Source organism: Panthera leo, chromosome D1, assembly GCF_018350215.1.
Source record: "Panthera leo isolate Ple1 chromosome D1, P.leo_Ple1_pat1.1, whole genome shotgun sequence".
In the NCBI taxonomy this organism is placed as follows: Eukaryota; Metazoa; Chordata; class Mammalia; order Carnivora; family Felidae; genus Panthera; species Panthera leo.
This window is the reverse complement of record NC_056688.1, coordinates 88,305,727-88,377,425: the sequence shown is the minus strand read 5'-3', so window position 1 is coordinate 88,377,425 and position 71,699 is coordinate 88,305,727. Positions and strand designations below refer to the sequence as shown.

Sequence of the window (71,699 nt, the reverse complement as noted above, 5' to 3'; positions counted from 1 at the left end):
AGTGAAGAATCTAGACTCCTCCCTTGTGGAATGTCATGAGGCTCCCCAACCATCTTGCCAGTGTGGTGTCAGAGAAAGCCAAGTACGGAGCTGGAACTAACCCCCCCCCCCCCCCACTAAATGGGAACAACACCTATGCCCCCATGATGTCAGTGGAGCCCTCATGGGGAGTCTGGACTTCCACCCCTACCTAGAACTATGGAGGTGCTCTGTTCCCTCCCCTCTGGTGTTAGAGAAGGCTTAGGGAAGAGTCAGGACTTTCATCACCACCCAGAGGCAATGAGGCCACCTCTCTTTACTGTAGTGTCCAGTGGAAGACACGTGTGAGCGGTAACAAGGCACTCCTACCCCTCCCAGTCAGAGTGATGTCAGTGAAGGCCTTAACAGAGAACCAGAACTCCCACCTCTGGCCTAGAATGAGGAATCCCTCCCCAAGTCAGGTAACAACAGAGGCCAAGTGAGGAGTATGCATTTCTTTTTTCTTTTTTTAATTAAAAAAATTTTCTTTTTTTTTTGGTGGGCATCTGGGTGGCTCAGTCGGTAAGCGTCCGACTTCAGCTCAGGTCATGATGTTGCTGTTCCTGAGTTCGAGCCCCGCATAGGGCTCTGCGCTGACAGCTCAGAGCCTGGAGCCAGCTTCGGATCCTGTGTCTCCCTCTCTCTCTCTGCTTCTCCCCCGCTCATACTCTGTCTCTCTCTCAAAAATAAATAAACATAATTTTTTTAAAATTTTTTAAATGTTTTTATTGATTTTTGAGACAGAGAGAGACAGAGCATGAGCAGGGGAGGGTCAGAGAGAGAGGGAGACAGAGAATCCAAAGCAGGCTCCAGGCTCTGAGCTGTCAGTATAGAGCCCGACGTAGGGCTTGAACCTACAAACCATGAGATCATGACCTGAAGTGAAGTCGGACGCTTAACCAACTGAGCCACCCAGGCACCCCCTTCTTTTTAAATTTTTTTAACGTTTATTTATTTTTGAGAGAGAAAAAGACAGAGCACAAGCAGGGGAGGGCAGAGAGAGAGGGAGGCACAGAATCCGAAGCAGGATCCAGATTCTGAGCTGTCAGCATGGAGCCCAACACAGGGCTCAAACTCACTAACCGCAAGATCATGACCTGAGCCTAAGTCGTATGCTTAACTGACTAAGCCACCCAGGTGTCCCTGAGGAGTCTGTATTTCTAACCTCACCTGGCAGTCACAGGGCAGCACCGACTCCTTCCCCTGCCAGAGCAATGTCAAAAAAAGTCATCTGAAGCAGAAAATGTAAACAAGATTCAGAGTATCAGACATAATAACAAAAATGTCCAGTTTCAATAGAAAATAACTGTTCACACCAAGAACCAAGAAAATTTCAACTTGAATATAAAAGAGACAATCTATAGAGACCAATCTCAAAATGACAGAAACGTTATCATCATCCAATAAGGATTTTCAAGCAGGTATCATACGAATGCTTCAACGTGCAATTATGGACATGCTTGAAACAATTGAAAAAAAATAGAAAGCTTCATCAAAGAAATAGAACATTTGGTGAATAGAAGATATAAAAGACAACCAAATGGAATTTTAGAACTGAAAAATACAATAACTGAAATAAAAAACTCACTGGGTGGGCTCAACAGTAGAATGGAGGGAGGAAAGAAAAAAATCAATGAACTTGAAAGTAGATTGATAGAAATAACCCAGGGTGAACAATGGAGAGAAAATAGGCTGGAATGAAAAACTCAACAGAGCCTCGGGGGCCTGTGGAACAACATCTAACATTCACATCATCAGAGTTCCAGAAGGAGAGGTGAAAGAGGGCAGGGCTGGAAAAGCACTCAAAGAAACTAAAGGCTGAAACTTCCCAAATTTGGCAAAAGACATAAGCCTTAGTTTCAAGGAGCTGAGCGGCAAGCCCCAAACAGGATAAGTGAAAAAAAAAATCCATTCCAGGACACATCATGGTCAAACTTCTGAAAACGAAAGGCAAATAAAAATATCTTTAAAGCAGCTGGAGAGAAACAACACTTTATCTATAAAGGAAGAACAATTAAATCATTGTGTATTCCTCATTAGAAACTGTGGAAGAGGGAAGGGAGTAGTACAACATTATTCAAATGCTGAGGAAAACAAAACAAAACAAAACAGCACAACACACACACACACACACACACACACAAAACAAGCAAATAAATAAAGGAAACCCTGTCAGCTCAGAATCCGGCAGAAATATCCTTCAGAACAACAAATAAGAAATCAAGACATTCTCAGACAAGATTAAATGAGACAGATCGTCAGAGTGGATTTAAAAACACGGTCTCTCGCTTTCAACATAATGATACAGGCAGGTTGAAAGTTAAAAGGATGGGAGAAGATACGTCATGCCAACTTTAATCGAGAGGAAGCAGTTGGCTATATTAATATTTGACAAAGTAAATTTCAGAGCAAAGAAAATGATCAGAGACAGAGAAGGACATTACATAATGATTTTAAACCTTCAGTCCACAAGAATCCTGACCAAACAGTGGAGCTGCAAAATATGGAAAGCAATGTTATCACTAGACCTTGAAAGGGAAACTAGACAAATCCACAATTATAGGTAGAGGCTTCAACATCCCCTCTCAATAACTGATAGAACAACTAGACAGCACTCAACAAGAGCACAGAACTCAACACCACCATCAACCAACAGAATCCAATCGACATTTAGAGAACACTTCACCCAGCAACAGCAGAATAAATACTCAAGCATCCACGGACCATGTATGAAGATAGACTATATCCTGGGCCATTCAGCAAACCTCCACAAATTTACAGGACTTGGGGGTAGCTCACAAATCTCCTGGGGGGTCAGAGAGTCAGACATGGAAGCTCTGCCACCAAGAACAATTAAGAATCAAGCATTACCACAGGCCTGCTTCCTGCAAAGATGTCCCCGCCACCACCACCTGCCTGGACCACATGCTGCCTCCGCCAGGACCCCAACCATTGCTGGCCCTGTAAAAGGATCCTTTGCAATGCCACCTTCCTGAAGATCAAAGTCCGTTTCGGGGGAGTGGGGGAAGGGAAGCGGTGTCTCATCGAAGGAGCCTAAGTCACGACTCTCTACTCCATGCACAGGGGTGCTGAGAAGGCAGACGCCTAGCTCCTCCATTGGGGAATAAAGAGTCAGAATGCAGAGACAAACTTAAGAAAATATCCCAGAAAGTCAGGTGCCACCCACATGGGAAATGCCCACTCACTAGCGAATGAAAGCCCCTGCCCCCCTCCCCAGGCCTGCATCAGTCACTGCACTCCACCCTCCACTCCTGGCCCAGGGTCCAGGCTCCTAAGCATTTGCAGTAGGAAGGTCCAGCTCCCCTGCAGAACTCAGGGGCTTTTCCAGCTTCCTCTGCATACCTTTCCCAGACCCGGACTCCCTTCTGACACATGAGAACTCTTAGGTGGAATAAGTCACCAGTTAAAACGAACTCATTGCATACTCCACATTATCTCTCCTTCCAATCTTGCTTGAGTGAATTCTTATCTTCAGGTCGGGTTGTTTTTCATTAGAAATGAATCAATTTCAGGCACAGGACCAGCTATCTGTCAGGAGGAGCAAGTAAGGGCGAAACACGTGCATGCACACGCATACTGGCACATGAGAGAGCAGTTGCTGTCGAGCCGAGAAAGACAAGTGACACATTTACATTCTGCCCCAGACAAACGCTACAAGGTCTCCTTGGTCCCAGATTGAAGAAACCACAGGCACACCGTGTGGGCAGGGAGAAAAGAGCCACTGGAACAGCTCCTCTAGTCACTCAAATCGTCCAAGTTCTCACCCATCCGTGCAACGTTTTGGACTTCCGGACGAAGGGAGGATGGGTAAGGAGAGAAATGGAAAGTAGTACCGATAGTGGTTAAGAGCTTTGGTGTCAGACTGACCTGGGCTCAAATCCCAGCTTGGCCACTGCTTACCGTGTGGCCTTGAGCAAATTAATCCCTCTGCACTCAGGTTGTTCAACCATAAAAACAAGATAACCAAGGCCTTCCCCTCAAAAATGTGAAGAGAATTAAGTGAGATGCTGTTTGTGGAATGTTTGGCACATAGTATGTGCTCAATAAATCACTGCTGCTCATTTCATTATTAAGGCAAAGTTTAGGGTTTTTTTATCTTTTGTTTTTTTAACTACAGAATACAAAGGACAGAATGCAAGGACAGAATGCTACGGTATTCACACCCTCTTGAAAGCCAGGGGATTGAATTAAAACTTGCTGGGGAAAACCAGAATCTCCCTTCCTTGAAATATAAGCCCCAGGTGCATGGGTGTAGATACGACACGCTGGGATGCTGTGCCCACTGTGGCCAGGTTCCACAGGACCAGAGCTGGGCTGGTGGCCCCAGGTGGTCAGAGACTCACGAGGGTTCTCCAGCCATCTGCGACAGGGTTTGGGTCTAGCTCCTGGATCTGAGATCTGGGGACACAGAGGCAGCCTGCAGAGGAGAGTGTGGCCAGAGGACAAGGCAAGAAGGCACAGGAGCCTGACCTCCTGCAAAGGGAGCCTCCGCCTCATTAAAGGAGGGCCTGAGAGCCCAGCTGAGTGAGTATGTAGGGCCAAGTTAAACAAAGACCAATCCGAGGAAACCTACAGGCGGAAAGAGTAAGCACCCTCTCAACATCAGTGAAACTCCACATACCAGGAATAACCCCTTCCTCAAGACGAAGTGACAGGAGAGTCATTCCCCAGGGAACGTTCCCCCATGGAACACCTCTTGTGTCAGCTGCCAACCGGAAGCCAGGTCAGGAGGCACAAAGACCACATCTGCTTCCAGCAAGTTCTGCCAAGTAGCTTCTGGGTCCGACCGCATGGTTCAAATCCCAGGTCCACGGTGACTAGCTGTGTGACCTTAGGCAAGTTGCTGGACTGATCTGTGCCAGTTTCCCATCTGCAGAAACAGGAAGAGTGATAATCCCAACTGTACAGGAGTGTTGTGCGGATTACACTGAGGTAAGGTCTGTTGAGTTCTTGCAACTGTGTCTGGAACACATGGAGTGCTTGGGACACAGTGCTCAATGTGATAATTATTGTTGTTGTTATTATTATTATTATTATTATTATTATTAATTTTAGTATCACTGCCACTCTCCTCCCGACGTGGCTTGCCAAGCAAACAGCCTAGGAAACCACCCTCTCTAATTGTTCAGGACCTAGGAAATGGAGATGAGATCCCTACAAAGTGAGAGAGTAAACTGAAGACACGGAGAAGACCTCATTTCTCAAGGTCAACAGGATACACTCAGCAAAAGCAAAGCAGCAGGTGCATCTCAGGCCAGACAGACTCTGGTTCAAAGTCAGGCTTCAACACTGACTCTGTGACATTGGGCGTGTTGCTTAACTTACTTCTCTGAGCTTCTGAACCCTCCCCCCCCAACCCCAAATTAGGGATAAAAATCCCTACCACCTCCCTTGCAGATTTATTCCTGCGCGTTAAATAATGTACAAGTGTCCCCAAAAAGGGTTCGTGTGCTGCCTAGCACCTAGTTGGTCCCAGCAGAAACTGGCTCCCTTTCCTCTGTTCCCAGGATGAAACTCTGCAGCGTCTGGCTTAAGTGTCATGGCTCTGAATACATCCTCCAAAGTAATAAGAAAATTCTTCCCCACTCCCCACACCTTCTCTCCTCCTGTCTGAATCCAAAGCAACATCCAGAAAATAGTAATAGCTAATCCACTCTTGCCCTCTTACTGTGGGAGGCCCGAGTTCAAAGTCCATCTCCTTTGATGACTGTGCAACATTGGACACGTTTCTTCCATTCCCTGGGCTTCAGTATCCTCATTTATAATTGAGGGATGACAAGCCACAACAGCTCATTTGCTGCTTTAGTTCTTTGGGTTCAATTTTGCATTATATATCAAAGGGCCTTAATTTAGGACATGACAGATAACCGTAGGTGCCCCACATTTTGCACATATTATGTCATTTAATCCTCACGATAATCCTATTCCCCCATGTTTCGGCCTGAAACTCAGGCTCAGAGAGGTCACGCCAGTAACCCAAAGTCACACAGCTGCCCTTCCAGGCTTAAACAGTGATTGCCAGACTGATGCTTTTGGGGGTCCCACCGAGAAAAGGGCTTGGTTGCCCTTGTGGGGAGCAACTCCAGGGCTCCCCAGTGCGAGCTCGGAGACCTGCCCGCAGCGTCAGAGCAGTCTGTGGCTCTCAGCCCCACCCCCTACACAATGTGGGGCCCCTGTTTCTCCAAACGGCAGTGCTCACGGTTCATTTCCAGAAGCCGGGCGCACGGGGACGGGTTTCACAAGGATGTTGCTGGCAGGCCCTTGGTCTCTGTTACTAGAGATTTAGTTGCGAGTGAAAGAGGTCCATTGTGTGTCCTCTGAATGAATACCCCATTTAGACAAAGAATTCAACTGGTTTTTCACAGAGAAAGAAGACAGCCCTGGTGAAAAGAGAGAACAATGCAAATCATTCACCAGAGTTCTACTTAAACATCAAAGCTGGGTGGCCAGCCAGGTTAAGGGCCACAGCACAGATCAGGCCGAGGCCATACCGGTGTGCAAGACTCTTCCTTGGCTGAGGAGTGGGGTACAGGAGCTCTCAGCCCAGGCCCTTCATGGGCCACCTTGGCCAACTCAACTCCTGGCCCCTCAGGGATAAATTAAGGCAACTGGACTGAGTCAAGAGTCTGCCATTGGGGTTCCGTGGAAATACTTGGGTGCACTAGATTATCTACACTCAGCTGGTTCTCAGCTGTAGCTACACATTGAAATCATCTGCAGAGGTTTTTTCATTTTATTTATTTTTTAATCTTTATTTATTTTTGAGAGAGAGAGAGAGAGAGAGACAGTGAGAGCAGGGGAGGAACAGAAAGAGAGGGAGACACAGAATCCAAAGCAGGCTCCAGGCTCTGAGCTGTCAGCATCGAGCCCGACGCAGGACTCGAACTCATGAACCGTGAGATCGGAGTCGAAGTCAGACGCTTAACCGACTGAGCCACCCAGGGACCCCCAAGTCTGCAGAGTTTTTAAAGCTACTTCCACTTGGCTGCATTGCCAAGGATTTTTGAGTTCTCTGGTATGAGGCACGACCTAGGCATGGGGGAATTTTTCAATACTCCCCATATGATGTTAAGGTCCAGCCAAGATTGAGAACCAGTTAGCCCCAGGGGCAGAAACTGTTTTGGCCACAGCTCTATCCAGAGCTGAGCACAGGGACTGCCATATACTTGGTACCTAAGTAATATATGTGGGATGAATGTGCGTATGCTGCCCTAAGACATTAGAGAGAAGCCACCCAGCCCCAGCCTCAATGACAAGACCTCTGTTGATCACTCTATCATCTCTTGGGATTTGGAACAGGTTTCATTTTGTTCTAAAGGTTGTCATCTTGAAAACTTAACAAAATACACACACAGACACACACACACACACACACACACACACACACACACACCACTGGATCATCAAATCTCTGAGATTCAGCTCCAAAGCACACTGATTTCAAGATCACAAATCCCTTCTTGCCCTTTGAGAGCAATAATGCTTTTTGTTTAAGTTATCAGGGCAGCCAAGGCCTGGGAAGGGCCCCACTGAAGGCTGCTGTGCATCCTACCTGCTCAAGCCAAGGACTTGGCTCACATGGGCAGCCCCTCCTGGTCTCTCGTGCCGACCCCTTCCTCAGCCCCACCCCCAGCCATTGATGACCTTGCCATTCCATTCTTGTTCTTCTAACACTTCACGCTTCTTCCCTGAGTGAACTCAACCGCTCCCAAAGTTCTAACTCTCATTTATAAGTTCACAACTTGGGATCCGTATCTCTGGCCCTGCCCTTCCTAGCTGAGCTCCAGACCCGACTGCCTACTGGGTATCTCCGCCTCAACTTCCCTTAGGCACCTCAAATTCAGCCTGTCCCAGAAATGAACTCATTACCTCCCCCACCCAAACCTGCTCTTCCTCCTGCCTTCTCTATCTTGATGAACAGCATCATATCCACCCAGTTGCCCAAACCAGGAAACTCTGGAATCATCTTTGTCCTCTCTCGTGCCTCCCACCCCACCCTGGGTGTTTTTTCTCTGAAACAGCCACTGACTCTGTCCTTCTCCTCTCCTTCCAACTCTCTAACCTCCACAGCACTTCCCAGAGTAGCTTTCTAAAACCCAGATCCAAAGACGCCAGTTGAAATTAGTTCCAGTTCGTGAGCGAGGCAGACGGATTGGGAGCCCACACATGGCTCAAGCTACTTCCCCTTCTCCCCGAAGCTGTGCTCTGTCCCCTCCCTCTCACCTTGCACGCTGCCTGACCTGAGCCACTGCTTAGTAATAACACATTTGCCACGTAGTGTTCCTCTCGTGTATGCGAGGTCCCGACCCAGGGCCCGAACGTGTGATCTTTCCCCCTCCTTCCCTTGCTCTTAGACTCAAATGCCCTGCCCCTCCCTACATTCTTCAAGGCTCAGAGAGCACTGGCTTTCAAAGCTTTGCCTCACCCCTTACGAGGCAGGCTTGATGAAGGGGCTACCTGAATAGCAAATAGCAAAATAGATTTCTTATATGCCAAGCATTTTTCTAAGCGCCTTACCTATTTTAACAAGTTTAATTCTCACAACAGCTCAGTGACACGGGGGCTATAATTATCCACATTTTACAAAGGAGTAAACCGAGGTATGGAGAGGTGAAGCCCAGACACCCAGACCTGAACTCATTCAGACGATGCTCATAATCACTGCCTCCTAAGAACTTATATCTGGATGCATGCTCCTGTAAGAACATGCTTACTGCATGTTTTAGCTGAGGATGCTTTCCTTCAAACAAAATCCTACACCCAGCCTGTTGCATAGAAAATAGGAGGCTGATGATGACAAGAGAGGGAGGGAAGCTCCTGTACTCCCCCATCTCAGCATCAATATTCAAAAGAATGCCAACAACCTCCCAGGGCTCCATATGAGTTCAAGAAGCCAGGTCCTAAAGACATCTTTTACTTACCATTCTGTTGTGTATTGGCGAAAGTCGTTACGAGATTGCAGAACCGTCTCCAGACCCACAACATAGTTTCCGTCTTAAAATGTCCAAGTAGCATCCTAATGACTGAACAGTCCCATGCTGTTTCCCGGTGACTGAAACTTATTCCACGAAAAATTCAATCGGTTTTAGAGCTTTGTTTTCTTAAGCAGACTCTTCAAAGTATAATTTAAACCTTCAGTAACTCAGGCCATCCCTTTTGAATGTCAGTTGTTGGGCTGTGTAGGAATATTCTGTGCGGCTTAAAGCTGTTTCCCTGTGCTCAGGTGCCCAGTTGTGTGTTTTGTACTTTTTCTGTGCCTGTCACTATCAGAGGATCAGGTGTTTCAGGATCCTTGTCTCTAACACCTTACCTCCATTCCTTCTAGTCTGTTCTTTCTACCAGCTATGGACTTTCTAAAAATCAAAATTATTATAATTGTGCCCAAAGTAGGCACATATATCTGAAAAGAAACAGGAACAGAGAAGTGTTCCTCTTAGTAAAATGAATCTCCTTTAGTACAATGACTTTGCGACTTTTCTAGTGAGTTCTTAGGACGTCTTTTCCCATCCTCTTCATTCATTCATATAACATTTACTAAGCACATATTAGATTCCAAAAAAAGAAAAAAAGAAAGAAAGAAAGAAAGAAAATAAAAAGGCTGGGTGCTGAGGATAAAAAGATAGATACAGCCAAGTTCCTGCCTTCAAGGACTTGCCAGTTTAAAAAGAGAGACAAGTAAACAGAAATAATGGTACTGCCATGGTGTAAGCCCTGTGACAACAGTCTCTAAAAACCACAACCGAAAAACCACTTAACTCTACCTTGGGGAGTGGCAGCAACCAGGGAAGTCTTCCTGGAGGAGGTGGCGTGTGAGCCAATTCCTGAAGCATCTACTCATAAGAGGTCAATCTGTCCCACCACTACCAAAGACAAAAAAAGATAGATTGGGGAAAGAGCATGCTGGCCAGATACAGAGACAAGGAAAAATGAGAAAGTCTAGTGAGCCTTGGAACTCCAAATAGTTTAATCAAGCTGAAGAATGTGTGTGTTTACAGGAAGGAATGGGAACGGCAAGAGGCTGCATGAAAAAAGAAAGCTCAGCAAGTAGGTTACTCACACACTTTAATGCTCGAAGGAAAGAGAATGCAAACTTTCCAGGGCAGATTAATCATAGCACACCCATATGTATGCCATGAGCCAAGTCAACTTGCTGCAGGGAAAAGGGAAATACTAACGAAGGAGGCTCAAGTCTCATTGACCAGACACTGCTGTAGTATTTCACACGTACAGTCTCACTGAACGGTCCCAACGACCCTTTGAGGTGGGAAGGACTATCACATTTTTAAATGAGGAAATTGAGTCAAGCAGAGGTTAAGGAACTTCCCAAGGACCCAGTTTGACGACAGGGCAGGGGGCCTTAGCGTTTTGGTTTCCTTGAAGTTGAAGCAGGTGAGGGGATGAGGTCCCCCAAGGATGGAGAAGAAGAGAGAGAACAGAGAAAGAGCAACAGCTTAGGAAAGTGAGGGAGGAGGAGAGAGGGGTGCAAGGGAGGACACGGAGGAGGAAGCGGTCGTGGCCGTCGTTTCCAGTGGGAGAACCTCAGAGCTAAGCTCTAGGGCTGGAGGCCCTCTGGCCCAAGCCAAGAGAGGGCAGACAGAGCCTGGATCCCATGCACGGGCCCCCAGGTCCCTGCCACACAAGTGAGGCCAGAGCAGTGGGCCTGGGATCCACACAAGGACATGCCTTCCACCTCCACAACCCAGGGGATCTAACGACTCAGCAGGGAGAGTTCTAGAGAGCAGCCAGTGTGGATCCTTCATTTTACAGTAAATGAAACAGAGGGGATACGTGATTTGTCCACAGGCACCCAACGCAGAGTGTGGATTTTTTTTTTTTTTTTGTCTTTGCCTACAATCACCCACCCGGTAAGGGAAGAGGCGGGACTAAAACCCAGGTGTCCCAGAATCCAAAACTTCGTCACTGTCCTTCCTACACAGTCAACTGCTGAGCCAAATTCTAGAGACTTAGAAGACTACGAGGCTCACCTGGAAAAAAGGGTTAGGGCCTCAGCCGCAGGAGCCAGGTGGGTGGGAAGGCACTGCTAACATAGGGAATCTTGCCAGGCTCCCGAGGAACACGCATTTGCCTGTGGGTTATGGGCATGAAATACAGGAGGCACCCCCATGTTCTTTCTCAGGCTTTTCTTGAACAATCTGGTCTGGCATTGACTGAACAAAATGAAGAGAGACTTCTGGGGGAAAAAGTAGAGAAAGCCTGGAAGCCAGAGAACTTTTGTACAGATATTTCACAATATCTGGTCAACGGATGAATAGCTCCCGGGGTATCCTGAAAACGTTCTGTATGCTGCACTCTACACGATAGCCATTCTGATGATATTCAGAAGCATCTTCTCGTTTTGCCTTGCTGGCTGTTAAAATTTGACACTGTCCCCTCCTATCACCTCACTCCCTGTCTCCTATTCCTGGGACCCTCTGGACTGTCCCATGAGCCAGCAACTAAAGGTTCCTGTGCCAGCAAGGGGGCCTCCAGACTCTCCAATAAGTTCTTATTGGTCAGAGCGTATGCAATACTATTCGTTAAATATTTTTTCTAATGTTTATTTCTTTATTTTTGAAAGAGAGCATAAGCGGGGGAGGCGCAGAGAGAGAAGGAAACACAGAATCAGAAGCAGGCTCCAGACTCCGAGCTGTCAGCACAGAGCCCGACTCAGGGCTCAAACCTGTGAGACATGGGATCATAACCTAAGCGGAAGTCAGACACTTAATCGACCGAGCCGCTCAGATGCCCCTATTTGTTAAATATTTTGAATATCACCCTTGCTTACAAAAAACTCTGCAATGCAGTTTGACTAAGTTCTGCAAAATTAATAGTGTACTATATGGCATTGCCATCATCCCAGCACAGTATCTATCGAGAACCCACTAAGGGTCAAGCCCTGTTCTAAGCACCAGAAAAAAAACCATCAGAGATTAATACCTGACATGGGTCTGTGCAGCGTTCATGAAGCTTCGAGTCTAGTGGGGAAAGTTCTGAACTCAATTCCGTGCAATCATTAAACAAGATGCTATGTGATCTAGTGGTTCTCAATGGGGGGCGGCACAGTCCCCCTACAGGGCTTTTGGAAATGGGGGGAGACATTTTCAGTTGTAACAACTGGAGGCCATTACTGACTTTTAGTGGGAATGCAATGGACACTCCAGCAAAAAAGAATAGTCATTCTACCTAAAAGGCCAACAGCATTCAGATTTGATAGAGAATTGTAAGCAATCAACATTGATAACGACCATCAGACCAACGGTCAGCGCATTGAACCACAGCCTGCCAGAGTTCTCTGTTGTTATTGTTGCCGCTGTTGTTGTTGTTTTATGCTGAACGTGGGGCTCAAACCCATGACCCCAGGATCAAGAGTTGTATGCTCTACTGACTGAGCCAGCCAGGTACCCCAGCCTGCCAGAGTTTTATATGATATTTGCCATTAAATATTTGGGCAGAATCTAAGGGGCAGAAAGAATTTAAGGGGGAAAGTTCTGTTTACAGAATACTACTGTACGGTCAAAGTATTACATATAACAAACGCCCCTCCATCTAAAGTCAGGCAAACGGTGCTGAATTCTAAACATAATACATGCTAAATATATATGCATATTTACTGAACACTATACTACAATAGCCAAAGACTAGATTACAAACATTGAACTTCACCCCAGTACATATAGAGTTAAGTCCTTTGCCTGCTCCTGTTTTTTTTTTTTTTTTAAGTGCAATGTGCCTCCTAATCCTTGTGGTTTCATTCCTTACCAGCCAGAAAGCATTGTCTGAACGCACACACTTTTCTCTGAAGCCTCCTTTACGGTTCCTCTGTTTCAGAAACAGCAGAAACAGGAGTATTATTTTCACCCTCGGCTTTCTCTTAAAGTAAGTAAAGACCTCTTGCCCCTGACCACAGGGCTGGGAGCTGGCAAAGCAAATTCTAGGGAAGCAATAAACAGTCTAGAATGCTAACCCATCGTTCGGCCAAAACTGCAAAATATTTTCCTGGCCTCACTCCCGATTCCCACAACGCCACTATGGGAGCTGTGGCTTATATATGGTAGACACAGAGCAGCCAGGCAGTGAACAGCTGCTGAGCGGATGAACACATGCAATGGGTCACACACAGCAAGGTCTGGACACCACCTCGAGTCACCGAGAAGTCAATTCCACGTGAGGCCCAGAGCTGGAACCTAAAACTCTGCCCTGTCTTCTATTCGATATTCAATAGATTTTCATTGATTATGTTATAGGAGCCATGGCATTACTGAGTTCTTATGTGCCCAGCACTCTATGAAACTTAGCTGTACCTGGATATTTTATTTACTCTTCATGACAATGCTGAGGAGTAGAACTCATCGTGATCCCCATTGTCCAGATAAGAAAAGTGAGGTAATGAGAAGCGAGCTACCAAGGGACGGAGCAGGTCTCAGGGCTCCAGGGTTTAGCCGCCCAGCTCTCCAGAAGGGAGGGAGGTGAGATCCTGACTTCCCATCGGCTGGAGCCCGTGGGGTTACAACACAGCCCGCTGGACAGTTTTAGACTCCGTCCGGGAAAGAGGGGAGTTGAAGAAGCTGTTCTGAATCCCGGATCATCACCACCGAAGCACTGTACCAGACATTGTGCCAAAAACTTCATTAACGACGCCCGTATAACGAGTCCCGGAAGCTCTAAGGCTGCAGAAGCTAGACAGGCCTGAGTGAAAAAGGAGGGCCCGGGATGGATTCCCAGATAAGGTGGCATCTGAGAGTTTTGAGGTTAGATGGAGATTTAGCGAGAGAGGAGCGGCACGTAGGGAAGAACACATCACCACCTCCTGCTAAAAGAAAGGACGGTGAACTGCCTCAGAGGAAGAATGTGACCCTTCTGGCAACTCATTCTTGCTGTGAAGAGCCAGGGGCCAGGGCTAAACTTACTAGGAGTAATCAGCGCAGCCCAGAACCACGGCTCTGGAGGAATTCTTTAGAAGACACTCCCAGGGTGATAGGAGAGAGCCCGGGGCTGGCCTCCGTGATGACAGGAGCTCTGCGGGTGCCAAGGACCCAAGGGGCAAGAGTGGGTGTGCACAGGCGCTCCATCAAAAGAGGCTACCCCTATGCCCCTTTGCACTTACGGGATTATACAACAGAAGCATGTACATCTCTCCAGGGGTTCAGCTTTCACGGGATCCTTTAATCGCTCCAAATTGGCACTCAGTCCCGATTTACTCATTCATGTGTATTTTAGAGTTTCTCACACGGCTCCCCTGAGAGTCCCAGGCAAACCCAGGGTTCTGTTCAAGATGAATCATTCAGAATCTCCAAGGGGTTCGCTTGGGTCTCCGCAGGACATGCTGAGAACAGGTGTAGGTTATCTTGGAGTCAGGGTAGCCTGGGAAACTGCAGGGGTCACGGAGGGAAGAGGGCGGAAATACCTGACGAGGGTGCCCAGATCATCAAAGGGCCGGAATTTGGGATGTGCTCATTAATAGTAATTGATGGATATGGCTCCTCGAGGATATTCTTAGGGAAGTAGGAACAGCAATATCCTTGTTTTTTTATAGTGCTAAATAGTTTTCAAAAGCTAGGTTTATAGACTCTGTGTTGCCAAGGATATTGGCATGAATTCATATTCATCATGAATCGTCTTTTTTTAAAAAGATTTTTTTGATGTTTATTTGGTTTTTGGGGGGTTGGGGGAGGGGCAGAGAGAGACACAGAATCCGAAGCAGGCTCCAGGCTCCAAGCTGTCAGCACAGAGCCCGACTTGGGGCTCAAACTCACAAACCGCGAGTTCATGACCTGAGCCAAAGTCAGACGCTTAACCGACCGAGCCACCCAGGCACCCCTCATCTGATGCAGGTGACACAAACCCAACTTGAAGTAGTTAAAAAAAAAAAAAAAAAAAGGAAGGGGATTATTGGCTTTTCTAACTGAAAACTCTAAGGGGACTTCAGGTATATCCAGATCATGCAGCTCAGACAATCATCAAGATTTCGTCTCTCCGTGTCAGCTCTGCTTCCCTACATATGGGTCTAACTCTTGAGCAGTTTGCTACCACATGAGGGACCCTCAGCAACTCCAGGCTTACACATTCATAAGAAAGGGTAATTACTCTCCAAGAGCTCCAAGAAAGATCCTGAGATCAAATCTCTTCACAGCATGATTTCCAAAAGTAGACGTTTCAAAAAGTCACATAGGGTCACTTCCTCTGGCCATGGTTCCACCCAGACTGGAAGGGAGAGAAAGAGACCCCATGTCTCAATGGGAGAAATGTCAATGTTACCATAAGAAGACCACGTGGGCTGGGATGTGCTGTCCAGCCATCTCTGGAAAGTACGGTCTGTAGGTGGCTAGTGTGCCCATTCAGGTTTGAGAAGCCCTGCTCTACACTAATTTTAGGCTCACTTAATTATTTGGTACTTTGCTTTCCAAAGCTCCTAATATGTACAACAGCCAAAGAGTCAATACATTATTTCTACTGTACACATAGCAAGCAGGAAAACATAGGATGTTTTCTAAGTGATGTCCTATTTTCCCTCATCTGTTCACCCAGTAAATAGCCATGGAATGTCTGTCACGGGCAAGGCCGTCCCCGAGGGCAGCAACAGAGTGGTAAATAAGACGACATGGCCCCAGTTTTGTGAAGCCCAATCCAGCAGGGAAAAAGTTTCCATAAAACAACTGTAGTTATAAAGAGTGTAATGACAAAGGAAGCACACATGCTCTGGAAACCGGAAACAAGGAGTGTTCACGTAGTCTAGGGGTGCAGAGAGGGCCTGAAGGAGGTGTGGCAGTTAGTTGGCCAGCTGTCACTTTCTCTTTAAAATGTGCAACAACAGCCCCTACCCACATACACACAACTTCCTCTTTCCCAGCTTTATTTTTCTCTGCAGATCTTTTCTTCAGCTGATATAATATATATGTACTGATTTTTCTTTATCGTCAGTCTCCCCCAGCTACGACACAGGCTCCATCATCTCGTTCACTGTGGGAGCCCCAGGACCTGTACAAATGCCTACCTAACACATAATTATCACTCAATAAATACTTGCTGGATGAGTGCACAGTGTTCTAGGCAGGGGGACTAGCATGTGCAAAGGGCCCGAGGGGTAAAAAAAAGTGCAGAGCATTCTGGGAACTAATAGGGGAAGTCCAACAGAGCTGGAACATGGAGAGAGAAGAGAAACAGAGTTCACTACCAATACCCATTAAAGAATCCACCAGCTACTTAATGAGGGCCTACACTGTGCTGGGCACTATTCTAGCCATAAACAATGTATCTGGTTTGAGTAGACAATAAAAGGGCAGAACCCACTGATTGCCCTCAGTCAGTAACTAGGATTTTTATGAACATGTGGTCAAAACCAGTTTGTAAAGACACTATGGTAGTCATTGCCATAAGCTTACAAATGTTCACTATGTGTTCCTGTGCCACCTGGCCTATGTCAGCTTTATAGTCTTAATTCTCCCAAGAAGGCTTGGAGCATAGCACTTTCAATGGGTGAAAAGCAGCCATGATGTACCCACCATTCCCTCAACCCTCCTGGCACAAAACTGATACACATAAGTGTAACTCTACAATTTAGTACACATTATGTGTTCCCACGTTAACTAGTTACTGAAAAATAAAATTTTGAAAGTGTTCAATTCTATCAGGAACCTCGCATACTAACAACTCACCTTTAGACTAGAGGGCTAAATAGAAATATGTATATTAAATTCTTAGCAGAAGACATTCAGAGATGATTGGTCTTTGGACAAACTCGAGTTCTAGCTGCATACAAGTATTTGCACACGTGGTTGGGTGACGGGCGACCGTGTAAAATCTGGACCCCAGAGCTTCTTGTGATCCCTGTGGATGAGAAAAACAACTAAATCAGCACTGAGGTGGACACACGAGGAGGACTAGAAATTAAGCTTGAGTGGAAATGCCAAGAAGATCTAGCTCCTTGGCACCTAAAGAGAAAAGGGATGCCTCTCCACACCCATTCCAATGGTTCTGAAGGTCTCTCAACTCACACTCTTGGAATTCTCCATTCGATGTGAGAAGTAAGGCTTCTGCCTTCTTAAAATCTCTGAAATTCTTTCAGAGCAGGACTAGCCTTACTCCCACAGTGGATTTCCGTCACAGACGGAAGCCAATCTTGATGTGAAATTGCACTGGAGGCCCGTGTTGGCCTCTGTGACCCACTAGGCTGTAACAGGCACCACTGTCACCACCATGACCACCTACATCACCCTCTTGAAAGTTCATACCCAGGAGCTGCTTGCCCTGGGGAAAGGCTGGTGCCTGAAGATAATGACAAGGCCAGGACTCTCCTGGATGCATGCAATCAACCCCAACACAAAGTAGTGTAAGGGGGAAAAAAAGTATTTGTTTTCATTACTTTAAGGTCCATGGACCTCTGGATTCAGGAATGCTGGCTCCTGGGCCTCAAACACTGTATCACTGCCTTCAGATCTCTTGCTCTCTCTCTCTTTCTCTCTCTCTCTCCATCCATCCATCCATCCGGCCAGCCAGCCAGCCAGCCATCAATCCATCCATCTCCATCACTTTCCAACTCTCAGATTTACTTCCATTTGCACATTAGCCTGCTTCCCTCATCCCAAAGATGGCTTCTTCAACACAGTCAGGGAAAATAGCCCCAAGAAGCACCAGGTTCATTGTCCTTACTGTTCCCCACGCCAGAGGATCAGAGATCCTCCCTTTCTCACCATCCATATCTATCCTTAGTGAGAACTCTGATTGGCCCTGTTTGGGCTTATGCCACCTCCTGGACTCTTCACGAGGCCCAGCAGGCTGGAGACCTCTCACTGGCCTGAGGAAGGACAGAGCCATGATTAGAGCAGGGGAGGGGTGACTTTTCCAAAGGAAGACTGAGTGGCTGTTATCAAAAGACAAGGAATGTAAAAATAACAGGAATCATCCACATTCCCCAACGGTTACTTGCCCCTGGGCCAGAAGGCAAGAACCTCAGGGCTCAGCCTAAGTCTTCTCTGGGGCCGAGATGTCACTGCAAATGACAGTTCCATGAATCCCTCTTCCTACACCTTCTCAATGCCCACACCCTACCCAGCCTTCAAGCCTTAAGGCAAATGCCATCGTCCCTGTGAGGCATTGTTCGATTGCCCCCACATTAAGGGTGTTCATCCTACCCACAATCATCAACCACTTACTATGTACCAAGAACTGTGCTAAGCCCTTTGCTTATGTCTCATCTAATCCTCACATCTCCATGAGATAAGCACTATTACTGCCCCGAATTAGTTTCCTAAGGTTACCATAACACAGTACCACAAACTGGGTGACTTCAACAACAGAAATTTATTATCTTACAGTTCTGGAGGCCAGAAGTCCAAAATCAAGATGTTGAACAGATTAGTTCCTTCTGAGGGCTCAGAGGGAGAATCTGTTGTAACTTCTGGTAGCTCCAGGCATTCCTTGGCTTGTCGGTAACATTCTCTTGTGTCTTCGTATCGCCTTCCCTCTGGATGTGCCTGTGTCTGAGGCCAAACTTACCCTTTTTATAACTACACTGGTCATTTTGGATTAGGACCCAGCCCAATGACGTCACCTTAAGTTGATCATCAACAAAGACCTTATTTCCATATAAGGTCACACTGACAGGTACTGACAGGGGCTAGGACTTCAACCCTTGTGGGGGAACACAATTCAAAAAACAAACACTTTTTTTTTTTTTTTTTTTTTTTTTTTACAGGAGAAAACTGAGCCTTAGGGGATTATGTAATTTGCCAGAGTCACACAGCTCATAAGCAGCCTGGATATAAACGCCTGGGATCTTAACAACTTCACTTTGTCTCCATTCTTGTCCTTCTCCAGAAATCCCATCTCTCTGCAGGACACTCAACACTGCTAACCTTGTGACCACTATTCTAAGGATTTATATGTAATTTTGCACCACCTTCTAGACTGTAAGCTTCTTAAAAGCAGGGGGTTATCATATTCATTTCTCCTTTCCCAGCCCACCCAGCAAGGGTTCAGTCAATATCTCTCAGATAAATAGAGGCGAACACCAAGGTCAGGGGCAAGAGCAGACCGCTGTTCTTCATAGATTGTTTTATTAATGGACCAGATCAGTCTTATGTTGAGGAGTTAATAAAAATCTTTCCTTGACCCCCTGGCTTACTTCATTCATTCTTTCAACATACATCTATCTAATGGTCCCTTCCTAGGTATAGAGCACAGTGGTAGACACTAAAGAAACAGAAATCAGAGCTCACAAGCCCTTAGAGCCTATAACCTGGTAGACGAGACAGATGAGTCAATAAATCTTTGTAATACAATGTCTCAGAGTAAAGGGTATTGGTATCAGGAATTCTTAGGTAAGTAATGAAGGCAGGCAAATTAGGACTTGCACAACTTCTGTAGTTAGAGAAAAGACCCTATAAAGATAGCCAGGGACCATCTTTAATCTAAGAGAACAACAGCAAACAATCTTCCCCTCTCCTGCTGCAGCAGACAGCTAGACTGAAAGGAGAATGGATGAGAAACTCTACCCTGGAGCATTGTCTAAGCCAGTAAGCCATAGAAAAACCTCATTTCAGTTCCAAATCCCAGAAGGTGTGGGTTCAAAGCCAGACTCCGCTACTCATTATCTGTACGGTTAGGCAAACCTCTTTTAACATCCAAGTCTTCAGTGTCTTTGTCTATAAGATGAGACAAAAATAACAAACTGACCCAGTTGTTATGTGAATTAAGTGAAACAAATGTGCAAAGCACATCCTATAGTGGTCAAGACTCCATAAATGTAATGAGAGTGAGTTCTGGACGTACCACACCTGGGTTTGAATTCCAGCTCTGTTACAGTGCCCCCTTGGGAAGCTACTAGACCTCACTAATCCTCAGTTCCTGCGTGGGTAAAACAGGAAAATCATCACCTACCTCCTATACAATTCATGAGATGGGCATACAAAGTGCTTAGCATATCTCTGATGTGTAAATTAGGGTAGTTGTCCTATGACTCTGGTCTACAGGGTTTCTCTCCCTATTCCCCTCTGTTCTTTTTCTACCTTCTTGCCCAGGACTCCTAAAAAAGCTCTTTTTTTTTTTTTTTTGTAACATACCGAACAAAATTTCCCATTTTGTCCACTTTTAGGTGTGCAGTTCAGCGGCATTAAACATATTCCCAATGGTGTATGACCATCACCACCAACCATCTCCAGACATTTTTCATCTTCCCAAAGTGAAATTCTTATTAATTAAGAACTACTCACCCCACCTCTCCTACCATCCCTGGCAACCATTCCTCTCTCTGTCTCTATAAATTTGACTATTCGAAGGACCCCACACAAGTGGAATCATACAGTATTTGTTGTTTCCTGACTTGATCATTTCACTTAGCGTAATGTCTTCAGGGTTCATCCTAGGTCTCATGGTGGTAGCATAGGTCAAAATTTCAGTCTCTGACCACTTCTTTCTAAGCTCGTTTGTCATTTACACCTCCAATTTAGGTCACTCTCTTCCCAAATGGAAATATGGAGACATGATAATACCCAAGACAGTGACTGTACACCAAAGAAACACAAAATAGTTTTTTCCTGATTACAAAGGTAATGCAGTCTTCCATACAGAACGTTCGGTGACAGCTCCAAATTCTTCTGAAGGCCACGTGGCCACCCATTGCCCCTTCGGGGAGAGATGTGTTTCATGCAGGAAATGGCTTTGTTAAGCTTTGCATCCCATGGGGTGAGGCAGAGCTGAAGCAACAGACAGCCTCTCACCAACATTTACTCCAAGCAACATCACTGCCTAGCCATAAACCTACATTCACCCATAAATCTAAAATCTACCTTCCTTTCTCTAAATCCAAAGTTGAAAACACCCATCTGCTCTTCTCACTTGGGTCATAAATCTTTTCTTAATCCTATTCATTAAAAAAAAAAAAAAAAAGTATTATTGTGGGTTTGAGGCGACTCCCTCATGCTAGTAATGTTGACCAGTCCTACACATCCTCCCCAACCCCCAACCCCCAACCCCGCCCAGGCTCTTGCCAGTTGCCCAATCCCTGGCTCAGCTTCAGGAAGCTCACGACAGTCCAGGCAGTGGAGAGGTCCCGACCCTGCTGTGGCCCCAGTTGCTACCATCAAAAAGATCTGCACTGGTTTTGGCAATAGAAACAACCTAAACATCTAACATGAGGATTATCAGTTTAATCATAGCATGCGCATAAGACAGAATAGAGTGCAAGTCATTAAAATCATGCTAAAAGACAATAAGATGTGGAAAAGTGTTTAGAATAATCCCACAGTGTGTGTGTGTGTGTGTGTGTGTGTGTGTGTGTGTGTGTCCCTTAACCACAGAATTACTTAGTGTGGAATTACTAGGACCTTTCTTCTTTTTGGATTTGTCTGCATTTTCTACAGAGAGTACTATTATTTTGTATATTGGACTCCTAGGGCCGCCCTAACAAGTTGCCACAAACTTTGCGGCTTACAACAACAGAGATCTATTCTCTCCCAGTTCTGGAGACCAGAAGCCTGCAATCAGGCATCAGTGGGGCCGTGCTCCCTCCAAAGGCTCTGTGGGGGGTTCCATTTGGAGGCTCTCCCAGCTTCGGGGGCTGCCAGTGTTCCTTGGCTTGAGACCACAACACCCTTGTCTCCTCCCATCTCCACATCACCTTCTTCTCTTCTGTGCACCTGTCTCCAGGTGGCCTCTGCCTCTCTCTGATAAAGCGTCAATGTGATCCTTGCACCTAAGACCCACCTGGACAATCCAGAACAGGTTCCTCCTCTCAAGATCCTTAACTTAGTCACATCTTATTCACTCCCAAACATACAATGTAACAGTCACAGATTCTGGGAATTGGAACATGGACATGTCTTTGCAGGGGCTACCTTTCCACCATTGTCCTTCATAATCAACAAGAAGAAATCTAACGTTTTCCTTTTAGATACTCAATAGTCTGTGTGTTATCTTAGTCCAGTGCCCAGTGCCTGGTTCATGATGGACACAAAGTAAACATTTGTTGAGGGGATGAAGAAACTGCCCAGAGAAGGTACTTTGTTCGGGATAAGAAACTATAGATGACTTTTTTTTTCCTTTTTTATTTTTCTTCATTATTTTGTTTTAAGTTTGTTTATTTATTTTGAGAGAGTGAGAGCACGAGAAGGGAAGGGGCAGAGAGAGAGGGAGAGAGAGAATCCCAAGCAGGCTCCATGCTGTCAGTGCAGAGCCCAACATGGGACTCGATCCCAGGAGCCCTGAGATCCTGACCTGAGCTGAAACCAAGAGTCAGACACTTAACCTACCGAGCCACCCAGGTGCCCCATTTCTTCATTATTTTTTTGTAACTACAGTTCTACAGTTTTCAGATGTCATTCAAAGGTATTCCCCTCTCTTTTGCCCTTTCTCAGATAGTTGTCCATCTAAAGCTAGGATGTTAAAAGCTTCCCGTAGCCCAGCGTTATAGTTCAGGAAGGGAGGCCAGTTTTCCTGGCTTAGGCTCCATCCCGAGAGGCTGAGTGAGCAAAGGGTGTCCTGCAGCATTTTCTTTTCTGCATTCGCCACAAGGCAAAGTGAAGCCAGAGACTGGTGCTTTAAGAAGGGTGTCTCCTCTCATTTTGCCCGTCTTTCCTCTGGCACGCAGAACATTCACAGGAAGCACACACAGAGGCTGAGCAACCTGAGAATCTTCCACAAGAGAATCCCTTCAGTCCTACGCTCACGGAAGCCCATATGAGCTGATAACCCTGACCTTCTGCAAGGCCCAGTTCAGGAAAAGCAAATAGGAGTGCCCGTGCTCTGCCTGCCACACACACATACACACACACGTGGAAGACCCTGCTGACAGAGTGTGACCCTCCTTCCACACAGTATCAGGCCCCTTCCCACAGTTCCGCAGGTGGAAATAGCCATCAGTCCAATTTGGCGTGGGACATTAAAGTTGCTTCCCATGTCTCATCTAGCCTCTGTGGGAGAATATATTTTCATTAGCAGCAAACATTTATCGAGCCCCCAAGGTGTACAAGGGTTTACAGTCTAGGTCTCGGGCCCAGGAAAGTATAAAAAGGAGATACAAGGTAATACCAGGTAGCCTCGTGCCGAGGGCCAAACGTGTGATGCATCAGCGTGTTGGGGGAGTTTAGAGGTCTCCAAGAATGTAGACTCCTGACTGCAGGGAGACACTGAAGGAAAAACAAGACTTAGAGAAGTGAAGGATAAAAGGGAGAAAAGCCCAAATTTAAAGGAGAGTGGGATCTCATGCTCAGAGATGGACAGCACGTATATGAGGTCTTCAGGGAACCGGGAACAAACCAATTCACCTAACGCTAAAGCCGTTCCGGTGACATTCAGTTCCACTGTCACTTCCTCCAAGAGGCCTTCCCTGACCAGCTAAAGCAGGGATACGTTTTCCTTCCTAGTCATCTAGACCGTGAGCTCTAGGATGGGGATCTCATTTGCGTTGTCCACTTCTGTGTTCCCAGCCACTGGAACGGGGCCTGGCACATTGTAGGTGCTCAGGAAACATTTATTAGGAGCTTTTGGGTGGCTCAGCTGATCAAACGTCCAACTCTTTATTTTGGTTCAAGTCACGATCTCACAGTTCATGAGTTCAAATCCCACATTTGTCTCTGCGCTGACCATGTGGAACCTGCTTGGGATTCTCTCTCTCTCTCTCTCTCTCTCTCTCTCTCCGCCCCTCCCTGCCCCCCTCTCTCTCAAAAAACAAAAACAAAAAAAAAAAACAACAAAATAAAACCAAAAAAAAAACCCATTTATTAAATGAATGAATGGACCAAGGTTTCCTATAGGAGAACTTGGAGGAGTTCAGTATGAAAAATACGTGGGCTCAGTTGTGACTGCCTTTCAATATCAAATTAAGGATTTTGGCCTATTGAATATTCCAAGTTTCCTATCCAACTCCACTGGATGCAGTAAGTCAAAAACAGAAATTCCAGCAGTGCCTGGGTGGCTCAGTTCGTAAAGCGTCATACTTCCGCTCCATCGTGATCTCACGGTTTATGAGTTCAAGCCCCGCTTGGGGCTCTGTGCTGACAGCTTGGAGCCTGAGGCCTGCTTCAGATTCTGTGTCTCCCTCTCTCTCTGCCACTGCCCCACTCATGCCCTGTCTCTCACTCTCAAAAGTAAAAATAAACATTTAAAAAAATTTTTAATAAAAAACACAGAAATTCCAGGTTCATATGCATTTTTCGATCACTGAACTAAACAAAGTTCAGCAAGTTTCCTTCCTATAATTCTTCCTTTCACCTCTACCATATCATTGAGGGTATACAAGTGTTCCCACATATGAATCCATAGCACCCTTGTTGTTGTTTTTTTTTTTTAACACATCACACTGGATTTAATGTTTCTTATATTTTTTAAGTAAGCTCTACACCCAGCATGGGGCTCGAACTCATCACCCAGAGATCAAGAGTCTCATTCTCTACCAACTGAGCCAGCCACGTGCCAGGATTTGGTATTTCCTTGAAGACACTTTGAATGGAGCTTCAGGAGCTTTAAAGATGCATGTGGGAGGCTTATGCATATGCAGTGGAATTTTAGGAGAATTAATTGCGTAGGATGGATGAGAAGAGGGGAGGGACTTGAAGCAGGCAGTTTGGGGACAAGAGCAGGAGTCATTCTCTCAATCACTATTCCACAAATACGCTGTGCCACATACTGGGCTAGACAATGGAGATAAAGCAATAAACAAGCCTGCTCCACATGGACAGGGTGACCATCTGTTCTGATTTGCCCAGGACAGTCCCAGTTTTTGTCCGTTGTCCCCACATAATTATTAAATGGTGCCTTATTTATCTTCACATTTGCCCTTTTTTGGATAATAAAAAAACTAAATGATCACCCAATTCGTGGGGCTTTTACATTCTGTAGAATAGACCAGGAGGCTACCCTACATGGCACCTTTGTGTAAATTAGACAAAGCGTCCCCTGCTGCGTGGACATAGTCCGCAGGTACACAGTGGACAAATAGATATCCCTCTGTGCAAATGAATACAGGCACGTGTAGGGGACGATGCAGCCCCTTTGCAGGACACTCGGCTGAGAAAGCAGAGCTCAGGCTGGACCTCCACCTGTTCTCCCTTACTGGATGCACGAGTTTGCCATCTTGATGTGGACCCAGGAAGGATACAAGGACACCAGACAATGCCTGGCCGAGTCCCCGAGGGCAAGAAGCAACCAGCAATTAGGTGATTTCCTGAGGATGATCGGTAAGTAAATCAATATGTAAGTAAATACACGTTAAGTAGGTAAGGTACCGTAAGGAAAACTAATGTGAATAAGGCAAGGAGAATCAGAGGGACGCCCTGCTTCATAACTCCCATCAGGCACCGTTGGTGTTGTGGTCTCCGGGCAGTGGCACCCCCTGGGGTTGAGCAACATGGCCAACCTGACAGGAGGTGCTATGGTTTAGAAAGGGTCAGGAAAAGCCTCTCTGTGGAGGTGGTAGGTCACCTGACACTGACTGTAAGACAGATACATGTGAAAGAAATATCATGTGGGTGGCAAGGGGGGTGGGGAGGGGGTAGAATCCACATGACATGGTGGCTGGCTTTATTCAGGGGCTCTGAGGAATGAATGTTGAAGAGGACTTCAGGCTTCCGTGTCTGAGGAAGTAGGTAGGGAAATGACAGTGCTACTCAGTTCTGCCCAATTTACTGAGCCTGCCATGAGGGGGTGGGGCAGGGAACACCCTGGGGAAAGGCACAGTCCCTTCTCTTGGGGAGGTGACCGTCTCCATTAGGATTTCCCAATGTGTGTCTGGTGGGACACTAGCTGGGGGGGGGGGGGCACGGTGCTAATGGGTGTTACTAGAAAAAGGTGCTCGAAGAAGTTTGGGAAACGCTGGGTTAAGAAAAATTAAACAGGTTTCTTTTCTGAAAGACCTCTCAGAGCTTTAATAGGCTGACATGCCCGTCCTAACTTAGTTGGCTGGGGACATTTTTCTTCACACAGTATTTCAGGAGACTAACATTTCCCTGGAAAGGGGAACCATGTTCCAGAGAAATGCCAAATGGGCCAGTATGTAAAGCAGGGTCAGATAAGAGCTATAGAGGAAGCAGACCTGGAGATAAGGGAACCTCTAAGAGAACAGAAGGCTGCAAAACTGGGGAGGCCCATAGCTGCCATGAGGCAGCCCTGCCTTTGGCTGTCCTCCCCCCCCCCTCCCCCCAACAGGCCTGGCTTCACCCAAGCTCCCCTGGTAACCTCTGAGTCAGCCCCCCTCAGGGCCAAGTTTAGCCTCTGACTGACTGGCTGAAGTGGTTGCCTGACCTCCCTGGGCCTCCACTTACCCTTCTATAAAATGGGGATAAAATATTGCCCTCCCTCTGCTGGGTGGCACGAGGCTCTAGTAATTACTATTTGGCAGGGTGCTGAGGTGCTGACAAACTCTGTCTGACACATTTCTCCTTGGCTCCTCTGGTCGCCACACCTCGCCTTCGCTGGAGACCACGGCCGTGGGCAGCCCCCTGCAGCCACGCTTCACAAGGCTCAGCAAGCGAACAGGCATCACTCCTCAGGTGCCTGTCTCTCTCTTTTGGTAGCTCCTGTCAAAACCCGCCTACCCTTCTGCTAACCCCTGGGTTTCGCGGAGGTGGGAAGTCTACCTGCGGCTGCCATTCCCGGGACCCTGCTGCACCTGGGAGGCTGCGTGGGGCTGGGACACCCAGAGGAGGCGGCTTCCGCCTGGAGGCAGCCATGCGGTGTCCCTCTCGCTGAGGAGGAGGGGCCCACCCAACCAGGGCCCTCTCTGGACAGGGTGATGACAACATCAGAGGACCTGAGCCCAGCCCAGCCTGGCGGAACAAGTGAGCTAAGGTGGGTGCTACGTGTCTGGGTGTGCAGGGAGAGGAAAGGGCCCCGGTGGGAGCGGGAAGGCCGGCGTCCATCGGGCAGGACTCACCTTGCCCCAGTCCTTCCACCAGGGGAGACAGGGGAGCGACTCCTTTTCCAGGGAGGAAAAGTGAGTATCTGCTTTCAGGTGCCAAGGAAACTTCAAGGCTCCTATTCATACCTTCTAACCTCTGAGCCAGCCCCCGTCACCACTCCTATGGGGTAGGACAAGCCTCCTTATGAAGCGCCACGGTCTTTTATAGCTAGGTTTTCCCTTCGGTCTCCCCCAGAAGGCTCATTTTTAGCCGATTTCATCCAGATACGGAATGCTGGGGAGTTGGCAAAGCAGCGTGTGACATCCTTGAGTCTAGGCTGGAGTCCTTTGGGACAGCCCTGCAGGTGACTAAAGTAATGGCTGGTCCCCAGTAGAAGGATGGGAAAGGAGCAGTGGTCAGGTGTCCCCGTGTGACTATGACACGCCAGTGTGCACCCCTGCAGAATGGGATCACAATGATGTTAAGCTCTTTCAGTTGGCTGCTACCAGAACTCGTTCCTGTGTACTGGGCATTTTCCTGTTCATTTTGATGCACACCTTGCTTATCTGTACCGACATACCTCCTACTCAGCCCAAAGCATCCCCTCGATAGTGGCTTTGGCTTTCATCCTTGGCTGAATTCAGCTACTGTAAAATTCGTAAGAGAGAGATGAGCCCCCTGCAGGTGTCACTGCATGTGTCCAGGCCCAGGGCATTGAATGCCAGGTTCAAATCCAGATCTCCTCTCTCCTGGAAATTGAGGGATGGGAAGGTCATCCCAGGGGAAACACAAGATTGGGGAATGACGTCAGGGGCCTGTCTAGCTCAGTTTCCAGCCCCCGCCCTCTTTAAAAGCCATCGCTGTCTTTAGCCCTAGCGTGTTACCAAGTGACTTGTCAATGTCAGAGGAGCCGTGCAAGGAATCTTTGGCATGTTGTTAACCTCATTCCAACATGTAATTAGCCTAAAAGGCCTCCTCGCTGCCTCCATTCAGCGTTACATCACAAAGAATCAGATACTTTACTATTTGCAGGACAGAGTGAAGACTTTAAAGAGTTAATTATGGTTCACCAGAGCCTATCCCCAGGAGTCCAAGATCCAGGAATTAAACTGTTTATTTTCAAGTGTCAGGTCTTCCAGACAGCATTCAGGGCAACTTCCTCCATGGAGTCTGAGACTGACATTCCTTTGAAAGTAGACCCACCAGGGGTCTACACAGTGGTGAACTGGAGGCAGTAACTTGATTTGGGCCTTCCTCCTAGTCTTGGCCATGTGTTTTCAGAGATATCATCTGCCCAGCGTCAGAAAGAAAAGAGAACCAAGGAGAGCTGGAATTCTACTTACCCTCCTAGTTCCATGGGGCGAATCCAGCTGAAGCCATTTCTAGCCTCTGAGCTGGAGAGACCAGCAGTGTGGCCAGAGTTCAAAGGGAGTTCAACCCTAATCTGGATGTTACAATCTGAGCCAATCTAACCGTGCAGGCTCTGAGGACATTATTATCAGCCAAGTGTAATTAAAGATAAAATAGTTTTATTAATCAGCTTCCTAAGGAGGCTGTGTTTATCTGATGGCTGTGTGTATAATGTGTGCATGGCGTGGGGTGGGGGGGAATCTGTGATGTGTGTGGTTGGTCTATGGGGAGGATGGGATATTAGGGGGCATGGTAGATATGGGCGGGGAGATGGGCTGGGAGTGGTAACTAGGTTTATGTGGGCTCTGTGCATGAGGGAGAGACGGGAGTATATGTGGTAGCACTAATGGCCTGTGTGTGTGTGTGTGTGTTTGCTCAGGTTTACATAGCCGAACTTGAAATTGTGCCTGTTTCTCTACTTGCATTTGTCAGAACTCTGTCCCTGCAGAATACACTTTTCCCTGTTTGTACTTGGCTGCAGTCTAGAGAGTTCTCAACTGCAGATTCCACCTGCAGGTGCCCTCTTTAGCCACTAATTGTCAGCAATTTTCAGATCTCCTCTCCAGACCTATCTTGGCTTGCCTTTAATGTCCATCACCTTAAACCAGTTTGTCAGTTGCAAGCATTCCCGAAAGAGCAGCACTCCTCCTGAATATTGTTTGGCCTGAGCTGACGTCAACTCCACCCACCTCTGGGCAGGAGAAATGAACTCCTTAGGGCCCAGACACTAAAGCTGTCCTGCACAAAGTCTCCGTTCTGGTTTAAACTTGGTTAAACAGTGAGTGGCCAGATGGGTGTCAGGTAACACTCCCAGGCCAGGATCCCTCCTCTGTGAGGGTGAGCAATTGCCCAGAGTAGAACAGGCACAGAGCCAGCCCGGCCATCTCCCCGCTTCCCCCCAGTCTACTTGCAGCATTAGATACCAGGACCGGGGCCATGTCTGCTGGCCTATTGCACAACTTGCCGCTTGCTGTGGCTGGAATGCTTGACCCCAATTGGTAATTTCCTCCTTCAGAAGGCCTCATGCAAAATCTGCCCTCTGTCTTAAGGCAGAGGTGCCACCTAGACCTCGCCCAAAGTGACAGCTGTAGCCTTAGCCTGGGGTGGATACAACCAGAAAGCTAAAAGGCCCCAGTGACTGTTTCCCTCCCAAAGGGGAGGTGGCATCCATTCTCCCCTGCAGGAAGGTGCTACACGCACAGGGCTCGCATAGAAAGAGGTAACGTGGGCCAGCTGGCAGCTCCATGACCATGTGGCAGATCTGTTGGCCACCCAGTACAGCGAGCTGTGGGGATTCCTGGAGCTTCTTTTGTTCGCAGAAGGTCGTATTGGAACCAAGGAAAACAAGTTTGGGTGGGGGAATAAATGTCTTATAAAAGTATCGCTGTATTTCAGATAATTAAGGACTATTGCCAAATACAATGGCCTTCTCCTAACTCCCAAGGTTGATAAACTTTTGATGGATACCACATAAGGGACTGAAAATGAACGGACGGAAGGATGGATGGATGGAGGGATGGATGGATGGATGGATGGATGAATATCTACCATGTGCCAGATGCATACACCTATATTATTTCAATTAGTCTAGTGAGTAGATAATATTATTCTAATTTTACTGATAGGAGACTAAGGCTTGGATAAGTTTAGTAGTAGTAGCAATAATAAAAATAATAATAATAATAATAATAATAATAATAATGGGGCACCTGGGCGGCTTAGTTGGTTAAGCAACTGACTCTTGACTTTGGTTCAGGTCATACCGTGCACTGGGCTCCGCACTGACAGTGAAGAGTCTGCTTGGGATTCTCTCTCCCTCTCTCTCTCTCTCTCTCTGCCCCTCCCTGCCTCTCTCTCTCTCAAAATAAATAAACTTAAAAAACATAAAAAATTATAACAATAGTTTGTAGTAGCACAGCCATCATTTATTAAGTATTTAATATACGCCAGGCACTGAGCTAAGTATTTCTTAGATTACATTATCTCATTTAATCCTCACCAAAACTCTAGGAAGTAACATTTATTTACTCAGGCTTTTGGATGAGGAAATTGTGGCTCAAGGAGATAAGTAAATGGCTACCAAGTGACAGCACTGAGAGTGGTACCCACATCCACCCACTCCTTCTAGTACTGGTTTTTCCTTAGCTACCTTCTCATCTGGCTTTTGCTCCCTGGTTATCTGTTGAATCACCTGACAATGTTCAGCCAAGTCCCATATCTCGCTGGTTCTTTGGAACCAAAGGGACAGCTGTTGTCTCAAAATGAAACTAAATCCTGCCCACCAGGCTTCACACACCGACAAGGAGTTAAAACATCATGTCATGAAAAGAGATGCAGGCAAGAACCAAAGAAGACACTTGTCTACTCCCATAGCTCAGCGACCCCAGACGTGCGCCCTGGGGAATGACAAGTTCCCCCTGGGAACCTCCCCGGGTTTGCAAGTTCAAGGCGTAGAGGAGTGAGTGTTGGTGTGAGCCTTTGGTGAGGCCGGTCAGCTTTCCAAATTTGAGGCCTCTCCCCTCAGATTTATAAGTACCAGGAACCCCTGGATTTCAGTTAGGATATGATGACAAACTCTGTGATAAAGGGAGAAATCAGGAAAAGTCAAAACAGTGATAGACTGAACTTCTGTAAAAAAAAAGCACAATGCCTACATTCTTATGCCATTCTGTGTTTACAACCAAGACTCTTTCTCCACATGAGCTCCTGAACAAAACCAAACTCAGGAAATTTCAGTGTAAGTTGGACCTTTGTCCTTTTTAATGGCAAATTAAACTGTGGGAAGTAGTAAGAGATTGCAAGGAAGCAGCTATTTGGAAACGGTATTAGTTCGCAATTGGTGGAAGAAGAAAACCCAGCAATAACCTCCCTAAGAAATAAGAGCGTGATGCTGGCAAAATCCGTGGACAGCACACAAGAGAAAAATCAAAGTTTTTGACCAGGGCTCGTTGCTGACCTGTGCAAATTTTCCCCTGAAGAGCAGACAAGATCCAAGGCCTCCTCAAATTCAACTGGCCGGGGACTCTCCCCATCCATAACCAGGATCCAAAACTCCAGGGCCAACCCTCCATGAGCAGTGTTGGGGGATCCCCTACTCATTCTCTCCTACACATGTGCAGATGTCCTCTTGTTTGAAAGAACCTCTCCTTCTGCTCATCCCAGACATCACAGAGCATAGTGGTCAGGCCATCCTAGGATTGAATCCTGGCTCTGCTACTTGTAGCTGTGTGACCTTGGGCAAATGATGGAAGCTCTTTGAGCCTCAGTTTCCCCTTCTGTAAAATGAGGATAATAACAGCCCCTACTCCTACAGTTGTTGTGCTTGGCACGTAATAAGCAACCATTTTTAGCTGCTCATTCCAATTTTCATGGCCCAGCTCAAATGCCACAACCCACAGGAATTTTTTTTTTCTGACTGTTCCAGCCCTTACTGACCCCTCTCTCTCTCTCTCTGAAGACCTACAGCCCCTAACTCAAAGTTTGGCTTGGAATTATATACTCCCTCTAAGAGTTTCCTCATGAATTCTCTGTTGGAGACACAACTAGGTCTTATTTTTTTTTTAATATTCCTGACAATACTGGTCATGTGTGTGTGTGTGTGTGTGTGTGTGTGTATTTAATAACTATACACCACATTCACATTTTAATATTTCTGAAATCAGGATAAGCTTTATAATCTATCTGCACATTTAACATAATGCTTTCTCCCCACAATGATTATCTAAGTCAATAATGTATATTATAATCAATAGCATCTTAGAAATAAGATTTGGTTGATTGATGAGGATAGGTCGGCATGGATCCAACCACAAAGCTCCCCTAGCAACCCTCCTCACCCTCCATCCTCTATCCTCACACCCTGTCCTGGCGAAAGACATGCCTTTGGATGACAACTGGCACAAGTGAGTTCAATCTGGAGGCGTGGAAGTCAGTCTGGTCACACACATTATCGGACTACATGTGTGATCATTCCCACTGATAGGCAAGGAAACTGAGGTTCAAATAGTTAAGTTTACCCAGGAAATCTGGTGTCAGCCTACCCGTAGGAAGAGTAAATCTTTAATGATGGAATGATTTTATTTTCTACTGAAAGCCTCACCTCCATTAGTGGGGTTCCTGGATTAACCAAGCTAATTAGCCATTGCTGGAGGGACCGGTCCATTTGACACCCAAGATTTCAATGGTGGCATCAGAGCGCCATGCTGCCCCCCAACCAACAGCATGGACTGACCCTAGGAGTCAATGTCACCCATTCCTCAAATTGTCACCCCCAACAACTCTTTCAGAAATCAAGCCCTCATGTCTATGTTGTAGGGGACTGATGTTTGGTAGGAAAACAATGGAAGAAAATTCTGTCTTCAAGAACCCTCCCTTTGAGAAGAAAGACACTCCTTGGCTGGGCCTCCCAGATCTAGGTCTTAAAAAGCCATTATTGCTTTAGATTCATTCAGGCTGACCCAAAGCATGGCAACTTTGATTAGTTTGATTACTAGTGTCTTTACAGAAAAAAAAGTGAGACGAGAAATACAGTCATGCAGTTGTGATAGCTCTTTCATAAACATTATCATATTTAACCTTATAATGACAAAATCAGGATTCTTGTCTTCATTTTCATTATGCGTCTGCCAGTCATGGACTTTGCCTCTGTTTAACCTCCATTGTGCCTTCAATGCTGGAAATCACACAAAGACCCATTGCCTCTGTGAGGCTCATGGCCAAGGTGGGATTATCAGGGGAGCTACCTCACTGTTGCTGTCTACTGAATTGGGGCTCCTGGTCAGGACAGCACGAAGAGCTAAAGGGTGAGTTGGATATAGGGGACTGGGGACAGATACCCCAAAAGGAAGTAAGGCAAATACACAATCAATCAACGAGAATTTCTTGAGCACTTCCTTGTGCTTAAGTGCATGCTGGGTGTTTTAGGGGCCATTAGGTTTACAACTCTTGTCCTTACTTTCAAGGATCCTGCCAGCAACCTGGGATACCTAAGAAAACTGGTATCTCTTCAACTTAGATTCTGCCTCTTCCAGAGGTAACAAACCATAGCATGATGGTGAAGCTTGTAGACTCTGGAGCATCTGCCTAGGCTCAAATTCTGTTTTGTGTTCTACTGGCTGTGTGGTATTGGGCAAGTTACTTGAACACTCTATGCGTATTTCCTCATTAGAAAATTTTTGATAATAATAATGGTGCCTGTGTTGGAGGAATGATGTAAGAAATAAGTGATTTAATACATGTAGCACGCCTAGACAGTTCTTGGCACCTAGAAAAGGCCTGATAAATGGTAGCAATTATGATTATTCATTGCAGAAGGGCAACATTATCCTACTTGATATGGTAATGCTCAAAGGTCAGCAATCTCGATCTGCATTTCTCTCCAGAGACCACTTGGCGAGAACTTACTCTGCACCAGAAATCATAGTAAGTACTTCCAGATGAGGAAACTGAGGCCCTGCAAAGTTCGTGCCTCATCTAATGTCTTCCAGGTGGCAGGTGCCAGGAGTTTATGGTCATACACACTCACTGACAGAACACTTTTCATTCTTAAACGTTTGAGCCAACAGAGCATTAAAAAGTAGAATTTCTCCAAAAGACTCTTTTCTAAATATAGTACTGGGAGAATAGAGACAGGAATCCTGATCCAAGACTCATCCATTTCACCGTCAGCCTGCAAATCTCTCTTGCTAACGGCATCATCCATGAATTTACCTAAAGGTCGTTTCTTAGCTGCCATGCTTTCAGCTTACGCTGCCCGTTGGGGTGGGTGGTGAGAGCGGCAGATAGAGGGAGAGAAGATATGACTACAGAAACACTGGCCCAGGTTAAAGAGGGCAAGCTCAAGGAAGAGCACGGAATCTATTACATCTAGTAGAAAGAATTGGGTAGGAGCCTCCAGCCCTACGTCAAGTGGCTTGTCTTTGAATTTACTTCCATGGCACATGCATGTATTCAGTGCCTTCTCTGTCCCAAGAGCCATACTAAGTACCAGGAAGTCCATGAGGTACCAGAATTTCCACTCTACAGTGAGACACAGACTATGTCTGCAATGGCCATAAGACCCAGGGATCTTGAACCAACAGAGAGGCCAGGGTCCCCTCAGAAGGCAGTGCTGAGGCCAGAGCAAAAGGAGAGAGGCTCAGGCCGACCTGAGCTCCTCTGTCTACAGCACAGTTTTAACCCTGGGCAGGCCCGAGTTCAACCCAGGCTTGGCCACCTCCCAGCTGGATGACACCCAGCAAGCCTGGGACCTCTGTTTCTTCATCCTGAGAAGAAGGTAGTGATAGCTAATTCCCAGGGCTATTATGAAAAATAACCATGGTAAGACAGGTAAGCATTCTAGCACAATGCCTGACACGTGATAGATATTCTATGCATATGATTCTTTCCTCTCTGACCCCACACAACCACCCCAGGGACACCCAGAGGCTGATCACAGTAGTTAAGAGGACAGGTTCTGAAGGCAGGCAGCCTGGACTAAAATACTCGTTCTCCCATTTATTAGCTGTGTGACCATGGGCAAGTTACTTAACCTCTCTGTGCCTCAGTTCCCTCATCTGTAAAATGGACATAATAAGTAACCCCCTCATCAAAGAGTTGTGAGAATTTTAACGGAATGAATGTATTAAAAGGTAAGCTGAGGCATATGTAAAATTTTCTTTTTTTTTTTAATTTTTTTTTAACGTTTATTTATTTTTGAGACAGAGAGAGACAGAGCATGAACAGGGGAGGGGCAGAAAGAGAGGGAGACACAGAATCTGAAACAGGCTCCAGGCTCTGAGCGGTCAGTACAGAGCCCGACGCGGGGCTCGAACTCACGGACCCCAAGATCACGACCTGAGCCGAAGTCGGACGCTTAACCGACGAAGCCACCCAGGCGCCCCAAAATTTTCAAGTGTCTATTTGAGCAAACATCAACTCCAGTCAGGCATCGCCAGACTGAAAGTAGTCAACCATCAAGAGCTAGGGGAAGGCCTTTTATAGAGCAGACGTGGAAGCAAAGTAAGGAAATTATTTGATAGGCTATAGCTTAAGCACTTGCCTCATTTGGGAAAGGCTACTTGGGCTGTTTGCGACTGATGGTTTTTAAAGCTCACTTTTTCAGATCCCAGTGCATTCACAATCGAGTCTAGCTTAGGTTTCGGTTTGCTGACACGGGCTACCAGCCATTAGAGCCACTGGAGTCTAGTGCCCTCCTTGTTTAATTGCTTTGAGAAATCTAACAGCACATAGATAATAAAGTGCACACTTGCGTAGGGCTCCAGCCACTCCCCAGGTCGTAGTTCATTCAATTCACACAACCCTGTGAGCGACGCATTCGTCTTTCCCATTTTCCAGATGAGGGAACTGGGAGGTCTGGATGTTAAAGAAGCTTCCCAGGATCACCCAGCCAGCAGGTGGCCAAGCAGGGACTCAAACACAAGAAGTCCCCTTCCATAATCTGGTCTAGGTCACTAGGTTGCTCTTATGAGCCTAATTAGTGTTACCTGTTGTTACTGGGTGTTGAGACATCAGGAGGATAGGCTGGAAATTCTAAAATGTTCCATACTGTCTTCTGCCCTCCTCTTCCCCATCCCCAACCCCCGCCTCTTGTCTTCGACCGACATTCACAACACAGTTTTTATAAACTTAGGGTTTGATGTTATCTAAGATCTCCACTCTAATCAAATTTAGGTTCAATGTGATAGTTAGACTTAATTAGAGTCAAATTCCTCTTTTATTTTGGTTTTTATCTTAATCACCCCTTTTATCCACTGGTCCAGAAGCCTGTAATTTCACACATAGGCCCTCGGAGATGCCGTATTGTACACTCAGGACCATGAGACAAGCAGAGTTTGTTGTCACACGTATTCACTGCCAGAGAACTTTTCACTCTGAAACAGTTGAGCCGAGACAGCACAGGAAAAAGAAATGCAATTCCTCCAAAAGACAACAGCGGAATGCTACGCTTTCCGTGCAAAGCTCTCCACTGAGAAGAGTGCGTGTGTGCAGGTCCAAACGTGAGAAGCGTTTCAGAAACCAGCGACAAGGTGGGAAGCGCCCAACAGTGTGGGACCATCTCAGTTCCCTAGACGCCAAGGAGCAAGAGGCAAACCACAGAATGTTAGAGCTTGGAGGACTCTCAAAGAGCATCTAATCCAGTTCTTTGCAAACTCTTTTAAAGTGCAGATTCTTTTGTTCAAATGAAATCTTACCCTGGAGATTTATATAAAAGCTGAGGTGCCCTTACTGAATCAGGGAGGAGAGGTCTAGAGCCCTGACCCACTGGGCTCCCATCCCCCCCATCCCCAGCAGCACTTCTGGGGGCTCCCTGGAACCCCTGGGGTTTCCCGGGAATTGTCTGAATGAATTTGAACATCGCTATTCCCATCGAAACTCCTCCTTTTACCATGGGAGGAAATGAAGCCCAGAGAAGCTGCCCGACTTGCCTGAGGTTACACAGCAAGTCGGTGGCCTTATCTTCCTTCAACAGTTTTTCCATGACATCCTGAGCCCTCCAATGAACGGCCTTTTGTTTCTCCACACTGTATGTGTGTGTGTATTTGTGTGTTTGTACCCGTGCCCAGAGTTCCCAAGAAAACCTAACGAACCAGTCTCTGCTTTCACTTCAAAGATTGGAGTCTGCAGTTTGGACACAGTGGCTTGGCTATGCAACAGAGCTAGAAGCACAGTGCAGAAAAGGCATAGCATTATAAATGTCATCCCATAGGCCACCGGGGACACTGTATTTCACAGCCTAAATTAGGTCGAGTTTCCGCTCTGGAGGGGAAGTACTACAAAGTGGGTAGTTCTCACTGCAACACCAGGGAGCTGGCAGGCGAGTCAGGCCCCCAGCCTGGTAGCAGCCGACACCTGACTGGGCCATTAAACCTCTTTCTCCATCTACCCGATTGGGCCACTAAACCTCTGTCTATAAGGGGGGGAGGGGAAAGGGAGAAAGCCACCACATGGCTCACTGCATTTGGAGATGGTAGAAGTTAAATAAGTTCATGTGTCTGATGGTTTTGAGAGAGAAGGTAGAAGGAGGTCCCCACATCGGTCTACAAGCTGGCTAATGCCTTCATCGTGTTGCAAGGCATAAGGTTGGAGGAAATGGTGGAGAGAAGGGGGGTTCTAATTGATGTGCTTTGTCAAGGAAAATAAGTCACAAGGGGCTTACTCAGTGCTTCCCCTGCATTGCCTCATGTGACCCCCAGCAGCCCAGTGGGTAGGTATTGTTGTTTGCATTAGAGCCACTTATTATCTAGCTAGTTAAGTTATTCAAGGTGACACAGCTAGAAAACGATGAACCTAGAATTTGAATCCCAAACCATCTAGCTGCAAAGCCTGTGTTCTTAACCACTGCCCCATCCTGCCCTTGCTCTTTGCCACATGGGGGGGGGGGGGGAGGGGGCGCGTGGGGGTTAGGGAGAATGACGTGGTATACGTAAGTGCAGGACTCCGCCAGCCCAGAAGGGAGGCGGCAGAGACAGATACCGGGGCTGAGTTTCAGAGTTTCCCCTCCAGCTTGCATGAACGAGAATTCCCAGCAAATGCACTGCACGTTCCCCGCAAAGCTCCCAGCGGCAAGAATTCTCAGCTTGTTTACTGAGTCCCCTGGAAAGGGGGGGAGGGAGGGTGGGGGCGGGTAGTGAGCTGGGCACAAAAACAGGATAAAGGTAAACTTTCTGCATGTGAGAACCATTCCCCCCCTCCAAGGAGCCGTGTCACACTGTATGTCACCGTCATCAAAGGGGCTGTGCGTAAACCTGAAAAACCAAACGGACCTGTCTGTAGGTGTTACTTATATCACAAGGCTACAGGTGCCTTTATTTCCACTGTATGCTGGTGCTGGGAGCGCCTGCCTTCTCTTGCCTTGAAAGCCTCCTCTTTGGACCTAGTCACCGCTGTCCTCACGTAAGCACCTTTTCTTTGCTCTTTTGGAAGAATTATAAGGGGTGTCAGGGCTTAGAGGCTCGGGCTGGGGCCCGGGACCATTCATCTTGTCTCCAGCTCCACATTGCCAGCCCCCCTTGCCAGTTCCATCAGTCACAATGCCTCCTGGGAAACGTTTGACTGGGATTTAAATGCTTGCCCGAGAGGGTCGGTTTTGCCTCCTCAGGCTGTGTAACCACCCCCTTCCTAGGCACCCCCACGCGCTCCGGATCTCTTGACCAAACCAAGGGCAACTGGTAGAGAATATGTACAGGCACTCAATTCTCTACCCTTTCCTAAAGCTGTCTTTAGGAAGGGAAGCTAGATTTCGCACTGAAAAATATTCGGCTTCAAGGAGAGCCTACCATCCCCCTTACTAAACTTCTTTCGCCACTGGCCTGCTCGTGGCTCCCCCTTGATACAGAGAAGAGAGCTCCCTTATTACGGTTTGGGCATTTTTCAGGAATGTGTCTGTACATGATAGCTTAAAAGAAACCCGTTTTGCCCTCTCCTCCCACCTCAGTATATTGACCGCTTCCAGAAAAGCAATGCTTAGGGTTTTTCCACTGTATTCTCAGACCTTTTCAAAGACTCTGCCCTGTGTGTGGGGTTCGTGTGCATTTGCCCCCTGCTGGCAGCCACTGGTAGCACATGCCCCCTTCTCCACCTGAAGCCGGGGGCCCTGCGTTTGGACGAACTTATGAATTTTACAAACCGGAAAGGATGTCCGAGGTCATAAAGTACAACCTCTTCATTTTACAGATGAGGAAACTGAGGCCTAGAAAAATAAAGGGATTTAGGGAGACAGCTTCGTGTTTTAGACTAAAGGCCCAGAGAGAGGGGTTGTTTGCTCCTGAGTGAAAGCTTAATTCTTTGTCCTCATGTTGTCTCTAAGAATGTTTTTCGTAACACAAGGTCTTCTAGGCAGGCACTTTCACAGCTACCTCTCGGTTGCCTTTTTTTCTCAGAAGTCACCATAATAGCAATCTTTTAGATATATTGGCGACAGATGATTTTCCCCCCTCTGGCGCAGGAATAAGTGTATTATGGCCAGACCCCTGCATATATTATCTGATTTTATTCAATTCTCGGGACATAATGAGGATTGCGTGTTAAAATTCCATTGAAAAAATTTTTTTAATGTTTATTTATTTTTGAGAGAGAGAGCGCACGCACATGAGTGGGGGAGGAGCAGGGAGAGGGGGAGACACAGAATCTGAAGCAGGCTTCAGGCTCCGAGCTGTCAGCACAGAGCCCAAGCGAGGGACTCAAACTCACGAATCCCGAGATCATGACCTGAGCCAAAGTCAGACGCTTAAGCCATTGAGCCACCCAGACAACCCTAAAATCCCATTTTAAAGGTAAGGCACTTTAAAGATGAGTTCAGAGAAGGGCATGGGTTTTTCTATAGTGCACCTTGTATGAGACAAAAATAAAGAATTTTGACAGGCTGGGTAGTAAGAAATGTGGCCTATGTTCCTCGTCCTTGTGGGTGGCAAAGAGAGAATTAACCCCCAGAGGATTCAATCCAAAGCTGATGAGCTTTGGATTGGAACCCACAGTAAACCGTGGGGCTTACCTTTTGCGGGTCTCTGCCACACCTTCGGGAAAACAACTAAGAACAAACTAGCAAGCTCCTTAAACAAGCTAGAGGAAAATGAGGAGTCACTTGTCAAGACAAGAGCAAGTCTGTTCTCGCAGTTGCTCTGTTTTCTCCTAAAACAACTAACTATTCAAGCACCCCAATTATTTAACAGCAAGTGTCAAAATAGTCCACTGAGTTTTCCTCCATGTGTTCCTTCTTAGAAAGGTCCAAAGCATGGGAAATTGACCATGCCTTGCCCCCAGGGCTCAGGACCTGGGGGACACTTAGGTGTCGCCGAGGCTTTGAAGGAGGAAAAACATCTTCGTCCCAACGAGACTGCCCAGGTGGTGGGATCAGGGAAGGCCCTTCTTGCCCCCCACCCCCCACCCTTTCCATGGTTTCCACCTTCATGGTCTTGTTCTGCCTGGTGATGTTTTGGTGCATAAACAGCCAATGTGTAGATGCTTAATTGGGTGGATTTTTGGTCACATGCCCAGAGTAAAGTTGATGATCTCTGCCAGGGTCAGGAAGGAATTTTCCTCCTCTGGCAAACTGGCCAAGCCTGGGTGGTTTGCTCCTTCCTCTCTCTCTGGAAGGCTGAGCAGAGGTGCCTGTTTTCTCAGGGCATGGGCACCACACCTGTGATTGCTGCCTCTGACTCCTGTGGGGGCAGGAAGCCCACAGGACTGTCCCTCTGACTGTGCGGACCGTCCCTGTGCATATTTGGTGAGTGAGCCGGCTCTCAGAAGGGTTAGAAAGCCAGTAGAGGCATCAAGGATCTGAGCTTCCCTGCTATCACTGTCTCATTCCAAAAGGTACCTGTGGCCAGCCTTTCTCGTGCATGGAAGGGAACCCACCTGATTCCCTCCCCTTGTGTGGACTGTGCTTGAGCCTTTCCTACTTGCTAGGCAGCTACAAAGGTAGTCGTGGGGGAAACTGATTCCAAAAGCTGTGGGTGTGTTGACGGGCAGTGAGTGAGGGTCCAAAGTGCTTAAGGGGTCTGGCTAGCCCAGGCAAAGAATATCCAGAGCCCACTGCTAAAAGTAGCGGACATAGGAGGGAAGGGAGAATAGGAAACTGGGGGAACTTGGCAGAGCTGAAAGTTTAATCTCCATTTGTATTGGTTGGATTTTACTCCAACTTAGCGAGCTTGCTTGACCACGGTATCCAGTATCACCAACATGTATGGGTACGTGTGTGCGGGCACATGTCTGGATGTGAAGGTCCATTCAGGTGGGTGCCTGCAGAAAATCATGGGGCCAGGGCACATCTCAGAGCCCCCCTCATTGGTGGGTTCATTTAGTGAATGAAGAATGGAGACACAAGAGGCAAAATCATGGCCCCCAGTCCCGTGTCCTCTCCATGATGACAAACCAGCCAGCACCTCAAAAAACAAAACTGTGTGGCTAGAACAGGAGGCCCAGGACCCTCCTTGGATCTCCCCTCTTGTCCTGTGGCTGACTCCAGGTCTAACCCAGGGCTTCTCAACCATGTTTTCATTGTTGTCCCCACTAAGGAGGCTTTATAGATAATGTTTTCATAGTCATTACTACTGCATTACCACCCCCCCCCCATAGATACCGTTTATGTTTATGTGTATCATTTATGTACCGTGGCCCTTCAGAGGACCATGAGACATAATAATGTCTAAGATTTATTTTGACCCCCAAGAACCAGTGTTTCCCCTCGGGGGTCAAGGTCACCCCCATTGGGAACGCACGGTCAAACTTCAAGCCTGGGCCTACCTATTGCTGGAACTCAATGTACTGGTTGAGAAATGGGGCTTCAAATAGCGGTTCTTTTCCCCCCTACCCTCACCCTGTTCCACCTACGTGAAAGAAATCTTAAGAGGTAAAATGTTCAATTATTGCAAGGACTTTCGAGGGCCTAGGAAGCTAGGCCACTGGGTACCAACTAGTCATTATTCCTGAACTCTCACGCCTTAGCGTATGCTGACTAAGTGGCCAGAGTCTTTTGTGGAAAGACCAGGGTTAATGAATGATACCCCCTCCTACTGTAAGAGCAAAAAAATAGAAATTTTTTTTAAATTTGACACTTTCATAAAAAAAAACATTTTTCCAAGAAGCAAGAAATAATTACAGAAAAAAAAAAATAGCCCGTGGTACACCTGAGAGCCCTTTAAGAAAACTTAATGGATATAATTTGTCATAGAAGGGATTACCAAAGGGAATCGGATCTGATGCTGCGTACAGCAGTAGAGAAATTGCAGGGCAAGTAAGTAGGTTGGTATTAAATGGAAAAGAAACCCTCAAAGGGGGTAAATATCCTACTGATGTAAAATATTCCTGATTTTTTATGATCAAATTCAATTTACCAAATGACTTTTGAGGTGTAAGTGAAGAAGTGCTCACTCCTGCTGTTGTGGGTTTTGATCTGGAAAATTTCTAATTGATGGGGAAGACCTGGGACAGTTTTCTATTTTCTTCCATATAAAGGACACCTCTCCTTTCTGCAAACCTCCCCATGAAGGTCATGTCAAAGGTCCACCATCTTCTTCCTCGGTTTTCTGAGACTTTACCTTCAGCCGTCACTTAGGGGAGCTTTTCTGAGGTGGCGTCCAGAATGCAGAAGGGGCTTTGGGCTCCAGCGGCCCTTAGCTCCCTCATAGCTCCCGCCCCCATCCCATTTCATCCTACCCCCAGCTCAGGATATAAAAGCAGCCAATCCGTGGGAAAATCAGAGTCCAAACTCAGGCAGCCTTGACCTCTGTTTGCTATGGCTCCCAGGGGGAGATCCATGAGCATGATAACCCACCAAGCAGATTAACCCTTTCTGGGCATCAGAAAAGAGGCTTCCCAGTGAGGTCTGGTGATTCTCTAATAATGGCCCATAAAGGGTGCCAGAGCGTGAGAATTTGTACTCAGCTATTTCTCTGTCCTCTGTTAATATCCAAATGTTCGTGCACATTTGATGACGATAATGACGGTAGATCTTCAAGAACCCCCAAAGAATCGGCCTTTGATTCTGGAATCACACAATCCCTGCCCTTCTTAGTACTGAGGTCCATTTGATAGGTAAGTGTGTTAGGGGTGTGTCTATAGGCAGATGTGACTGTGAGTGTTTCTAGAAAAGAAAGCAGATGGGCCAAAATTCGGAAACCTTAAGCACTCTCTACAACACAATGTTGACACCCATTGACCTTGAGCAAGATACACAAAGTCCCTGGGCCTTAATTGTCTCCACTGTACAATGATGGGGTAAAAGGAAAGATTGGACTAATTCTGGACTTTTGAACATGTGGTATTCACACCACTTACGATACGAGAGCTAGATCTGATCAGAGGTAGGAAAACTTGTACTTAAAGGGCCAGGTAGTTAGTATTTTAGGATATACAGGCCAAAAGGCAAAATCAATTGTATTAGGTAGGTACTTATATAACCATTTACTATGTAACTCTTTACAACTGTAAAATCATTTTTAGCTGTGGACCATTCAAAAATAGGTGGTGGCCTGGAATGGGCCTTGAAGTTGTAGTTCGCTAACCTCTGATTTAGGTGTTGCATGGGCCAACAGTTTTTATTTAAATGTCTTTGTTTTTATGCATGTTTTTATGCATGATACCGACTTTCCATTTATCATGGCAATACCAAGTTTTCCTTTTAAATAAGCTTATTTAAAAGGAAATAAACAAGCCTATAAGTAAACAAAAAAGGAGTTGACTTTTTTAGCGGATTAAGTAAATTATCGGGATGGTAGGCAAATGACTAAAGTTTGTGAAACACGGGGCTAGATGGTTAATAAGCTCCTGGCCATCTGAAAATTCTATACGCTCAATGTCCCAAGACCTGGCATCCAGTCTTTGTTCTGACGCTTACCTACCAGCTGTGTGATCTTGAGCTGCTGGGTCCCCTTTGCAAAGTGGACCCTACCTCGTCAACATTATTGTGATAATCAGAAAAGAGAAGTCAGGCAAACAGATTTTTCTAACCCACCAAACATGAATTCTTGTTTTTTTCCCCTAAAATGTGGGAATATGGGAAGCAGCAAACTTGACAGATGAGACCAGCATGGGCAAGAATGCACACGAGTGAGGGCCCCCAGCCCATTCCCCCTTTCCAGCCTTGACCAGACGCCTTCTCCCAAATCTCCCTCCTCGCCAGTGTGGGCAGGAAGTACAGCCCTGTGATTAGGACCATGACTTCTTAAATCGGCAAACCCAAATTCCACCACCTGCCAGACAGGTGGTTTGGGGTATGTTACCTGAAATCTTAGAGCATCCGTCTGCATCACTCACACAGAACCACTAGCAGAATCTGAATCTGTCTCAGAGTGTTTGTCCCAAGGAGACCCTGAATAATGTATTAATATAAAGGAGTAAAATGCTCAGCACAGAGCCCAACAGGTAGTAAGTGTATGTTCCGATTACCACAGGTCCTCACTCCCTTAACCAAAACCCCGAGGCTAGATGCGCTGCAGAGTTCAGAATCCTTCAGGTATTAGGAAGGTTTTCCAGTGTATATACTGCAGAATACAGAATATTCCTTCTAGGAATCATAGGAACCATGTGTGTTGTATGTATCATATGAATATTCATCAAGTAGAATAAGTAAAACTATAACTATAGTTATATGTGTTTATATACGTATAATATGTCACTTATATACATATACATGTATACGTATATTTAGTAGACGTTTTCTATGCCTGTATACAGACGTATGGATATAATATATACATAGCCGTACATAAAACTGTTTAACATTAATTTAGAACTGTTTGGCAGGGCGGGAGCTTTTCTGCTGGAAAATAAGTTTGCACCAAACACACACACGTACTTTCAATTTCAGAGCTTTTGGATTTCAGGATTGTAGGTAAGGGTTTGCGGGTATATTAACGTATAGCAATTATTGTCCAACTTTCAGAAGCAGATCGTTACACAGTATAAGCCAGAGTTCAGGGGTCAGATGTGAGCCGGTAGGAAAAGTAGAGAAAAAAGCAGTATTACATCACAAGAGCCTCTATCTTAAAACCCGAGCTTTGCCACTTACTGGCCATGTTACGTGGGCAACTGTTTTTCAACCCCTCTGCCTATGTTTTCTCATATACACACCGGGGATAGATGTACAAACCTCACGGGATGTGGCAAGGATTGAATAACGTCATTGTGGCAAGCACTTAGAGGGGTGCCTGGTTCCTAGGAGGCCACATGTTTGTTATTAAAAACCAAGCGTGGGGCCACCTGGGTGGCTCAGTCAGTTAAGCGTCCGACTTCAGCTCAGGTCATGATCTCACAGTTCATGGGTTCGAGCCCCGTGTCGGGCTCTGTGCTGACAGCTCGGAGCCTGGAGCCTGCTTCGGATTCAGTCTCCCACTCTCTCTGCCCCTCCCCCATTTGCATTCTGTCTCTCTCTCTCAAAAATAAATAAGCACAAAAAAAAAATTTTTTTTTAATTTTAAAAAACAAGTGTGCCCAGCTGGGGGCTCCTGCAGCGTGGCCCTTGTCTGCCTCCTCACAGTCCTCTCCTGCCGTTGCAGGGTGATGTTGGACTCAGTGACACACAGTACCTTCCTGCCCAACACGTCCTTCTGCGACCCCCTGATGTCGTGGACTGATATGTTCAGCAATGAAGAGTATTATCCTGCCTTTGAGCATCAGACAGGTGCGTACATCCAGAGAAGCCCATCTGAGCTGGGAGAACTGGGGCAGGAGGTGGTGCTGGCCTCCAGGAGGCGGCAAGGCCATGCTGGGGGCCTGAAAATGCCAGCGCTCACCAGTGTGCAGGGCAGAGGACTGGAGGAGGTCTGGCCGGCAGGAAGGACAGCTTCTGCAGAGAGGAAAGCACTGGAATCTTCACCCAAACTCCTCCCAGCTCTGTGGCCTTGGGGGCTCCACTAACTTCTTCAAGCCTCATTTTTGCTAGCAGATGATAATGCCAATTTCTTGGAGTTATTATATTTAAACAATGGTAGTGGAAAGAAACTCTTAGCCCGGAGCCTAGTAGACTGTTATTGCTTGGTCATTATGGTTTTAGCTAACATTTGCTGAGTACTAGCATTGTTTCAGGCCCTGCACCAAGCACCCACCCCATCCTTATAGAAGACCTAAGAGAAACAAACAATTATGATTTCCATTTTATGGATGAAGAAACTGAGGCACAGAGAGGTTAAGTGAGTTGTACGAAGTCTTACGGTTTGTTAAGCTTCACACGAGTTGACTTGAGCACCTGTACCCTTAACGCTCCTACATGGTCATCTTACAAATGATATTACCATGTGGTTATTGATATTAATATTGCTGGCTTTCTCTGAGCTTCTATTTCTTTATCCCTAAAGATGATGAGAAACTCTCTGAGGATTAAAGGAGCCAAACTGCGTAAAATATGTAGCTTTGCACAAAGCAAATGTTCAGTAAACACGAATCCCTGCACTGACCCCCAGGCCTCCCTTCCCCCACCTCATCCTCTCTTGGCTGGTCTTGTCCACCTAAAAAGGAAGCATGGGGCCTTATGCAAATCTGCCAAAGGGAAGCCAGCTGAGCTTTGCCCCAGAATCTTTCTGAGGGCCTCTGTCCCCAGGTGCTCGGGTGACTGCACATCACAGCAAACCTGGCAGACTGCTATCGCAGCAGGTGCACACCCTGAGGCTGGTGATGCGAGTCCTAATCAAGCTGTCAGTCCTTGCGGGGCCTTAACCCTGTGCATCCCAGCTTGGCGTGGTCCACACTCAGGGGCAGGAAGCAGGTGGGTCCATCAGAGGCCACGCCTCTGAGGATGCTGCAAAATGTCCCCCACTGGAAGGAAGCCCCTGCCTCCAGGCCGGGGGCCAGGGCCACACAGACAGACTTGAGGCACTCACCTCCATAATCCAGTCCTGCACGGGCTCCCAACACCAACCCATGCATACACGCATGCACATGATGTCTCTCACTCTGTCTGAAGGGTCCTGAGTCAGCCAGATACATATTGCAATTCTCCTTAAGGCCTAGAAGCACCTCGTTTCCTGAATTTGAAGGAAGAAAGTGAAGGCTTACCTGTCCGCATCATCTCCCCATATGCCGCATGATGGAAGGACCCAGAGAGAAGGTCCTTCCCTCCACCCATGCGTGACCCAGACCTGCCATCCTGGGAGCCCCCTCTCCCTGCCTTCTCTGCCAGGTGGCAGCTGGGGTGGCGGCGGGAGGAGATGACCTCAGCTGCCTGCCCCGGGGAAGTGTTGCAGGCATTGGAACAGTTTCTGGGGTCATCAAGAGCTGAGGCTTTGGAGCCAGGCATCCTAACTGTGAAGTCCGGCTTTGATATTTAATAACTGTGCCGTCGTAATTTCTCGTGCCTCAGTCTTCTCATCTGTAAGGTAGAGACAGCAATAACGCCTACCTCATAGAATTGTTGCGAGGGTGACTTGTTAATATATGTGAAGTGTTTGGGACACAGTCAGGCACAGGATAAGCACACACATGCGTTTAAAAACGAAGGACTGGCGGGGCGCCTGGGTGGCTCAGTCGGTTGAGTGGCAGACTTCAGCTCAGGTCATGATCTTGCGGTCTGTGAGTTTGAGCCCCGCGTTGGGCTCTGTGCTGACAGCTCAGAGCCTGGAGCCTGTTTTGGATTCTGTGTCTCCCTCTCTCTGATCCTCCCCCGTTCATGCTCTGTCTCTCTCTGTCTCAAAAATAAAATAAACATTAAAAAAAATTTTTTTTAATAAAAATGAAGGACTGGGGCACCTGGGCGGCCCAATCATTTAAGCACCCAACTCTTGATTTCGGCTCAGGTCATGATCCCAGGGTCGTGAGATCAAGCCCCACATTGGGCTCAGCACTCAGCGTGGAGCTTGCTTGGGATTCTCTCTCCCTCTCTCTCTCCCCCTCCCCCACTCAAGCTCTCTTCCTAAAAAATAAATAAATGAAAACAAAGACTACTTTCAGTTTGGGAAGATGAGAAAGTGGTGTTTTCACCACAGGCAGTGGTGATGCACAATAATGTGAATGTACTTAATGCCACCCAACTCTATCTACACTTGAAAAGGGTTAAAATGGTAAATTTTAGGTCTATTTTACCACAGTAAAAACAAAACAAAACAAAACTGAAGGGTTAACCGAAGTGATCACCAATAAGATTGCCGATGGGGCTGAAATCCAACAGCCGTACATAAAAAGACTGAGGCCCCTGCATTTCCATCAGTGTAACAAGGGGATGGACCAGGTCTTTGCTAGAACCCTTGCCAGAAGCTTCTCTGATTCCTGCACCACAGATGCAGCCGCCTTCTCCCACCACCCGTTGAGAAAATATAAAGTCCCACCAAGGCATGAGGCCAGTGAAGACAAGATACCCTCCAGGAGCGACCGAGCTCCCAAATACTCCCGGCTTTGGAGTTGCCACCTGCCCGCCCTGGATCCCAGAAGTTGCTGAATGTCTCTGACCTCCCAAAGGTGGTCAGAGAAGCTGGATGTGAAAGGGTAGCAGAGCGCTTCCCCAGGCACTGCGTGGGCCCTGGAGGCCCTGGCTCTCCCACCGGTGGGAGGAGTGACCAGCAGGGCCTCTCTCCGTCCTTTCTCACCCAGAGAGGTGACGCGTCCGTCTGAGTGTCTGCAGCCCTCTCTGAGAAGGATGCAGCACGTTCACCTCTGGACACGACCCTGCAAACTTCCTGTACTCCGTGGCCAGTGAGACCTCTCTGCAGCCTCAGAGGAAGCTCCATCTTGAATTCGCAGTTGTCCCAATGGCAGCTCCCTGTTCGAGTCTGGCTGACGCTCTCACTGACCACCAGCACCGTGACCTTGGCAGGTTTTTTTTCTAACGTCTCTGGGATATACTTTCCCAGTTGGAACGGCCTTTGCCTCTTAGGGTTGGCAGGACGGATAGTCCACATAGAAAGCGTTTCGTCAAACGCCAGGCACTTGGGAGGTGCTCACCGTTGCCAGGAACACCTCACGGTCCTGCTCCTCTCTTCAGTTTTCACAGTGAACAAAAGCAACAAAGGTCTCCTTCTCATCCGTTCCGATTCAGAGTTTGACAGCTTCGATACTTGGAGACCAAAGGGAAAGAAAAGGAGAAAGAAAGGGTGTGCCCACCGGACGAACGATGTCTACAAGAGGGCAGAGAGGAATAATCAACTCAGTCCGGAAAACCAGCTGTTTTCACAACCTTTTCAAATGGCTTTAGCAGACAGCAGCTGAATTTGTGCCCTCCCCGCGCTAACCACAAAGGGTCTGACCTGCTCTTCGAAGCACGCCTTCTGTGTGGGGAGTGGATGGTCACAGATTGCAACATACCCTAGAGTTTCATTCACTCGCCCTGGCGTTCCCTCCTGCTCCCTTAAACTAAAGGGCTGCAAATACTGGACAATTTTATCCAAGCGTGGCAGGCGTGCTGCATATATTTTACAAGCATACGAGACTTCGTAAAAGATTTCCCCGCTCAAGCGCTGACGAGCCACGGAGTATCCTGGCCCCGCGCTGAGCTTCTGGCACTCCATCTTGAACCTCCCCACACGCCCACACGCCACCCTCCTGCTGTTTGGCGGGGTCGCCACACCACCAGGCGGTACCCCCTCTGCTCTGGATTCTGGTTTATACTTTGTCGGCAGCAGCGGTTTCTAGATCGGGGCAGTTCTGGGGGTTCCTGAGAGGTCCCTTGGGGACCTCAGGTGACAGTTGAGAAGGCCAGGCTCTGGCTCCCCCTCCCATCCCCACGCACCTTAAAGACAGTACAGCACGGTGGTCGCTAAGCCTCAGGTGTAGGCGCGGAAGTACACGTACCCGACCTACTGCTGGCTCCGCTGCCTACTCACTATGTGACCTGACAAAGGGATTTCACCTCTCTGTGCCTTACTTTCTTGGTTTACTTTGTAAAATGGGCGATGTGATCTAGGACCTGGTGGCACAGTGTGGACGATACCACGGGCACAAAGAGTCCGGTATGCTAACTGGTACATCCTAACACTCGTGCGTCAACTATCCTTACACCGGGGGAAATTTTATTTACATTTTTTTGATGTTTTTACTTATTTTTGACACAGAGAGAGGAGGAGCTGGGGAGGGGCGGGGAAAGATGGAGACAGAAACTGAGGCAGGCTCTGTGCTGACCGCAGAGGGCCCGACGCGGGGCTCAAACTCGTGAGCCATGAGATCATGACCTGAGCCGAAGTTGGATGCTGAGCTGACTTAGCCACCCAGGCGCCCCTGGGAAATTTTATTTAAAGAAAGAACTTTATCTGAAAAGGTGCAAAACCTTTTGAATATTAATACCAGGAAGATCAGGGAGAGAGGCATGTGGGTCCCATGTGGCATTTCTAAGCAAGATTCATGTGCTGGGTATAGAAGTCTGAGAGCGCACGCAAAATAGAGTCTAAGAATTTCTAAGTCAAAACCAGATAAATAAGCAAAATCCACTGAAAAGTGGGAGATGAGCCCGTGGCAGTGATCACAACCCCACGAGCACCCCCTAGAGACAGACCTCAGCACTCACCACCGCTACCCTATCTGGCACACACCTGAGCCTCCTGGGCAGCTGTGGCCTCAGGACCACTCAGGGCTGGCTGCTCCCTGTCCCTTCCTAGCCCCACATGCCCCAGGCCACAGCCCTTTGTTGATAGCCACCAGCCCTTCCAGTGTTTTTCCCATCCAGTTTCTTATGCTGCTCCAGGCTTCCCTCCCATTCCACCATTTCATGGTCTAAATCATTCCACAGCCTTGGAAGGAATGCTAAGAAGGGCTCTTGGATGGAGTTAGACCATCTCTGGGAGGAAACCTGGAAACAATTTATCATTTCAGGCTTCCCCCCTCATAAAGTCCTTCCTTTCGGTGACAAAGCCACAATTGATGGTGCCCCCGTGCTACCCAGTCCACTCACCGGCTCTCTTCAGTGCAGCCCCAGGCAAAAAACTTTCCCAACTCCCTATGCTAATAAATCATGCTAATTATGGTCCAGGCTGTCTAACTCGGGCCTCCTCTGACCCAGACTGTCTGCCTCCCCACGCCGAGCCCTGGGCTTGCTTTGTTCTGCTTCTCCTCACCTAGACTGAAGCTCTGGTAAGGAAGACCTCATTTCCCTGAGAACAAACACAGTCCCAAAATAGTAACAAATTACAGGTGGCTTCCATTGAAGGCTTACTGCCGTCCAGATAACTGGGCTAAGTTCTTTACAGGCATTTCTTTTCCTTTTCACAGCAAACCTTCTAAGAGGTAGGCACTATTATTATTCTTGTTTTACAGAAGGAAGCTGGGGTCCAGAGAGGTTAGGAAGTTAGGACTGCACAGCTAATATGCTGAAGAGTCAGGACTGCAAATCAGGAAGGTCCATGCCGCAGCTCAAACTCAGCTAATCCACACAAATCCCTTCCAGGTCTTTTTCTTCAGGTCCCTTCCACATCAGGTTAGTTGACGGGACAGTTAGAATGGAGGATGGGAACAAGGGTCTGATTGAATCCAGGAGCTGGCAGGTTCATTTAGCTTCACAAACCTTCTCATCGAAGTTCCCCGATCAGCAGAGGAGAAAGACCAAGTTCTCCTACAAAGGGTCTGGGAACATAACTCAAAGCTCGAAGTTCAAACTATTTTTACAGTCTGCAGATTTCACATTGTGTTGCATAGCAAAGAAAAGTCAAAATCTCCCCCCACCTAGATTTTTGCTTTAAGTGAGGCTCCAAAATAATGAATAGTGTTGGCTCCAGAATTTCTATGTAGGAAAGGCTTGGGGGCAGCAATTCATGTGGAAGAGATGGCAAAGGGACTCACCTAGATTTTTTTTTTAAGAGCACTTGGCGTAAGATTGAGAAGCCAGCAGGTGTCTGTAACAAAGCATGGAAGTAGTGGATTAATGGACCCACTCTCTGGCATTACCATTGGAGATGCCCAGACATTAATCATGTGGGTCCCCTTACCCTTGGCACCCTCTGTGGGGATTTAGCCCCTGCCCCTCCACCCCAGTGGGGAAGCATGGGTCTCATGTGCATCCTGAACATCAAGCATTTTACAAAACCACACAGTGTCCCCACATTTTGGACAGCATTGGTTGCCTAACTCCTGCTGGCAATTCAAGGACAAATTAGCTTGCTTTATAGTATAACTTCCTTTGTTTTCATAAAGAAAATAAACCCAAGTCTCTGGAAAGGAACAAAGCTGCCGACCTACACACACACACACACACACACACAGAGAACCTATTAGAAGTATTTGAGGAAATACAATCAAAGTAGTGCTATGGGTAGCCCCAGTACTAACAAGTATAAATGGATGGTTTTTAATGAGCACTTACTACATAAACGCCTGCCTCTCTTCTAAGTGCCTTCCATGGACATTCGCTGCTGACCATGTGGGCATGTGAGTGTGCCAGCCCAGCTCTACAAGCTTAAGTCTTCCCTCTGAGTTTAAATATACCGCAGGTTATAGCATCACTTGTGAGAACTACCCCCCAACCACCACCAGAATTGCTGAAAACTCCCTTAGCTGCTCAGTTCTTCCTCCCAGCGTAGCTGGCCCTTGAACAAATGTCCTGACCCACTTCCAACTTCAAAGTTGCTGGCTGAGTTTGATGCTTAATAGTGGCCTGTGGACATTTAGATTAAGTCTTCCAGGCAGGAGATGTCATTTGCACACATAGGCAGAAGGGCTTATGCTCAGCTTCCCCAAAGAGTTTTGATTACTTTATAAATGCTAGATGCATTGAGAAAAACGCTTTGTATTTCCAGACAACACAACCTATTAAAGATAATATATTCTGTGGGTGCATTACCCTTTCCTTTCTTAAAATTTACTTTTAATTTATTTTTAAATTTTTTTAATGTTTATTTATTTTTGAGAAAGAGAGAGACAGAGAGACAAAGCATGAGCAGAGGAGGGGCAGAGAGAGAGGGAGACACAGAATCCGAAGCAGGCTCCAGGCTCTGAGCCATCAGCACAGACCCCAATGCAAGGCTCAAGCCTAAGAACTGTGAGATCATGACCTAAGCTGAAGTCAGACATTCAACTGACATTACGGTTTTTTTGTTTTTTGTTTTCAGTTCACACCATTTAATGTTTATTTATTTTGGAGAGAGAGAGAGCACAGTTGGGGGAGGGACAGAGAGAGAGGGAGACACAGAATCTGAAGCAGGCTCCAGGCCCTGAGCTGTCAGCACAGAGCCCAACGCGGGGCTGGAACTCGTGAACCTCGAGATCATGACCTGGGGCAAAGTCAGATGCTTAACCCACTGAGCCATCCAGGGGCCCCACCCTTTCTTTTATTTGCCCTGAGTTCATGTCTTTCAGGTGGCAAAAGAGTCTTCTTCATGCCATTCTAAAGACTGTAAATCTGGTCATCATCAGTCTCTCATCCTCTTTCTGATTTTTTAAACCTTTTTAAACTAAATTTTATACATGTATGATATTATACATATATACGTAAATTTCACATTATCTTATATTTTACATATTACACGTTAGACATAAACTTTTTATGTATAGCATACCATACACACACACACACACACACACACGTGTGTGTGTGTGTGTGTGTGTGTGTGTGTGTGTGTATAATTATCATGTGCGTTTATGCCTTCAGTATGCCTTCGTCCAAATCTTTTTTAGTCAGTCTTTGAGATGTGTCCGACTGGGTCCTCCTCAACCGAGGACAGTGAGGCATGATGTGATGCAAGATGGAAGAGTTGATGTGGACCTAACTCCTTTACTGACTACCCACATGGCCTTAGTAGAGTCACATAGCCTCCCAGAATCTCCTTTTTCTCAACTATAAAGTGGGGACAATAATCCTTGGTCATTCAGCCAGTCAGTTCCACTCACTGAGCACCCACAGCGGGGTAGGCCAGGCCGTGTGCACTCCTGGCTCAGGGTGAGCAAAGCAGAGCTGGCCAGCCATGTGGAGTTCAATGTTTGGGGCGGGGGGGGGGCGGCGGTTAGGCATGAATCCTTCTGAGAAGGACACCTGAGGGGGCTGTGCAGACGTGGGAAGGCTCCCTGAGATGGGGGAGTGAGCTGTGGTCTTGAGGATGAGCAAGAATTAGTTAGGAGACGGTAGATGGAGACCTTGTTCTGGCCCAGGAGCAATCCTGAGGGAGCCACAGGGGAGAGGGTGAGGAGGGGCCAGAGGAAGCAGGCCTTCCTCACCTCTGTCAGCCTCATCGCTGCACCCCTCTAGTGAGGACAGGACCATGGAAACACACGGCAACCAGAAAGCGCCCCATGATGCTGACTCTCTTTGCCCTCTGTGTAGTGAGAACAGCCGTTTTCCTCTCAGCTCCGGGGGCTGTGGGAAGGCCTTCCCTGAAGAGAGCCCGCCATGCTTGGCTCTGGCTCTGGCTTTTCTCCAGGGGGAGCCGCACACAAAGCCTGCTCTGTGGGTGAGCTTCAAAGGAGCGAGCTGAGGGGAACAGAGCCTGCCAGCAACACCTCCTCGTGTCAGTGCCCACCCCCACCCAAGCATTTCTCCGAATCCTCCAGGCCCTTTAGCGTCCAGAAACAACATGGCCCTCTTCACGTGCCAAAGAAAATAACAAGGGGGTGGAAGTGGAAAGAGGAGGGAATGGAGACTTGGCGAAACCTTTCCACGGAAAGAAATAAACTGTATCCTCCAACTGTTGCACACCGATAGCCATCTCCGTTGGGGACCCAGCTAGGGACCAAGGGTGGAAGAATTTCAAGGCTCATAAACATCCCTCATCAGAATACCAGGAATGTCAAAGGCCCCCGAGGTTTACTCAAGCCAGAAATCAGTAGATGAAAGCACAGACCAGACAGGGGAATGGCCGCCCTATTTTCCCAGTAGACCCTATTGGCCCCAAGGTGCCCCTCACGGGCTAGTGGGCGGGCCGCAGCCAGCGACCAGCAAGCAAGAAGTGAGGCGGCCTCCTCGTTCTCCTCACCCACCAGGTAGAGGCAACAACATTGATCTCGACCATCTTGCCAGACTACCGACCCTTTATCCACATGCATATAAAATTCTGATTACAAACTTAAATGAAAACAAATCTATTGTTTAAGTTGACCACCCCTCAATCCACTCCACGGTAGGGAAAGAGATTTCTGGAAGGGCTCTGAGTTTTAGGGGGAGCCTCAGTTTCCCCCTCTGTGAAGTAGCCTGATCATTCCTATTTGGGAGGATTTGAGGCACTTGAGAAGCTGACACACCAGGGGTGCTTGAGGAGCTCCTGAAGGAGCAAGACTCCTGACAGGCAGCGAACATCTCTCTTGCCTTGGATTGGAAGCTCCATAGATTCACTGGGGACAGTGGCAGCAAATGCAGCATTTACCAGGGAGTCAGAATAGCCTCATTGACATTTGCTGTGGAGTCTAACTCTGAGTGACACTTTCTGTCGTCGACACAGCCTGAGCCAGTCACTGTGCCATCCTCTACGTTCTGCCTTTCTCCTCACTTTTTCCACACTCGTCTGCCACCCTTTTCTCCTGGCATTGGGACAGAGCTGTTGAGCACCCAGTCTCTGTTCCAAGCCAAGCATGGCCCCTTCCCAGCCTCCCAGACAAGATGGTGCCCACTTCTCTCTGGGTTTGTACGGGGCTCCTCTGACAGAGTGACGGGGCTCTGTCCTCAGGATAGAAAAGCATCATCAAAACCACAGAAGCAACAATACAATCAACTCCCCCACGTCTCTCTTCCCCAGAGGAGCCCGCTAAGGTGATCCAAGCTCTGTCGGACTGCGGGCAATGTCTCACCAGCTCGAACCCTCGGCCCTAGATGACCAGAAACAGTGCACAAACCAACAGCTAGTGTTGGCAACTGTTGTAAGAGCAGAGGGAATCAAATCAGCTTCAGATTGTGTCTGGCACACAGTCAGCATTTAATAACTATTGAGTTGCAGATCGTTTTCTAGGCGCTACACAGCCTATATACGTTAACTCCAAATTGCATCACAGCCCTGTGAGTTGGGCATATTATACCTATTTTACAGATGAGGAAACTGAGGCTTGAATGTCTATGGACCCCGCCCAAGTCACAAGCAGCCAAACTAGGGTTGGAACCCGGGCTCGTCAGGCTCCAAAGAGTGTGCTCTTGATAACCTGTTGTCTGAAACCGAACCACTGAAGGGCCTTGTTCTCCCCTTCTCCGCTACTTCTCCTCTTTCTAAGCATCGGGACTAGGTCCAGGCACTCTCAAGCCATGACTGGGTTTCTCACCCGTCATCCTCTCTCCTGCCCCGACGTCCACCTGTAAGATCCAGTCTCTTCTGGTTTTTGCAGTGGAGTAGGTAACCTGGGCCCCAGAGCACCCCAAAGCCAGAGGCTCTTTTAACTCACAGCAGAGGGGTGGGGGTGTTAACACAACCGAAGCCTCCTTCGGGGGCCCTCTAGAGGCTTCCCTGGGGGCGGCTGTCCCTCACTTCCCTCTCTTCTGGCGTAGCCTGCGACTCTTACTGGACGTCCGTCCACCCCGAGTACTGGACCAAGCGCCACGTCTGGGAATGGCTCCAGTTCTGCTGTGACCAGTACAAGCTGGATGCCAGCTGCATTTCCTTCTGCCACTTCAACATCAGCGGCCCGCAGCTGTGCAGCATGACTCAGGAGGAGTTCACCGAGGCGGCCGGCCTCTGTGGGGAGTACCTCTACTTCATCCTCCAGAACATCCGCTCGCAAGGTCAGTGTCCAGAGGGCCGGGCCTCCAGGAGAGGGGCCCGGGACTGGGACCGAATGACCCCACGATGTGACTCACACGGCAAAATCTCATTCACTGGAACTCTCTGTTCACTAACATCCCCGTCACCAAAACCTCTCGATACCTGGAAGTTCTAGTTTGCTAGGATTAGAGATCGTAGGTCAGAGGGAGCAAGTTAAGGGGAAGCAAGTTGAGTGCTTTTTTTTATACGAGAAGAAAAACTAAAAAGACATTCAGGAACCAGATACAACAAAACAATGTATTATGTTAATTAAGATTTGCAACCATAAACCATGGAAGAAGAGGTTTCTGCTTGACTTTTCATTAAGCAGAAGGAGGAGAAAGTTAACTAGACCCTTTCCCTTCCCATTTCCTGAGGAGTCCGATTCATTGACATTTCGTGATCACTTTCCTAACGGTCAAGGAGAAACAGCCAGAAGGTGGCGTCAGTGGCATTCTTTAACATTTCAACAGGCCCTGCGAGAGCAGAATGTTGAACAGGTGTTTTAAAACTGGATAGGTTTCTTTTTGAGAACGTATAATTCTGTATCCCCATGTCACAGATAAAGGAACTATGGTCCCAAGCTATTAAGTGACTTCTCCGATGTCATACAGCAAACAGGGTTAATTCATGGAAAATCAATAGAAAGCAAAGGCTTTGAGTTCAGAAAGACCTGTGTTCCAATCCTGACTCCAACACTTTGGAGCCATAGGTCCTCTGGCAAAGGGCTTGCCAACTCTCTGGATTTCCATTGCCTCGTCTGTACCCTGGGATAATAATACACCTTCACTGGTGACAGGTTTCAGTGAAACATTGCCTGGAGCAGCAGAAAAAAGGGTAAATGCAATAAATGGCAGCTGGGTTTTTTTTGTCATTATGAATATAACCAAGGGGAAGAAATTTTTAAAAATAAAGGAAATATATTTCAGCTCAATTTTAAGAAAAGACATTTCTAAAGGTTAGCACCTTTTTTTGGGAAGACTGCTTCAGAATATACTCAAGGTAGGAAGCTCCCCATCACTGGAGATAATCAAGCAGTCTAATAGCTCCCTGATCGATGGGGGTGCTGGGGCAGTGATTCCTTTCTGGGCAGAAAACCACAGAAGACCTTCCAACTCTAAGAATTCTTTGCTTTCCCCTTTCTCTCCCCAATCATGAGTGCCTGAGGGTGGGCAAGCTGTAGATGTTGGCCCTGGGGCACTGCTCAGCTTCTGTCCTGGGAGCCACGACCCATCAGGGGCAGGGAAGGGACAAAGAGACCTGCTGTCCGTTGTTGTCCAGTCCTGGCTTCTTTAGCAAGTGACAGTGCCCTGCCAGGAGCAGTGGTCTGGGCGTAGAGTGGGCCCTCCCTGAAAAGGGGAAAGTCTGAGTAAATCACAGCAGCTCAGAGTAGAGCTCCAGGCTCCAGCACCTTCTGAGGGAACCTGTTTGCATGAGAACCCCTGGGCCACAGAGAGGGAGGTGTCCCATCCAGGAAGAGGATGCAGCTTGGCATTGCCGGCCTTAGCCAAACATCGTGTCCATCAAGTTTGTCCCCAGGCCCCCAGCAGCCACTGTGCTGGGGTCTCTTCGCATGGGTACCTCCCTTCCCTGACACATGTTACAACCCCAAATCCCTATTCCTGGTGCCAGTGCCTCAGGGTCGGTGCAAAACAAGCCCAAAACAATTGTTTTTCAAACAGACCATATTTGGCTCCTTCTTATTCTGAGGAATCCCTGGAGTCACAAAGCCAACTCTAGCGGGGGAATTTCAGGCCAGCAACGTTCTTCAAGCAGGAATGTGTGCTGTGTATTGTGAACTGAAGTACACGTATTGTGACCAGACTTCACAGTGGCCCAATTTGCCTGGGACACATCGTTTTCACCTATTATCCCAGAGTAGTTGTTACTAGCACTGTCTTTCATTCTCAAAAGTGCCTGCATTTGGATAATAAATTAATTATATGGTGATCTGGTTATTATCTAGTTTAGGCCTTCTATTACTGCACAGATTAGGACTCTGGCAGAATAGGACACAGAAGGGCCGCCTGGGTGGTTCAGTCGGTTAAACGTCCAACTTCAGCTCAGGTCATGATCTCCTGGTTCGTGAGTTCAAGCCTCCTGTTGGGCTCTGTGCTGACAGCTCTGAGCCGGGAGCTTGCTTCAAATTCTGTGTCTCCTTCTCTCTTTCTGTCCCTCCCCTGCTCGCGCTCTGTCTCTCTCTCAAAAATAAACACTAAAAAAAAATTTTTTTTGAAAAAAAAAAAAAAGGATAGGACACAAAACAAGTACGTTTTGACAGCGGGAGGAGCTATGGGGCAGCGTAGGACCCAGCGTGCTGTCCGGTTCGGAGGTATCTCAGTAAGATTTAAGGGCCTGGAAACCTGGGGACGCTGGTTGCTGGAAGATGAGGTCAGCAAGGAGTGCGGGGGCCACAGTGGAGGTGGAGTGGGTCCCTCATCGGTTAATCCTCTATCCTGTGCTCTGGTGGCCCTGTGGGCAGAGTGGACCGAGGTGTCCCGGCCGACCAGAACCCATCAGAAAATGGCGCTAGGAATAAACAGTCCCAAATGTGCCCTGTCCCGGCCTCCTGAGTCAGTGGAAGTTGGTGCTCACTGGCCACCAGGCTAGGACAGAGGTGTCCTTTTTCCTGTACTGCTACATGATAACTTGATTGGAAACTCCGAATTCACCCCCAACTCACCCCATGCTTCAGAGGAGCAAACCAAGGCCCCAACATGGCCCCCCAAATCCTTGTTAAAGCGTCTCAGTGGGCCTCGCACTTCTTTGGGCCTCCTGCGTCCATTTTCCCCTGTGACCAGCACGTAGCAGGCATTTAAATCCCCAGAGGATTAGAGGCTACATCATAGACCACAGACCCTGAGAGCGGAAGGGGGACTCAGCGGTGGTTTTGTCACCTGTGGCCAGTGAGGAACACGAGCCTGGAGACTGAGTGACTGGCAAGGTCCCACTGGGGTCAGTGACAAGGTCCAGCTCAGAGTCCAGGCCTGCTTGGAAAATCCTAGAGGCTGCTGGAATGCATGGCCCTGGGGCCCTCTCCAGGAGGCCTTTAAAAACCAGGAGACTGTCATCTCCCAAGGATGGCTTCAGGGTGGCCCAATTAGCGCCAGGTGGTCTCCAAGATTCTTTCTGAAATAAAACTACCCCACAGAGAGGACAGCTGTCCCCCCTTCTCCCCGCACCCCCTCTCCTGGCCAGGGAACCCAGGATCACGGTGCGGTTTGTGGACTTCTTTTTCTTTCCTAGGTTACTCCTTCTTTAATGACACAGAAGAGACCAAGGCTGCCATCAAAGACTGTAAGTAACCAAGTTCAAGCTGCCCAAGGCTGTGCTGAGGCTGCTGTTGGGCACGGGGGCTTGATGGTCCTTTTGTGACCACGTTGAAAAGCTGATGACCTAGAAACGGTCACAGACCAGGAGAAGACAGCAGGGAGAAATGTGGTGGGCAGAGCACGGGGCTTGGATTTATGGATTCCTTGCCCTCCCCAGCCTCAGTGTCCCTATCTGTAAAATGGAGTGGCCCTCGCCAGGTCGTGGTGAGTTGGAGAAACAGTGCACATGAAGTGGCTGGCAGATGCCAGCGACGTGGACGCTCCAAACACTGGTATCTGTGAGCAATAATCATCATAATTACTAGCCATGGGGGCCTTGTAGCTGCTAATGTCTCTCAAGATCTGAGCTCACTAAGCAGTTTTCAATTACAAGGGGATGGAGGACCTACAAGAGCCCTATTGATTCTGAAAACTAACCCTCGCAGTTTCACTTTTGCAGACGGAGGTTTAGGAAAGGGAACTTTGGAGCTTTCTTTTTAATTTTTTAATGTTTTATTTATTTTTAAGACAGAGAGAGACACAGCATGAGTGGGGATGGGGCAGAGAGAGAGGGAGACACAGAATCTGAAGCAGGCTCCAGGCTCTGAGCTGTCAGCACAGAGCCTGATGCAGGACTTGAACCCATGAACTGCGAGATCATAACCTGAGCCGAAGTTGGACGCTTAACTGACTGAGCCCCCCAGGCGCCCCTGGAGCTTTCATTTTTTTAAAGGCGATGATGGTTATTACTTTTAGTTGCCAAGTCCCACACAATGGCCCTGGCTTAGGAACTAAGAGGAGATGTGGGTGCTGGGTCCTGGGCAGGCCCCTTCCCTCCATAGACTTCGCTCCTTCATCTACAGAGACAGGACAGAGCATATGGGTACTGCTGAGGCCTCTGAGGGGCAGACACAGACAGATGGGTTCTTATGACTTATTGTTCCTGTTCTGAAAGTCCCAAGCAATCAACTGAGGATTCAGGTTATCTGGTTAATGAAGGGGTTTTTTTTAATTAATTTTTTAATGTTTATTTATTTGTGAGGAGAGAGAGAGAGAGAGACAGAATTCAAGCAGTGGAGGGGCAGAGAGAGAGGGAGACACAGAATCTGAAGCAGGCTCCAGGCTCTGAGCTGTCAGCACAGAGCCTGATGCAGGACTTGAACCCATGAACTGCGAGATCATAACCTGAGCCGAAGTCAGGCACTTAGCCGACTGAGCCACCCAGGTGCCCCATGAAGGGTTTTTTCATTCAGAGTTTTAGTGCAGGAATAGCTGCATCCATGAACCACATTCTGTAGGCTTACAGAGGCCCGAGGTGCCCCATGGACCCCAGTGGACCTCACAAGAGCAGCTCTGCTTTCCGTGAGGCGTCCCTGCATTCAGGCCTCAGAGCATAGCCTCATCCCTCTCTGGGAACAAAGCTCCCATGGAGCTTCCCAGCTCCACTAGAATCCTTCCGCAGCAGTCTGCAGGGTGCAAACCCAGCTGTCTCCACCCAGCCCAGGCCAGAAGAAGCCCCTGGAAGAAATGAGCCCACTGAGGCCCAGGGGCAGGCACCTGCTGTATTCCTAAGCAGCAATGAGTCTGACCTGCCTGACCCTTTCTCAGGGGTCAGTGTCTCTACCTATAAATGGGTGTCTTTTTGCCAACCTGCCTTCCTCACAGCTAGGAAGAGATAGCGTGTCGTGTCGTAAGTTCTTTAGAAGAAGTTGTTACATGAGTATACAACTAGCCCCAATTAGAGTCATTGCTATTATAATAATAATGGCAGTTAGCATTTACTGAGTGCTTACAAAGAGCTGGGCCCTGTGCTAGAATCTTTATAGACATTGTTTTAGGTAATCTTCTCAATAACTCTGTAAGACAAGACCTAGTACCACATAGGAACTAAAGCTTAGAGGTTAAAGGTTAGGAAGGTGAGCAGCCCAGGTGTGTCTAAATCTGAAGCCCTTAACCCCTACTCTCCTACCCATTCCTTTCTTTCCCTTTTTTTTTTTAATTTTTAAGTTTTTTTTAATTTAATCCCCCAGGCACCCCTTTTATTTCCCTTTTCATTCATTCATTCAACAAATATTTATTGAACACCTACTATGAGCCAGGCCCAGGCACTTACTATGTGCCATGGCTGCACTGATGAGGATAACTTTGGTCTTGCCTTCATAAAGCAAGAGAGGGAGAGAGACATTAAACAAATAATCCCCATAATAAATATGTGATGACTAAGTATGACGATATCGCAAAGGAAAAAGACAGGGTGCTGTGTGTGTGATGGAGGAAAGATTGTATTTAAATTAGGGACCAGGGAAGACTTCCTGGAAGAAGAGATATTTTACATTAAACCTAAAGGATGAAAGTTAGCCAGGAAAAGAAGGAAGAAAAGGGTCCAGGGAATGAGTGGCAAGTGCAAAGGCCCTGGAGCAGGATCAATTTTGGAGCCCTTGAGGAAGAATCAAAAAAAGGCTAGAAACTCTCACACTAGGAGGCTCAATATGGTAACCACTAGCCACAGGTGGCTATTAAATTTAAATAAAATTAAGTAAAGTTAAAATTCAGCTGCTGAGTCACACTGGCCATATTCCAAGTGCTCCATAGCCACAGGTAGCCAGTGGCTACCACATAGGACTGCTCAGCTTCCTGTCACCATGATAAGTTCTCTTGGACAGCACCTTGGTAGATCATTGGCCACATCAGCAGAGGGAGGAGTGGGAGCTGAGGCCAAGAGCAGGGCAGAGGCAGGTCATGTACAGCTCTTGAGTCTGGATTTCATCCTGAGCAGTCTGGAAAGCCACTAAAGCAGGAAACGATAAGATCCCGTCTGCATTTTAAGAAGATCTCCCAGACTGCGGTGTCTAGGTCAGGAAGGAGGACAGCCAGGAGGCTACTGTCCAGGAGGAGAGTGATAGTGATGGTGATGGTGGCCCAGACCAGGTGACGGGAGGGACAGAGAGAAGTTTCTGGAGGCAGAGGTGGTGATAAGACAAGGACTCTAAGCTGGCTTCTCTGGCACATGCACCCATGGAGACAAGCACTCCCAGTGCATGCCCTGCCCAGCCTGCTGCAATCAGGGAGGCACAAGTTCTAGACTGAACTCAGGGTCATGTGGTCTGGTGAGCACAACCGAAAATGAGCACCACAGCTTTGCCGAGTTGCAGCCTCCACGGCTACAGCCAGGAAACCACAGCCTTCCCCCTGGGCCCCTGGCTCTCTCACAGATTTCCCAAAACAGAAACCCTAATGTACAGTTTAATAGGAACGGATCATATAAGGAGCCTGTTCTAGAAAGTCCAGGACATATGATCATGATGCCCACGGCCCAGGTGATGTTTCATGATCTTAGACACCATCCACCCCAGAAATGAGCTATGCCAGCCAGAGGCCAAGGCCTTGGCCAACCAAGACAACTGGCATCCTGGAGGCTTCAGGTAATGTTCCCATGAGTCTTCGGTGAAGATTAACATCACTCATTGGCATTTGTGAAACACGTGCCCAGAGCGGTGCCAGGAAGAGTACTGCACATACTTTAGCCCATTTAATCTTCATTAAAACTCCAACAGGTGGTTTTGTTACTCCCATTCACACCTGAGGAAATCAGAAGAGCAATAACTTGCAAATAAGATGGGATTCCAATTCATTTTCTCAAAGTCTGTTCTTGTATACGCTATGCCATTCACCAAACACACACACACACACACACACACACACACACACACACACACACACGCATACATGCACATGAGCACAAGCGCCTAGACCCTTCTCTTCATTCTGTTGCCCCCTCAGCTGAGACCCAAGGCTCAAGAATCTTCTGGGTCTGGGCCCAGCTCTGCAGTGATCCAGAGAACGAGATGATTTTCAACTTAGTACCTGCTGAAGGGACCCAGGCCCAACAAGCTCTGAAACTGTTGGACTGGCCCAAGTGACACGCCCCAGCCCCTCCCACCCCCACTGCAGAAATGCCAGAAAACAAAGCCTGAAGGCCTGGGTTCTAGGCTCAGAGCCTCTCCTCCTGACACGGAGACTGGGCTCTATGGCACCGCTCACGTCGTGGGGATGTGATGAGCTGCTTTTGGAAACTCTGCCTCTCCTGCCCCATATTGGCTTCTGGACTTCAGTCAATGACTGAGAATATATCCTTTGGCCACATTTTAACAGTCTCCAGCCTCAAGGCAACCGAACCTTTCCAAATCCCAGAGACAGCAGAGAACCTAGGCCACGCCCCAGTCACCCCACACTGGCACAGCCTAGCTGCGGGGACACATTCAAGATAAAGATAGTTCTGGGGCGCCTGGGTGGCGCAGTCAGTTGAGCGTCCGACTTCAGCCAGGTCACGATCTCGCGGTCCGTGAGTTCGAGCCCCGCGTCAGGCTCTGGGCTGATGGCTCGGAGCCTGGAGCCTGTTTCCGATTCTGTGTCTCCCTCTCTCTCTGACCCTCCCCCGTTCATGCTCTGTCTCTCTCTGTCCCAAAAATAAATAAAAAACGTTGAAAAAAAATTAAAAAAAAAAAAAGATAAAGATAGTTCTGAGACAGGGAGAAGTGTCCCCCAGAATACCACTGGCAAAGAAATACAGCGGGTTCATGGGGGTGCTGTGGCCTCCGGCTGGCATCAGTGGAGGCTTTGACTTGGAAACCTGCCTCTGCCTGGCCATCTCATTGATGGCCACAGCGCCTCTGCCCCCAGGGCCCCCCACTGCCACCCTGCCAAGCCAGGCCTCCAGTCTAGGGGACCCGTGAGTGGCTTCAAAGCCACCAGTGAGGACTGGGGGCAGAAAAAACAGAGTTATGTCTGGCAAGACCCACAAGGAGAGGCTCCCACAGTCCACATAACCCCGTTTCACACGGACCTATCCTGTGTTCACCCCAGCCAGCCGAATACCCCTCATCTGCAACACATGGAAGAAATCATAAAAATTAAAAGGCCGACTTTTCCCCTCCCTCTTCTTGCCGTTTTGGCATTTCAGCGAAAGCTTATTGTCTCTTCACCGGTTCGTAATTCACCTTCGTCTATTTTCACCACTCCAGTTGCTTTCTCTCTTCTTAAAAGATTAAATTAACACAACAGGTCTGCCCCGTGGGACGCTGTGCATGCAGCATGGCGTCTGAGGGGACAGAAGGGCAGCGGTCTTTCTTGTCGCAGTCGGCCAGCTGTCTGTCCTGCTCACCTGCTTTCACGTCTCTCCACCTGGCAGCTGTCCCCGTTCTCCGCTGACCTCGCCCGGGCATTCACTTGTGGTTTGCACATACCTGCCCGTGTGCGTGGGCCTGTTTTTCCACATCAGTGCAATTCCAGGCTGTAGCATCTGAAAGGGTGAAGAGGCCCAGGGACCCTGAAGGCTGAAGGCATGCGTGCGCCTCATTGTTTGTTCCAGTGGACATGCACTGGGGCTGCCGGAGCTTAGGGCTCTGAGGTCGGCCTGCTCCGGCGCTGGCCAGGCACGTGACCTGCCCCGTGCCCCGCCCCCCCCCTACCATCCGGGGCGCCGCTTTCCCTGCCCCCGCCCCGTTTCAATATTCCCAGCATTTATCACCGGCCAAAATGGTCCATATTGGCTTGTTGGTGAGATGTTGCTACCCACTCGGAGGTCTCAGAGGAGAGACTTGGACCTCTTTTGGGCCGTGCCTCCAGGACCTCGTGGCGTGGGCGTGCGGTGGCTCACTACTCGCGAACCAACGAGCCAATGACCTGCAGTGTGCTCCCCGAGCCCCCTGCGCCGCCGTTTATTTCCGTGTCACGTGGGGATAGGAACAGAGGGTCACCACGAGGGTGGGTGAGGTGAGTACCCGGCCACAGCACACGCTCAACAAGCTTAGCTCATAGTTAGTCGGGAAACGTCTGTTAAACACCTACAATGAAAGAGACAGGCTTGAGTAATAGCTCCGAACGTCAGCTTTGGAACGGAACTGCCCTGGGTTCAAGTCCTGCCTCCACCGCTCGGGATGAAATCTTTCAGCTCTCTGGGCTTCCATTTCTTCCTCCATAAAGTGGACATAGCAACAGTACCACACAAGGTGGTTGCAGGAATTAAATCAGATAGTTTGCGTGAAGCACTTAACAAGCACTTGGCATTTAGCAAGCGTTCCACGGTAGAGCAGAAAAGAGACAAGATCAACCACTGCAGTGGAGTAGAACTAGTGCTGTGATACTAAGGCACGCACAGTCGCTAGGAGACAGAGAGGGGACCTGACCCAGGGGTAAGTTCAGAGAAGACTTCCTGAAGAGGTCTGGAGAGCGAAAGTGGGTTTGGTGGAAGTGGGGAGCAGGGGGCTATGCAAAGGCCCTGAGGCAGGAGAAAGCCGATTTGCATTGGGACTAACTCAAGAGCAGGGAAGAAGTTGGGAAGCAGCAAGACAGAAGGCTAGAGAGCTGGGTGGAGGTCGGTTTGTGAAAGGCCTGACTAATGTGGCGGGCTTCATCCTGGAGACAAGAGGAGGCTACTGCAGGATGGTAAGCCAGGGAGAGACATGACCCAGTAGCACTGAGACAGATTGACCTGGTCAGCAGTGTGGGACACAGGACACCATTCCTTTCCTTGACAACATACTTACCCTTTCATCCAGTGATTATAGCATAGTATACCTACTAGACTCACAGTACACATGCTTAGTACAGAATGGCATGTGGTGTAGTGGTTGCTCAGTACTACCTACTGAGTATCTACCATACTCCAGGCCCTGGGCTGGGTGTCGGGGGGACAATACATCTGGAGACACAAATCCCTGACTTCTGATGGGAATAGAGCATGAACTAAATAAAAGATGTTCTACCAGGTTCGATGGTGATAAATATTAAGGCAAAAAAGAAAAAAAGTAAAATAAAATAAGGGATTATGGATACAGGATGCTGAGTAGGGGTGAGTGTGTGTGATTCCACTGAGATGGTGACTTTGAGCAAAGATGGAGAGGAGGGCCCGAACCACGGATATCTGAGGAAAGAGCACTCAGGGCAGAGGGAGGGCAAGTGCAAAGACCCTGGGGTAGAATGTGCACATGAGTTTCAGAAAGAGCCAGGAAGCCAGTGTGGCTGGAGCAAAGTGACCAAGGGGAGCGGCGGGGGGGTGGGGGGGGTGGGGGGGGTGGGGGGGGTGAGATCTGGTACCACCTGTTTTGTTTTTCCGTAAACCATATACTACTTTGAAACGATGCTGTTCGAGGGTCTCAAGCGGTTACTTACAGCGTGAGTTCTAATTGAGCTCTGTATTGAGTTCCTGCCTTGCTTTATGCTATTCATCAGCTCTGGTCTCTCTCTGCTCCTGCTAGTGTCCCTTCCAGTCTGTTCTGCACACCCGAGTCAGAGAAATTTTCTTAAAATGTGGATCTTGGGGCGCCTGGGTGGCTCAGTCAGTTAAGCGTCCGACTTCAGCTCAGGTCACGATCTCGCGGTCCGTGAGTTCGAGCCCCGCGTCAGGCTCTGGGCTGATGGCTCAGAGCCTGGAGCCTGCTTCCGATTCTGTGTCTCCCTCTCTCTCTGCCCCTCCCCTGTTCATGCTCTGTCTCTCTCTGTCTCAAAAATAAATAAACGTTAAAAAAAATTATAAAAAAAAAATTTTAAATGTGGATCTTGTCAAACTCCAAAGTCTTCACTTTACTCTTTGAATAAAACCCTGAGTCCTTACTATGGCCTGTAAGGAAGGCCCTGTGGGCTCTGCCAGCAGCCGGCTTCCCCAGCATCCTTGTCTGCCCCTCCCCTGGGCACAGATGCCTGCCTCACTGGTTCTCTCTGCATGCTTGTCTCTGCACATGCTGCTCCCTCCCTCCGGGACCCTCTCGCACCTCCTCACATCTGCGCAGATCCCTCCTGCACAGGAGGCCCTCCCTGGCCACCCCACCTAAAGTGGGCACTCCCCACCCCATTTGTTCTCTACCTGATGTCTTGCTTCCTTCCCAACACCTTAAATAGGTGGATTGTTTGTTTGACTCGTGTGTTGCCTTGCCTGTGGGTCCTTAAATTCCACCTGCACAGGGACCAGGTCTGTCTCGTTCTGTCCTGTTCCCAGCACAGAGCCCAGAACCTGGCACCCAGCGGGTCAGCGTACAAACACTTCCTGCAGGCAAACACCTCGCACCTACTATTTACCCCCAAAGCGCCTTGGCTGCCACAAAGGCAGCCAGTTAAGGGTTGCTCATTTTGGTGTGATTTAAGCTCTGAGTGACTTCTCCTGCTACAAATGAATCTATTTCAGATGCTGATTCCAACTGTTTGAAAACCAGTGGCACCAAAAGTCAAGACTGTCACAGTCATAGTCGAACGAGTAAGTGTAGAGATGCCATTTCTCATTTCTAATTTCCTAAAACCACTCATGAGACAAGCACTCTAATACACTTTCAAACTGAATGTTTGAATGGGACCAGTTGTTTCCCGAAGAAGGTACCAGGAAAGTTGACTTTTATGGCATCAAAATCACATTGCTTTTCACTTAGACATCGTGTTACAAGAATTAAAATGAGGAAGGAAAGAAATTTTCTAACCGTGTTGAATTTCTGAATAAGGGTCTATTTCTCCTGGTCTACTGGGGAGTTTTCTCTCTGAAGTACTCATGGACAATAGTAGAGAAAACACCAGGTGTTGGCAATTCTGTTAGCCTTTCCCGGCCCTAAAATCTACCCAGTGCAGAACTAACTCTGTATTAAATCGTAATCCTCCAACGTCTGCTCGGAGGTAGGTACTCTTATCCCATTTCACAGATAACTAGAGAGATCACGATTACAGAGCTAGAAGAGGTGAATTCAGGACCCAAACCCAGGTGGTTGGACTCTCCAGACAGTCTTAACCACAATGGAAAAGTGTGGTTAAGTGGTTAAGAAAACAAGAGAAATACCAGCTTTTCATGAAAAACATAATTGTAGGATTGGTCTGCCCAGAGAGGTAGGGTTATGGGATTTGAGTACAACCATAATGCCGGTCGGCCCATTTGACTGTCATTTAATTAATTCCTAAGAATTAGTCCATAGCTCCACGAAGCAAGGACAGTGTGTGAGCCACGGTGTTTCCGGTCAATATAAATTTGGCGTCCCCGTATGTGTGTTTTCTGATTGCTTTCATAGAAGACAGACATTTCACGGCTCAGTCAGGTTCCAAGTGGAGCACTGGGTCATAATGATGGAAAATAACCCCATAAAAGAAGCAGCTATTCTCATAAATTAATGAGAAGTTGTATACTTCTCTTAGAATTAAAAAAAAAAAAAATTAAGTTTATTTATTTATTTTGAGAGAGAGAGAGGAAAAGAATGAGCGGGTCGGAGGGCCAGAGAGATGGAGAGGGAAAGAGAGGCTCCAAGCAGGCCCCGCGCTGTCAGCCCAGAGTCCGACGTGGGGCTCAATCCCACAACCCTGGGATCATGACCTGAGCTGAGATCAGGGGTCGGACACTCAACCAACAGAGCCACCTACGTGCCCCTTAAACGATTTTTAAGTAACTTTTTTTTTTTCCCTTCTCAAAAGGCCTCCAAAGTTCTCATCTCTGGGAATTTGTGCGAGACCTGCTTCTATCTCCTGAAGAAAACTGTGGCATTCTGGAATGGGAAGATAGGGAGCAAGGTATTTTTCGGGTGGTAAAATCAGAAGCCCTGGCAAAGATGTGGGGACAAAGGAAGAAAAATGACAGAATGACGTATGAAAAGTTGAGCAGAGCCCTGAGGTAAGTTAAGAGCATGAAATGCCATGAGCCTTCGGGCAGAGTTCTACAAAATGGCCAGCCACAGAGGATTAGTCTGTGTTTGCAGCTCTTTCCTTGATAATCGAAAGGTCATGAGACAACACCGTGGTTCTTAGTTACAGGTGGGATTATGGTTTGTAAATGGACACGCCGTCCTTCGCATTCTTGGCAGTGGCCCCGGGGATCATGCCGAGTGCAGGCCATCCCACACATACACACACAAAACGCGCTTTGAACTGAGAGTGGGGAGGCTCAGTCTTCAAGATGTCTGGGAAAGGTTTAAGTGTAAGCTGATAGCAGGGTGTGAAAATACCAGGGTAACCAAAGACCAGCCTGCTCACCTAAGAGGAATGAAGGACAGGGTTTGTATTCTGTTGTTTTCCGGGGGTGCGGACCTCCCCACATTCCTCTTCTGCTTGCCTTTCTCAGGTACTACTACAAAACGGGAATTCTGGAACGAGTCGACCGAAGGCTAGTGTACAAATTTGGCAAAAATGCACACGGGTGGCAGGAAGACAAGCTATGATGTGCTCGGTTTTACGGATCTCTGTCTTCTAAAACAATCGGATCACCAGAGACATTGCAAAGTCTTTTTGTTGTTGTCAACCTGCAAATGTGCTGATAAAATTTCTCCACCTGTCAGCTTACGTTTGGATTCAGAGTTGTTGTCATCTGCGTGGGGACAGCGGCAGCAGCTCTTAAGAAATTCCCTTTTTTTTTTCTTACCCAAGGGGGAGGAGGGGGTGATCTTTCGCAGTACCTTGATGAAACATGACTTCCCGAATCAAGAGTTGCAGACACACAATAGCCCACGCTATTGGTGCTGCTCGGAGGAAAGGATCCAGTTCTGCCACTGGAGACTCGTCCAGTGCTCCTGTTCGAAAGGCTCAGAAGTTTTCACATTTTTAACCGTGGCAGCTCACAAAGGAAAAGCAGTTAGTATAGTGGGAGGGGGTGAGACGTGGGTGAGAAAAAACATACTGTAGATTTTAAGTCGTTCACGTCAAACGCCATAGAAAAGTTTCTTAATTAATAAAGGAGCTAATCCAGCAAGCTGGGACGTGACTGGATTTAGCATGGGTTAATAGTAAGTTTCTGAACCAGAGCATCTCTTGCGCCGCTCAGCAAAACTCCCATGGCCATCTTTCTAGAGCAACACACTTAAAATTAGGCACATTATTTACTCCTGCTGAGTTTATTCCCCTTCTTCTCCTCCTGGCGGGGGGCAGCCAAGTTAATCAACAGATACTTGTACCGATTTCCAAATCACCGCTGTTTCTGATTCCAGCCGTCAGTGCCACAAAATTGTAACTCGTTGATTCCGTCAGTGGCCAAGGCGTTAAACCTTTATAGACCCGGCAGTGCCCTGACCACTCTGTAATGGCCGATTAAATTTATAAGCCTCTTTTGTTTTGTCTTCCTGGCATGTACTCAAGCTCTAAAACACATTTCCTTGACAAAAGTAGCGAGAGTGAATTTATACCAGTAAATGTTCACAGGTTTGAGTCTGCACTGACATCTTCTCATTACTCACGGGGCGAGGAGGGGGGCGGGGGGGAGCCATTAGTGACCTACAATGAGGTGGCCTGCCCCGAGGACTGCTACTCCACCCGAGCAGGGATTTCCATGTGACAAGGCACTGAAACAGGATACAGGCTGAGGACCTCCGTGCGTAGAGTTTAACTTCAAAAGCAACGTGTTTTAAAAAATGTGAATTACTGTAAAATAATCTATTTTTGGATTCACGTGTTTTCCAGGTGGATATAGTTTGTAAACAATGTGAATAAAATATTTAACGTGTTAAAGTGTCTCTGTGTCGTTAAATTCCACAAGGCAGACTCGGCAAAGCATTAGCGACCTGGGAAACCTTTGACGACACTTCCGTTTCTTAGCGTTTTGGACGTGTAAAGAGCCCCAGAAGATGCAAGAAATATATGCAGTAACCCTACCCACCACCTCTACATCCTAAGGCAGAGGTTCCCCTAACAAAATGGAATACATAGGTGAGTGGGACCTACGGATACGTTTCTGTTTGGTATCCACGTGCGGGCATGCACACACACACACACACACACACACACACTTTTTTTTTTTTGCTCGTTTTGAGGTTTGGTTTTGTCTCTCACTCTGAATTAGTTACCTTATCTAAAAATCAGGGGATTGACTGAAAAATCCAGATTTCCAGCTTCTTTTAAAAACTCAGATCTGGCCGCACTAGTTTTCTCCATGCTTTGTGGCAATAATTTCCTGGGGCTAAGTAGAAACTGCCCCCTTTGGGCAGAGCATCTGGTCACCACTTCATACCTCCTTCCGGACATTCAGCTATGTTCTCGCCCTATTGTGGCGTTTGTTTCCATGCACCCAGAATGCTTGTACGTTTTGAACTTGGGACCTCCGTCTT

The 71,699-nt window shown here is 47.7% G+C and overlaps 1 protein-coding gene across 1 annotated transcript; it reads left to right on the top strand.

Moving 5' to 3' along the window:
• The first annotated feature begins 38,072 nt into the window (after positions 1-38,072).
• Positions 38,073-71,381, top strand: ELF5 (E74 like ETS transcription factor 5). The gene is made up of 7 exons (XM_042904972.1): positions 38,073-38,171; positions 45,272-45,396; positions 56,083-56,316; positions 59,582-59,632; positions 67,826-67,894; positions 69,085-69,280; positions 69,728-71,381. The coding sequence occupies exons 2-7, from the start codon at positions 45,276-45,278 to the stop codon at positions 69,822-69,824; spliced, it is 768 nt and encodes a 255-aa protein (XP_042760906.1). The 5' UTR covers positions 38,073-38,171; positions 45,272-45,275; the 3' UTR covers positions 69,825-71,381.
• The last annotated feature ends 318 nt before the right edge of the window (positions 71,382-71,699 follow it).

What these genes read in the sequence shown, in the direction of transcription:
- ELF5 (XM_042904972.1), top strand. Translation starts at nt 45,276, where the DNA reads ATGTTGGACTCAGTGACACACAGTACCTTCCTGCCCAACACGTCCTTC. An exon ending in TCACAGTCATAGTCGAACGA is followed by an intron (nt 67,895 to 69,084) that starts GTAAGTGTAGAG and finishes CCTTCTCAAAAG; the next exon opens with GCCTCCAAAGTTCTCATCTC. An exon ending in AAGTTGAGCAGAGCCCTGAG is followed by an intron (nt 69,281 to 69,727) that starts GTAAGTTAAGAG and finishes TGCCTTTCTCAG; the next exon opens with GTACTACTACAAAACGGGAA.